The 72,089-nt window shown below is 41.3% G+C and overlaps 1 protein-coding gene and 1 non-coding gene across 2 annotated transcripts; both read right to left on the bottom strand.

The window, feature by feature from the left end:
- Window positions 1-8,980: 8,980 nt before the first annotated feature.
- Trnat-ugu lies at window positions 8,981-9,054 on the bottom strand. The gene has a single exon. It is a non-coding gene; the product is annotated as a tRNA-Thr (tRNA).
- Window positions 9,055-23,921: 14,867 nt separating this feature from the next.
- Window positions 23,922-71,272, bottom strand: LOC124776882 (cysteine-rich motor neuron 1 protein-like). The gene is made up of 9 exons (XM_047252066.1): window positions 71,060-71,272; window positions 55,523-55,714; window positions 49,124-49,309; window positions 47,174-47,287; window positions 42,799-42,975; window positions 40,943-41,101; window positions 32,527-32,937; window positions 32,118-32,300; window positions 23,922-26,674 (listed from the first exon to the last, which is right to left on the bottom strand). Exons 1-9 carry the CDS (start codon window positions 71,193-71,195, stop codon window positions 26,316-26,318), a joined length of 1,917 nt encoding a protein of 638 aa, XP_047108022.1. The 5' UTR covers window positions 71,196-71,272; the 3' UTR covers window positions 23,922-26,315.
- Between the last annotated feature and the right edge of the window lie 817 nt (window positions 71,273-72,089).

Below are 72,089 nucleotides of genomic sequence, written 5' to 3'. Positions count from 1 at the left end.
CTAACGAAGATGAGGTCCGAGATATAACCTCTCCCTCATCTGCCACTGTTGTAGGAAGCAGGCAGTTTATTGTCATGTATCAGTTTTAGGTTGTTTAGCTCGGCCCAGCAGATCACAGCCGTGCCATTGTCGTCGTCTTCTTGGTAGCCCCACTGCGTACTGTGGCTGTTGAAATCACCGATTACAAAATTAATTCTGTCTTTATTAAAATTGTTTACGTTGGAGCTGGAGAAGTCCATAGTTGGTGGTTTGTACACTGATGTAACAGTGCAGTCACTAAGTTCAATGGTTAGCACTTCAGTATCATTGATGTCATTTATACTGCTTGAAAGGGTCTGTATGTTTGGCCTGGTAAAGATTGCGCTGCCATACTGTCGGTGTGGCCTTTCAGCTACTAGTCGCATGCCGTTTATCTTGGGTCTTTTGAGTGTGCTATCTTTGTGAGTTTCTTGTAGACACAGGACGTCACATTTCTCTTTCTGACAGAGGTCTTGTAGTAGACGTTCTTTGCATGCAGACAGGCCTTCAATATTTACAGAGATAATCGTCAGTGCTGGGCCTGATAAGGTCCTTTTCTGTAGGATTGCCATGTTGCTTCTGGAGTGAAAGGATCAGCCGGTATACAACCGCCCAGGGGACGCCCGAGTATGTGTATTGCATTCACATACTCTTCGTGGAGGCTCCTTTCTTGTCCCCCACATGACGACTGCCTACCATCCACAAACTAACGGGCTTACTGACCGCCTTGGCCGACATACTATCAATATTCGTCAATGTTGAGCAGAGCAACTGGGGTGAGGTGCTACCTTTCGTGACATTTGCCTACAACACCGCCAGACAAGACACCATAGGATTTACGCCATTTTTCCTGGTGCATGGGCGTGAGGCGACTATGACGATGGACATTGTGTTTCCGTTACATCCTGACGACGTGGACGACGACTTCATCAGCCAGGTGTTAACCAGAGCTGAGGAAACTCGGCAGTTAGCTCGACTGCGCATGCTGCAGGCTCAAAAAAACGATCGCCGAAGGTATGACGCAAGCCACCACCCTATTGCCTACCAGCTTGGTGACCTCGTCTGGATCTTCACTCCTATTCAGAAGATTGGTCTCTCTGAGAAGCCCCTCAGGCGCTACTTTGGACCTTATAAGGTTGTAAGACAGTTGTCTGATGTTACTTATGAAGGTAAAGATTTCGACCCCGACACAAGACGATGAAAGATCAGAGATACGGTCCACGTCCTTCGAATGAAGCCCTATAGGGATCCTGCAACCCAGGGTAAATTCGAAGTTTCAGCGAAGGCAACAAGCGGAAAGGTGGCGAAGAGCGTAGCGGCAAAAGAAGTTCAAAAAAGAACACCGTCAGGGCGAGAATCAGCCATTAGGAGTCGGAGTTTGCAGGACTGATGACTCGTTCCTGAACTAGGACGACGTAACACTGAGACGCTGTTCTCTGAAGGAGGGAGCAATGACACTGATGAAGCTGAGTAGCACTGTGGTGTAGTGGTTATGATACCAAACTGTTGCATGGCGGGTTGAGAGTTCAAAACTCACCTGGACTGTATAATTTCAATTCCTACATTCGGTTCGAGTACATTCTAGAAGTATCCACAAATGTCAAGAATCATTTTACTAGAATATTCTGTAGCTGTATATATACTGTTTGTGTTCTGGCCGGAGGCAGTTTGCTCTGTGCTCTTGTACGTGCAAGTGCTGAATAAACCTTCGTTAAGTGAAGTTAGTAGTAGTAGTAGTAGCTTTATTCATCTGTAGATCTCTTTTTACAAGAATATTGGACATGTCAAAGTATTTACAAATTTAGATCAATTTAAAATACGCTAATTCGTATACACATATATTTACAGACTTCTTGTTAGAGACAATCATTAGATTTACTCCTGGTATACAATACTTTTTTTTACAAATAACTCATTAAATAATGTAATGCCACATTGTTCACTCATATCTCACTATCAGTCACTGCACACACTATACATACTTTGTTTCATAACAATTCACTCACTAGACACACACACCTGCTTGTCAGTTAAAGAACCCTCCTTATCCTCCAAATAAATATGCTGTGGTTATTAAATGTTAATGTAACTTTGAAACCGAAATAATTTGTTAATCTGGCACTCATCTATTATTGATACTTAAGTCATTGTCAGGCATTTCGCCATTATTAATACTTGTCAAACTATTATTGGTCATGATAATTGCTGAAGTTTTTAAATAGACTTAACATATGAAATCCCTACTTACAAGTTATTTAGTAGTTAACAGGACCCAAGAAAACTCCTTTTTATTAATTCATTCTTAGTAACAATAAGCTTTAGACGCTGCTGCTGTATGCTGCTGTGAACCACCTGGAAAAAGGCAGTAATCTAAAGAGGTGAGTGCAAAACTTGGGTCCAAAACGGAGACACTGACACACCACAACATTTCATGTACTCTAATCCAGTAAATTCCGTTGCACAAGCCAGATTCTGTATCACAATACGCAGTCAGATAACTTAGGTATTCATTGTTACAGGTTCATTTGTTCCTGTATTTTTTCATATTGAAATACGCAATCAAATAGCTTACCCAAATGTTTTAAGTTTTTCATGTAACGATCTTTTGAAACTGACACTCATACAACGCGCACACAGTCTTATGCAGGTTAGATTCCGATTATTGATGGTTCAGGTTGGTTATACAGTCCATTTTCACAGACGAACACGTTACGTATTAGTTGTAGGTAAGTTACAATGAAGTTGAGTAAGGATCTCAATGTAGTAAAGCTGATTAATAATTTGACCTTCAGGAACCCAGCGAAGATACACAATTGCATGAACACTGGAAAAAACAATCACCATCGCTTTGAATCTTGACTTAGTCATTAGAGATTTTTTCGTCCTTGGTGAAATTGGGCCCTTCTAAAGCATGGATTGGCGCTTAGTTTCTGGATCATAAGTGAAAAGCCAAAATTTATCACATGCTATCGAAGAAATTAGGATAATTTTCAACTGTATTCAAGGTATTAGTAAAAAAATTTCACCAACTTCTTTTTTGTTCGATCGTGAGAATTTTTGCCAGCAGTTTTGCACACACTTTTCTCACAGTAAACTTGTTATGTAAAAATTGTCTCGTGTATTCCTTCTGTTTCAGCAATCTCAACCAGTTGTCAGATCGAATCAGATCACCTACTTTCCCGATATTTTCATTCTTATCTGACGTTGAAGGGCGTCCCGGGCGTGTGTCATCATCAACGTCTTCTCTGACAACTTGGAAACGCTTCAGCCAGTCAAAAAACCGCGTACATGATAAACAACCTTCACCATACACTTCTTTCAGTAAACTATAGGTTTCAATAGCAGTTTTTGCATGTCTCATGTGAAACTACACGACAGTTCGTTGCTTTATTATTACATTCACATTTTTCCAGCAAAACAAAATAAAAACTTACATAAACGAAGGCCCCAGCCACAAAGACTTGTCTATAGACGCCAGAGAGACCGCATTCTACTGGGAAGGCTTCGCAAAGAACCAGTCGCGTTATTTTATAGCCACACCTTGCAAATATAATAGCTAGATACACTGGTGTGCAAAACTTGAAGGATGAAAATAATCTTCATATGATGTGTCACTGCCAAGTGGCAGAGCTCGACGAAACTTGGACCATAAATAGAAAGAATTGCTGCAGTGTAGCACAAAAGATAACTAAAGGAATACGTGATGAGACAAACAGAAAATACATTTTTATTCAAAGCCAATAACTACACTGAAGTCACAACGATTTATTGTGGTTCCCTGGACATTGCAAAAGCCAGGACATGTTTCTTAATAGGATTTGTGGTCACCATGGATGGCAATGCATGCTCTGCAACGTGTTCCTATGCTGGCTACTAAGGATGCTAAGAAGTTCTTGTTGTAGGGCGTTCCATTCCACCATCAGTGTGTTTGACAACTGCCGAGTCGACGTTGGTACATGTGGAAGTGCTGCAATACATCTCCCAAAAACATACCACATGTGCTCAACCGGATTTAAATCAGAAGAACGAGCAGGCCAGCCCATTTGCCGAATATCATATTGTTCCAAGAGCTCCTCCAGTTGCGCTGTCTGATGCGGTCGTACATTGTCATCCATAAAAATAAAGTCAGGGGCAAGTACACCCCTGAAATGACACATGTGACGAAGAAGTACTGTATCACAACAATGCTGATAGGTGAGTGTTCCACGTTCAAAGATTTGGTGGTCGATATGAGATTTTCACTCTGCATTACAGTGTGCACTGATATAAAACTTCCTGGCAGGTTAAAACTGTGTGCCAGACCAGAGCAGAACTTGGGAGTTTTGCTTTTTCATCTGTGTGTACATCTATGAAGACACACCACCAGCTACCATACGGTGCGTGGCGAAGAGCACCCTGTACCATTACTAGTCATTTCCTTCCCTGTTCCACTCGTAAATAGTGCGAGGGAAAAACGACTATTTTTTTGCCTCCTTATGAGCCTTTTTGTGGGCAAGTGTTCTACCAACTGAGTTACTGAAGCACAACTCACGACGTAGCCTCACAGATGAGGAGATGAAGTACTGGAAGAAGTAAAGCTGTCAGGGTGGGTCATGAGTCGTGCTTGGGTAGCTCAGTCAGTAGAGCACTTGCTCGCAATAGGCGAAGGTCATGTGTTTGAATCTAGTGTTGGCACACAGTTTTAATTTGCTAGGAAGTTTCATTTGGCAATCAGTACATCCATGCAACATTATGCCTCCCCATGTCATAACACCTGAACTACCGCAATAATCATGTTTGACAATTTTCCTTGGTGTATTACGTGTTCTCACATGTCACTGTGTTAGGGTACGTCCAGCATTAGAATGAAATGAAATGATATTGAAATAATGCTTGCTGAAACGAAGGACCCCAAGAATTATACAGAGGCTGTTATGTCCTTAGGCCATGCAGATGAGAAAAAAAGCAATGAAGGAAGAAATGGTTACATTGGAGGAAAATGCTACACAGACTTTGCAACATCTGCTGCCAGACAGTAAGATGACTGCAGTTGGGTTTGTACAGTACAATTAAGAGTAAAGCTGATGGTAAAATTGATCGCTATAAAACCATATTAGTAGTTCAATGATTTAGCCAACAAGATATTATTGAAACATTTAGTCCTGTTGCTAGATATGATACAATTTGAGCAATTCTGATTGTGGACACTAGCGGGCTTCTTCTGTTAAAAATCTGCTTTCTTGAATCGATTCCTAAAAGAAGGTTGAGGGATTTATTTATGGGACTAGCCTGGTGTGCAAGTTTCATAAAAGTTCATATGAATCAAAGCAATCGAACAGGTGAGGGAATCAACAGTTCAAGGACTGGAAAGTAAGGCAGATCCTCACCTGTGCTGTTGAGAAAAGAGAGAGGACTAATAGATGACAGCTCTGCATGTCAATGATGGATTAAGATCAGGTTGGCGCATAACTTCATAGCGTTTTTCCATAAGTTTAATAAACACAATGGATGCATTTAACAGAAACTTTAGTTATCAATAATATAGTCTCCTTCACTATTTACAACAGTCTGCCCACGCTGCAGTAACTTTCCGAATCCGCGACTTTAGAAACAACATGGTTTTGAGGCAAAGAACACGTCGAACCTTGTTTGGAGCGCATTTTCTCGAAACCTGTTTGGAGCGCATTTTCATCCTGAAAGTAAGTTCCTTGAAGGTTGTTCGACAGAGAGCAGGAAAGGTGAAAATCTGAGGGCACAAAATCAACTGAATAAGCTGAGTGAGGAATGACTTCTCAACACAAATCGTATATACCGTTTTTTGTGAGTCTACCAGGATGCAGGCGATGGTTATTGTTGAGTAGCATCACTTCAAGCAGTCTTCCTGGTCGTTGTTCTTTAATTGCGTCTACAAGATGTCTCAGTTGTTGATAATGAATGTAGCAGTGATGATTACCTTTAGGGGAAGCCTTTCATAGTACACCACACCATTGATGTTCCACTAGATGCATAACATTATTTTTTGTGGCTCAGTGCAGAGCTTCGTACGGAAAGTTGCTGCTTTTTTTGGGCTCAACCATTCCTTTCTTTTCATTGTGTTAGCATAAAGCCACGATTTCTCGTCACAAATAGCGATACAGATAGGAATAGTCAATGTTGTTCATGAAATAACTGATGAGCAAGCAGAGATGCACATATGGCGACCCACTGATTTTTGTTATTTTGGCTTAGAGCATGTGATAACCATACACCCGATTTTTTAATCTTCCCCGTTGCATGCGAATGTTGCATGATGATGGAATGATCACAGTTCATAACATCTGCCACTTCTCTAGTACACTGATGATGGCTGCAAGATATCGATACAAATGTCGCACATAGCGACATCACGACGTGTTCTAATGTGTGCTTATTTCTGTGACCTAAAATACATTGGGTCGAGAACGTTTCTCGCTACTTTTTGCAGGAACTGACGTAATCGTGACGTACTGGCACTGTGAACACTACCAGAAACAAGGCTATCGATTTGTCGGTCGCTATAGCGCCGAGTTGATGTTTATGGATGTTTTGGTGAGAGGAGAAGTTGTAACGAGAACTCTTTACAGGAGTGTGTTTGCGGCTGCCAAGGTGGGAAATATTTGCGACAAGGAAGAATATGAATGTTGGTGCTCAGCTGTGCGGTCCTCTTCTCACTAACACATCCCAAACATCAGCTCAGCACTATAGCGATCCACCAATCGGTAGCCTCGTTTCTTGCCGTCTTCATAGCGCCACTACGCCAGAATACGTCAGTTCCCACAAAAAGTAGTGAAATGAAATGAACATATGGAATTGTTGGCCGGGAGGCCCCATCCGGGGAAGTTCGGCCACCGAGTGCAAGTCTTATTTCAGTCTACGCCACATTGGGTGACTTGCGCACCGGTGATGAGGATGAAATACATTGAGGACAACATAACACCCAGTTCACGAGCGGAGAAAATCCCCAACCCATACGGGAATCGAACCTGGGCCCGCTGCATGGGAGGCAAGCACATAACCACCCAGCTAAGCAGTGCGAAAGTGTACTCAACCTAATGTATTTTCATACCGAAGATTTTTTGCTCCATACCGCAGTCCGCCAATGATGATAGAGGCTACCATGAGTGGCGTTACATGGGCCCGTTACATAGAGATGGGCCAAACGGTTGTTTTGGAGTATCAGTTATCAAAGTTACAGTTATTTTTAACGGTTATAAGTAACTGTCAGTTATTCCTCACTACCGAATTCTCCCAAAGGGGTTACAGTTAAATAACTAGGTGGAGTCTATCAGTTCAGTTTGTCAAAAATTGCGAGTAGCACAAAGTGGCAGGAATGTCGCATGAGTCGAGCGATAACCTTAGCATATTAACAGTCCAGTACATTTCAGTTGATGTTTGAACGATTATTGGTGTTTCATATTATATGTACTATTCGTGCAAACTAAGTTGACACTCGTTGCGGTGGCTGCTGGGAGCAACCGTTAAAGGGAAATGGCTTTACGGTTGCTCCCATCACCAGTCGCACCGAGTGTCAATGTAGTTGGCGCGAATAACACATAGGTTATCGGTTGCTTTTTTTTTTTACAGTTTAGTATCATGACAGTTAACTGTCTAAATATATTACAGGCTACTTCATGAATGAGACAGATGACCACTCCAAGTTAAGGGCTAAGTTTTGTATATAACAAAACCTCAACATGGTAATGAGTTTTTCAGTGTTACCTAACATATAAGAAAAGTAACTGACTTGAGCTCTTTGAAACCAAAAAAGTATATATTATTCTAAATGTTCATATAGTGTGCACAATTACTAGTAGGCCCTAATGTAAATAAATCTATACTTTTATTTAAATAGCACTGACAAATATCTGACTAGATTAATGTTGTAAACACCTGTATTCATTCCAAATATGCCTCCATGAAATACTTAATTTGCCATAAATGTGCATAAAGTGTAAATATTCCATTACAATTTTCCTTTATAAAACTGATGTGCTTAATACTTTGTAGAAAATGTTTCCAAGATAATGACCACTAAGCATTGCAGATATGGTATATTTTGATAAGACAGTCAACTATTTTCCCTTTCACATCACCCACAATACGCAGATATTTCAGTAAGTGTAAAACCTCTAAAAATTATTAATATATTGCATACTCTTTACAATACTTCATAGGTTTCCATACTATGTACGAGGTAACACACAATGAGTGTTTTTCCTCAAGGTAATGCCAAAAATTATTAAGATCATTTTTTTGAGAAAGTCTGAGATGGGCAACATCTTGTATTACTGCTGACATGAGTTTCGTATATCGACCAAAATTAAGACAGTATATTGTTACAAAATTCCTACACTGTATTCTTTCTGGCTGTCGGTTAGTTCCATAGCAGTATGAAAATACATGTGCACTTCAATAACTACCCTCTCTGGGAGTATCACCAGCTTCTACAAGCTTTAACTGGAGTCCGGAATGCAAGTACGAACTTTCAGGTTACCTGTAGCAGTAACCCATTAACACTCAGAGAACAAGAACTATGAGCGATTACAATAACTGCCACAGACTATTTCCATAGTCACTCGAATTTGTTATGGTCTATATTGGTACTACCCACCCAAACTAAGTTGAAAACCAGTGCAGTGGTTTAAGGGAACGATTCCACATGTGAAATGCCTTTACGGTCACTCCTATCAGCCACCGCTTTGACACCAATTTTGTTTGTGCTAAATTTAGTGACTAGTGAGAGTGCACAGAAGAGTAGTATACAGTTCTGTGAACAGATGGCGCACAGCCTCACAGTTATTTCCATGACCTATAGACTACCGTATATACAAAGACAGTAACTTGTTCTCGAAAGAACAGTTACTGTTGATGACCGCTTTTCCCTGGAATAAATGATGACTAACTGACAACCTCAGCTGCCGACAGGTGTTGTTGATATACCTCGGTGTGGACAGCTGAAAATGTGTGCCCCGACCGGGACTCGAACCCGGGATCTCCTGCTTACATGGCAGACGCTCTATCCATCTGAGCCACCGAGGACACAGATGAATAGTGCGACTGCAAGGACCTATCCCTTGCATGCTTCCTGTGAGACTCACATTCCCAACTGTCCACAATTCTACATATGTATTGTACCTTACAGACATTTGCCCACCCACTCATTACTCGCGCATGGTTTGGCGATTCCCGTAAGAGTTTGGGCAACCTGTGCGCATTCGCACAGACGAAGGTCAATGGCTGGGTAGCCTTTAACTGTATATACGAAGACAGTAACTTGTTCTCGAAAGAACAGTTACTGTTAATGACCATGCAGCTTTTCCCTGGAATAAATGATGACTAACTGACAACCTCAGCTGCCGACAGGTGTTGTTGATATACCTCGATGTGGACAGCTGAAAATGTGTGCCCCGACCGGGACTCGAACCCGGGATCTCCTGCTTACATGGCAGACGCTATATCCATCTGAGCCACCGAGGACACAGATGAATAGCGCGACTGCAGGGACCTATCCCTTGCATGCAGGAAAATGTAGACTGGTAAAACGTTTCTGAAGAACAAAATTTGTTAACATCAAATATAGATTTAAGTGTAGCTTTGTATGGAAGTGAAACATGGATGATAATTGATTCAGATAAGAAGAGAACAGAACGTTTTGAAATGTCATGTTGCAGAAGAATGTTGAAGATTAGATGTGTAGGTCATGCAGCTAATGAGAAGATACTGAATAGTACTGAGGAGAAAAGAAAATTGTGGGACAGTTCAACTAAAAGAAGGGATCAGTTGACAGGAAGCATTCTGAGGCGTCAAGGGATCACCAGTTTAGCACTGGAGGAAACTAGTGTGTGTGTGTGTGTGTGTGTGTGTGTGTGTGTGTGTGTGTGTGTGTGTGTGTGTGTTTGTCAGGGGGGAGGGGAGCAGTAAAAATTGTATAGGGAAACCAGGAAATGAATACAGTAAGCAGGAAAAATCAGGGAAATCTCCAGAAATTTCATAAAATCTCAGGAGATTCTGCATTTTTAATCTAGCATTATATTCAGTTTTACTGAGTTTTATAAATCACAGATTTTAAAATGCTTAATATCTCAAAGTGTGTTAATTAAATGAATATTATTCCATATAAATTATCAATGTTTAAAAACTGTGGTTAAACTACTGCTTGTGCCTGGTGTATAACTCAGCCGAGAGAGGAAAGAAAAGTCATTATTGTGTTAATCTGCCACTCCCCTCCCCCCCCCCCCCCCAAAACCTGCCCACCAATAATACCATTAATTTATGAGGAGCTTCTTGACACCATCTTCCCCACCACATCTGGAATTCTCAGGGAATTTTTTTACAAGTTTGGGTAGACGTCCTGCAAATGGACATAGGTTGCAGCAGTTATTTGAAGATGAAGAGATTTGCACAGGACACATTAGTATGGAGAGTTGCATCATACCAGTCTTTGAACTGAAGACCACAACAACAATAACAACAACAATGATATAGTTAAGGAAGCACCAGAGAGGCAGTTCTGACATTGCAGTTGATAACTGAAGCAAGATTGCAGAAAACTGAAGAGACGTTGATAGGGTTTGTCAACCAGGAAAAAGCATTCAACAATGTTAAATGGTGCGAGATGTTCAGAATTCTGAGAAAAATAGAAGTAAACTGTAGAGTAAGATGGGTAACATACAATATGTGCAAGAACCAAGAGGCAACAATAAGACCAGAAGACCAAGATTGGAAAGGGTGTAAGACAGAGAGGTAGTCTTTCATCCAAGTGTTTGGGCTATACATGGAACAAGCAAAGACAGAAGAAAAAGATAGGTTCAAGAACAGGATTAAAATTCAAGGTGAAGGCATATTAATAATAAGATTCACTGATGACATTGCTATCCACACTGAAAGTGAAAAAGAATTACAGGATGTGTTGAATGGAATAAACAGTCTAGTGAGTACAAAATATGTAGTGAAAATAAAAAAGTCAAGGAATTCTGCTACTTACACACCAAAATAACCCATGATGAATGAAGCAAGATGGAGATAAAAAGCAAACTAACACTGGCAAAGAGGGCATACCTGGCCAGGAGAAGCCTACTAGTATCTAACATAGGCCTCAATTTGAGGAAGAAATTTCTGAGAATGTTCATTTGGACTACGGCATTGTATGTTAGTGAAACATAGACTTTGGGAAAACTGGAACAAAAGGGAATCAAAGTATTTGAGATATGGTGCTACAGAAGAATGTCGAAAATAAGGTGGACTGATGAGGTAAGGAATGAGGAGGCTCTCCACAGAATCGGTGAGGAAAGGAGTGTATGGAAGACACTGAAAAGAAGAAGGGGCAGGGCAATAGTACATCTCTTAAGACATCAGGGAGTACCTAACCTGTCTGGTACTCATGGCAGCTGTAGATGGTAAACACTGTAGAGAAAGACAGAGGTTGGAATACATCTGACAAATAATTGAGGATGCAGGGTGCAAGTGCTACTCTGAAATGAAGAGATTGGCACAGGAGAGGAATTCGTGGCAGGCTGCCCCCAAACCAGTACTATGTGTTTGGTTTGAATATTTAAAATAGGTACTGAAATGCTTTAATTACTGAATTTATTAGCAATATAAACATTTAGGGAAAGTGTTGAAGTGAAATGTTTATACTGACATTCAAGTGAACCATCGCGGCTATGTAGTTGTATATATCTGTATGCAATTTCTTTTGTTGTCTCACATACATGTTCCAAGAATTACATCCCACATTTGCTTTATTAGTTTCATTTTCTTTGAATTTCTGCATTAGTTTTGATAAGAGTGAAGTGATATAAAATTTAATTGCATAAATATACTGATGTTTCTGGAAAAACTAGAACTTCACTTCCTTGGAATGTGTTATGCGATCATTTCCTTATTGTTATATGAATTATCTCCTGCAAAACTATAAGTCAGTACGGCTCTAGCTGTAAATACACTTCTGCAACTATGAAATTGTAAACAGCACCACCTAAACTACCTTGTAAGCTTACCTCTGCAAGAATTCAATAATGGAATGTTTCTTAAGCATCACACTCGCCTCAGCAATCAGTTACTCAAGAATAGTAACAGATGAATTCCAGATACTGGCAGCAAACAGATCAATCATCACAGGAAGAATCACACTTTATGGCTTTCCTACTATACACCAGTCCTATAGGAAGAATAATCAGACGCATATTGGAGAAGAATACCTGGTTTAAAACATGAGCACTGGTAGTCACATTCAAAAACAATCTCTTGGTCCCAAAACCAGGAGTGTATTGCATTCAGTGTGACTGTTGTTGTTGTTGTGGTCTTCAGTCCTGAGACTGGTTTGATGCAGCTCTCCATGCTACTCTATCCTGTGCAAGCTTTTTCATCTCCCAGTACCTACTGCAACCTACATCCTTCTGAATCTGCTTAGTGTATTCATCTCTTGGTCTCCCTCTACTCAGTGTGACTGCAGAAAGAAATATGCCAGTTGGACAGTAAGAAGAATTGGCACAACAGAAACTAGGTGAACACATGTTCCACACCAAGCTGCTCCAGCCAAGAAGTCAGCCATTGCTGAACACATGCTGGCACATAAATAAGCTAAGCAGTAAAAAAAATTAAAAATTGTTGCACACTCCTCTTGTGTTGTTATTGTGTTGTCGAGCAAGCTGTGAAAATTTGCCTTTTGTGTAACCTCATGAACAGGAACAACTGATTCATCAGTAAAGCATGAGACCCTACATTACAATGAAATTTTTGCATAATTTGCCTTAGCACAACAATTCCAAAGGGAGCTGGAGAAGGAGGTGGAGGGACCATTGCTCAGTGACATGGTCCAGAAGAGGGAGTAATTGGTATACAAGAAGAATATATGGACCAGACAACACTGTAAATTGGAGTGTTGAAGACTAAGGTTGATTTTGGATTCTTAATTAGTATACTTGTGTCAACAACAAGCATTACAGTTTCTGAACATTCCTCTATAGCCACTGATAAGTCATTTATGTAGGTCAGAACCAGGAGCAGCAACAGTGGCACTCCATATATTATGTTCCCTCACTCCGAGATTAGTTTCATGCTTGTGGAAGTCTGTTGAGACTCGATACTCTTTGTTATGAAGTAAGACACCACACAAGTGAGTGAGTCCATTAAGGTCATAACACTATGGTTTGCCAAGTAGAATTTTGATCTACATAAGCAGAGACTTGGGCAAGGACAAAAATATAACAACTATATATTTTTTATTGTTTGTCTCTGTCTTTATTTTTGAGACCTTCTACAGCTTTCTCTGTGGAGTATCCTTTGAAAAACTCAGAGGCAATTATTAAGATCTACTCAGTTGTTACTTTTCAAACACATTTGGAAAGATTGAGAAGAATAGTATAGGTCTGTAATTGGAGGCAGTATGCATATCTCCTGTTGTGTAGATGAGTATTACTGCAGCATATTTAAGTCTGTCAGGAAATATGCCCAAATCATTGATTGATCACAAAGATAGTTTACTGGTAATCCTATCAATCCAGCACAAGATTTTAATGTTCTGCTAGAAACAACTTAGTAATCAGCAGAATTACTACTTTTTAGTGATCTGGCACATTTACATTCCTGTATGTATTTTTAAAACTAATATCTGTTGTTGGTGCATACTCCTGCACAAGTTAAGCTAATGCATCTATTGTGCCGTCGATTCACACAGCCCGGTCCCCACATATAAGACGCGGCCACTGCCTTCTCAAACATAAGACGCGGCCACTGCCTTCTCAAGCAACGTGCGCGCGGCAGTCGAGCAGCCGACCCGAGCGGAACGCTGCTCTCTGCACCTGGCGTAGCTGCCCGCTGATAGCTCCTCGGAGTGGTCTCTAACAAGCTGCAACTGGCGTAGCTGCCAGTGATGCTCTACTGAGCGGCACGAACCCGCGCAAGCCGCTTAACGCTTTCGGGCGCTAAGTGGCAAGAGCTTCGGCTCAACTTCCTGCAACTTCGGTTGCAAATCTCCCCAGCGGGACTCTCCCGTTCTTTGGTAGGGTAATCTCAGTGTCAGGGGCCCGTTCACGTCAGATAACCCCGCGCACTGTAGGCCGCTCTCTTCAACCCGTGCTCTCTTGCGCCGCGCATTGCACTCCGCGCAGATAGGTCGTAGGGACACCCCTCTTCTGTAGGAACACGATACACAGCGCTTTCGCTAAAAAGCAAATATTGTCGCTTCTTGAAAAAGAGCAAAATTGTCGTGCATCCATCCTTCCCTATCCAAATAAATAAATACTCCCGAAACAGCAAAGATGTCCGATCTTTCCTGTGCTTCCCCACCACTCACCCGCAGCAAAGCTGCAGCACAAGAGGCGGTAATGCCGGCTACTCCCGCCATCATTTCCGTCCCACTGTCCACCTTCCAAGAGCAGGTTGCCTTGAAGGACAAACAGATCGCGGAACAGCTGGAGCTGATCGCAGAGCTGATGGGCAGTGAAAACACACAGACAGAAACACCCACACCACACACACAGGCACCTGCTGAACAACAGAAAGACATGCCCCCTATTTCACCTCTGGCGGCCCAGGCACCGACGGAACCGGATCCAGAGCCGACAGAGGACACAACAGACACAGATGAAGACGGGCCGTGGCAGCAGGTCGGCCCAAGGCGCAAACAGCAGCCAAATACGCAAACAAGTGAGCCCACAAACTCACGAGGCAACGGCCGAGCACTGCTGCCAACACCATCTACATCGCGAACAAACAACAATAACAACACAGGGACCAACACAAACAACCCTGCGACTGCAGCAACCACAAATATACAAGCAGCTACGCAGAACACAAACAACACCGCGACTGGCTTCCCACCGGTCATCATTCACAACTACGGGGACCTAAGTCTCCTAAGCAAGGAATTTAACAATCAGCACAGCCCCACAACCTACTACTCTAAGCTCACCGGGGAACACGCCGCACTGTACGTGGCGAACAAGGCAGACTACACAAATCTACTGGACTTTCTCAAAGAAAGGAAGGTAGAACACTTCACGTACAGGACAGTCCTGGAAAAAACACAGCAGTACGTGATAAAGGGGATAGACTCACGAACCCCGACCGACACAGTACACAATGAACTCTCTGCTCTCGGGTGGGAGTGCATTCGGGTAAACCGAATGTCAGAGTTCGGCACAGCGAGACCGTCTCATAACTACATGGCGGAGTTGGCCGACACGGCCAAATCCCGCGACCTGCTGAAGTTAAAGCTATTTCTTCACATGGTCGTAAATGTAGAAATTTACAACACGCCGCGCACCCCCCAACAATGCCACAACTGCCAGCACTGCGCACGCGGGTATCAGATGCGGTCTCGCACCCCGCTGCCGCATTTGCGCTGGCGGTCACACAACCAAGTGCGCCAACTGTGGTGCTGCCCATCCGGCAAACTACAGAGGGTGCATTGCTTACAAAGCAGCTCTGAGGCGCAAAATCGCGAAACATGCGAAACCTACCGCCATCACAGTTCCAAAACCGCCCCCATGCCCAGTAAGAAGTGGAATATCCTTCGCTGGAGTGGTCGCTGGCAGCCCCAGCAGTGCGGGACGGTCAGAGGAGCCCCAGAGCTCAGAACACGCTCAGCAAACACCCCCAGCAACGGACACACAACAGACAAACACAACACCTGACACCACACCCGCACCGGGCATACCAGACGAAACAAGCAACAACACCACCCTACCCCCTGAGATCGCGAACTGCAGCCCACCACAGGCTACAGAAAACGCACCTACACAGGGACAACCACAGCGCTAGAGGAGGAGGAGAAGGAGAAACAGCCGCAGCACGAGGAACACGACCACACCACAACAAGCACACAGGCAACAGAACACCAACACCCACCAATACATCCCGGACACCAACTCAACAACCCACATTACACACCCACTCACCACAGAGAATACACAGGCGCCCACAACTGCCACACGAACAACCGACTCGCAGGCCAGCCCTCACCAAATGCCAACACTGGAACAAGCGGCCGCTAACACGACCAATAACTCGCAGGCCGACATGACCAACATTACGACAACATTCCAGAGAATAATGGAAACATTATTCCCCGGACGCACGACCACCGAAATAGTCACGAAGATTATGGGGTGTGTCTCACAACTCTTCATGCAGTTCATGTCGGGTACGCTCAACTGGACTAGCTTCCAAGCCACTATCACACCGCTTTTTACACTACTGCATGGATAATACACCACACCAGCCCCGAAACGTAGACTTAAACACAATCACACAGATCCTGTTTTGGAATGCCAACGGGATCGCAAGCAAAAAAGCCGAGATGGCCGCGTTCATGGAGCGAAAGGGTATCCGAATCGCACTTGTGAACGAAACACTGCTTACGCCTCGCAAACAACTAAACTTCCCAGGTTATTGCGTCTATTGTACCGACCGAGCGGATGGCAGGAAGGGAGGAGGCACGGCAATCATCATACACAGAGACATAGACCACACGAACATCGAGCTCCCAGCACTTGAAAGACTAGAGGCTACGGCCGTCAGGGTCAAGTTCAACGGAGCCAACACCACACTGGTATCGCTATACAATCCTCCTAAAAACATAGTAACACGCGATATCAGCACAGTACTCAACATAGCACCGCGGGTAATAGCCGCTGGAGACCTCAACGCAAAACACCCTGATTGGAACTCACGAATACGAACCTCCAACGGCAAGAAACTGTACGAACACGCACTAGGCCGAAGCTACATTATACTTGGACCGGACGTTCCCACGTTCGTGCCTACAGAGGCCCAACATAGGCCAGACGTGTTAGACATAGCCCTCATAAAGGGCATCACATGCACACTCAACCTAACGGTTGAAAACGATCTGGACTCAGACCACATGCCTGTAATACTGCACATGGAAGAGACACTGCAGGACATCGAACCACGCAGGATGCTTAACTACAAGCATGCGAATTGGACACTGTTCAAGGAAACGCTTGATAGTCGCATTCCTGACACCCACGAAATTAACAACACACAGCAAATCGATGAGGCTGTGGAGGCTCTCACAATTGCCGTCCAAGACGCAATGACTGACGCCATTCCATTTACAACACCAAGACAACACTCGACGGCCCTGCCCCAGGAAATCCTGGGCCTTATCTCAATGAGGAACCGCCTCAGGAGATACTGGCAGCGTACCAGGCGCCCGTTCTATAAACTGCACGTCAACAGACTCCAGGGCATAATACGGAATAAAATTCAAACATTCAGAAACGAACAATGGGGACAGAAACTCGCTGGGCTGGATACCACACGTCCTGGCGTGTGGCAGCTGGCCAGACACTTCACCAGGGAGGAACATTACATTCCCACGTTACAAGGACCAGACGGCCCAGCCTACTCCGCGACGGAGAAGGCAGAGCTTATGGCCACAACACTTGCAGCGTCTTTCATGCCGAATCTGGTTCCTTCAGACCCAGCATTCACACTTGAAATGGACCAGGAGGTTACACGACTTGTAGCCCAGCCCTCGCGTAACGAAATAAGATGTACTAGCACAAATGAAGTCACATGGGCTATCAAGCACACCAACGCTAGAAAAGCCCCTGGGCCTGATGGCATTCAAAACCGTGTCCTCCAGGAGTTCATGGATAAAGCCGTAGAATACCTCACACACTTAACGAATGCCATCCTGACACACCAACACTTCCCTGACTTTTGGAAGGCGGCCAAGGTCCTGATGTTCAGGAAGCCAGGGAAAGACCACTCCCTCCCACAAAATTACCGACCCATCAGATTGCTGTGCTCGCTCAGCAAGATTGTTGAGAAGGTAATACTAAAACGTATCACTAGGCATTGCATCGCCAATGACACCCTAAGACCGGAGCAATTCGGTTTTAGGAATCACCACTCGACAACACAACAACTCCTCCGCATAGTCAAACATATAACACACGGCTACAACATGAACAAAGCCACAGGGGCCGTGTTCCTAGACATCAAAAAGGCTTTCGATCGTCTCTGGCACAACGGACTCATACGCAAACTAAGCAAAGCTGGTTTCCCGGACGGACTCGTACGTCTCATACACTCATATCTCACGAACAGATGTTTCAACACTAACGTGCAGGATAAACAATCAACACAACACGGTATCCAAGCTGGAGTACCCCAAGGAAGCATCCTAGGGCCCATCTTGTTTAACCTGTACATTATTGACTTCCTGCGACACGAAACACGACGTTAGCCGTCTACACGGATGACACAGCCATCCTCGCGCAAGACTGGAAACCGTCGAACATCAACTCACGAATACAGACAGCACTCAGAACAGCTGAGCCTTGGCTGGAGCGATGGCGTATTAAAGTAAACGTCGACAAGTGCGAAACAGTTCTGTTCACACGCAGACCGAAACTACTGCGCAAACACCAACACTGTAGACCGATAACACTACATACACGCCCAATACGTTTCCGAGAGAAAGTCAGATACCTTGGTGTCTGGCTGGACCGGAAACTTACATGGGGGGACCACATCGAATACGTTGCCAACCGAGCGCACGCGAGGCTCAAACAGCTCTACCCAATGCTCAACAGGGAAAGCACACTGAATAGGAGGGTGTCGAGGTCCTTATACATGACACTGATTAGACCTCTGATGACGTACGTAGCTCCCGTCTGGGGATATGCAGCTCCCACACGACTGCGCCGCCTGCAGATCATACAGAACAAGGTGCTACGAATCATCAGCAATGCTCCACGCTACACACGCACCGTGGATCTTCACCATGAATACCGCCTTGATACCCTCAAGGAAGTATTCAAGAAACACGCCACACGACTATACAGGAACTCGAGACACACGAACAATCCTTTCATCCTCACTCTGGGAAACTACGATCACAACCACAGGTGGAAACACAAGCGGCCAAAGACACTGCTAGCTAGGGCATAACCACCTATGGTAAACTAACATACGCAAAACAGCGACAAATGCCGGTAAGCCCCTGCATATCAGCAACACTGACTGGCAACTACCACCTGCTATTAGAGCCGACCAACAGGCCACAGCAGGGACACCGACGAGCTCACCCACAGACGCACGAACAATCTGCCAACACACCCTCACACTGTGCCTCCGGTATATGACCTATCGGACACAAGACCGATAACAAACCTAACTGTTGCATGTTGCAGGACCCTGAACGAGGACTCTGTACCAGCACCCAGCGCCAGCCGCCGAGCAGCACAAACGCACAACGTCAAGGCATCGACATGCATGATACCCACTACTAACAAAGCCTATCCTTGCACAACCTACCGCAGGCAGCAAGACAATCGCTACTGCTCTTGCCGCCCGACCTAACTTTCGCAGAGGTTTTTTTCCCTTGGCTCTTGCTTTGGCACTTTTTTTCCTCTGCCCTTCAAACCGCTACCCTTCGTCAGATTTTGACCAATCTATCTCCAGATGAGCGCGTATTAATGGTTAATCCTAACCAGACGTACGCAAACATCGCAGTACCCACATCCTGCGACACCTCACTTTAGTGAATACTAACCCTTATGCAGAGATGGCAGTAGACCTTTTGTGTTGGCCATCATGCCGGTGTGGGCGTGGAGGGGCTCCACCTCTATTTAAAAAAAAAAAAAAAATCTCAAGCAACGTGTGCCAACACTCTAGTGGCAGCAACACGGCATACTTCAAAGTGCTCACAGTGGGGGCGCCACAAGAGATGCAGCAGTCATACCACTGGAGTCAACTGAGCCAATCAGGATCCAGCCCCACACGATTAAGTCGCATCATCATGGCCCGGAAGGTGACTCGTCTGGTGGGTCTCCTGAAGTATGGGGCAGGTCTCCCCTTTGTTGCGACACTGTTGCTGTGATAGTGTGTACGGGAGATGAACTGTGGCTATTGATCTGGACACAAGTGATTATGCTGAGTTTTGTTTCACCTTGTTTTTAGAATAAATCTTCTAAGTTGTAATTAAATCCAACTTTCCACATGTGGTAGTTCGTAACCTGGTACACAACAGCATCTTTATTTGTTTATTTATTACTTGACACAGTGTTTACTGCTACTGTAAGGAAGTTATCATTGAATTTGTTCTCCAACGATGTAAAAGTGCCATCATTTCTGCCAGAAATATTTTCTGGTGAGGGGCTGGGGGGGAGAGGAGCGAGTTGATCAATTTAATTTGCACCATTGTTTCTGTTTGTTTTTCATTTAATAAAATTTCAGGTAGTTTTTGCGTTATTCTTGGAATGTTTAATTTATTGGCATTATTGCATGAGTTTTTCTTTTTTAATGACAGGCTGTAGGATTTTACAATAATGATGGTAATGGAGTTTCAAATCTGCGACTACAGTTTGTTCACTGAGTTAGGTAGATCTCACTCTTCCTAGCACAGGATACTCTAATCTCAAGAGTTATCCTACCCTTTATTTAAGGAGATGGGACCTGGATAAACTGACTAAACCAGAGGTTGTACTGAGTTTTGGGGAGAGTATAAGGGAACAATTGACAAGAATGGGGGAAAGAAATGCAGTAGAAGAAAAATGGGTAGCTTTAAGGGATGGAAGTAGTGAAGGCAGCAGAGGATCAAGTAGGTAAAAAGACAAGGGCTAGTAGAAATCCTTGGGTGACAGAAGAAATACTGAATTTAATTGATGAAAGAAGAAAATATAAAAATGCAGTAAATGAAGCAGGCAAAAAGGAATACAAACGTCTCAAAAATGAGATCGACAGGAAGTGCAAAATGGCTAAGCAGGCATGGCTAGAGGACAAATGTAAGGATGTAGAGGCTTATCTCACTAGGGATAAGATAGATACTGCCTACAGGAAAATTAAAGAGACCTTTGGAGAAAAGAGAACCACTTGTATGAATATCAAGAGCTCAGATGGAAACTCAGTTCTAAGCAAAGAAGGGAAAGCAGAAAGGTGGAAGGAGTATATAGAATGTCTATACAAGGGTGATGTACTTCAGGGCTATATTATGGAAATGGCAGAGGATGTAGATGAAGATGAAATGGGAGATATGACACTGCGTGAAGAGTTTGACAGAGCACTGAAAAACCTAAGTCAAAACAAGGCCCCGGGAGTAGACAACATTCTATTAGAACTACTGACAGCCTTTGGAGAGCCAGTCCTGACAAAACCATCTGGTGAGCAAAATGTATGAGACAGGCAAAATACCCTCGGACTTCAAGAAGAATATAATAATTCCAATCCCAAAGAAAGCAGGTGCTGACAGATGTGAAATTTACCGAACTACCAGTTTAATAAGCCACGGCTGCAAAATACTAACTCGATTTCTTTACACACGAATGGAAAAACTGGTAGAAGCTGACCTCGGGGAAGATCAGTTTGGATTGCGTAGAAATATTGGAACATGTGAGGCAATACTGACCCTACGACTTATCTTAGAAGAAAGATTAAGGAAAGGCAAACCTACATTTATAGCATTTGTACTTAGAGAAAGATTTTGACAATGTTGATTGGAATACTCTCTTTCAAATTCTAAAGGTGGCAGAAGTAAAATACAGGGAGTGAAAGGCTATTTACAAAATGTACATAAACCAGATGGCAGTTATAAGAGTCGAGGGGCACGAAAGGGATGCAGTGGTTGGGAAGGGAGTAAGACAGGTTTGTAGCCTCTCCCCGATGTTGTTCAATCTATATATTGAGCAAGCAGTAAAGGAAACAAAAGAAAAATTTGGAGTAGGAATTAAAATCCATGGAGAAGAAATAAAAACTTTGCGGTTCGCCGATGACATTGTAATTCTGTCAGAGACAGCAAAGGACTTGGAAGAGCAGTTGAACGGAATGGACAGTGCCTTGAAAGGAGGGTATAAGATGAACGTCAAGAAAAGCAAACCGAAGATAATGGAATGCAGTTGAGTTAATTCGGGTGATGCTGAGGGAATTAGATTAGGAACTGAGACACTTAAAGTAGTATAGGAGTTTTGCTATTTGGGGAGAAAAATAACTGATGATGGTCGAAGTAGAGAGGATATAAAATGAAGACTGCCAATGGCAAGGAAAGCGTTTCTGAAGAAGAGAAATTTGTTAACATCGAGTATAGATTTAAGTGTCAGGAAGTCGTTTCTGGAAGTAATTGTATGGAGTGTGGTCTTGTATGGAAGTGAAACATGGATGATAAATAGTTTGGACAAGAAGAGACTAGAAGCTTTCGAAATGTGGTGCTACAGAAGAATGCCTGAAGATTAGATGGGTAGATCACATAACTAATGAGGAGGTATTGAATAGATTTGGGGAGAAGAGGAGTTTGTGGCACAACTTGACTAGAAGCAGCGATTGGTTGTTAGGACATGTTCTGAGGCATCAAGGGATCACCAATTTAGTATTGGAGGGCAGCGTGGAGGGTAAATGTCGTAGAGGGAGACCAAGAGATGAATACACTAAGCAAATTCGGAAAGATGTAGGTTGCGGTATGTACTGGGAGATGAAGAAGCTTGCACAGGATAGAGTAGCATGGAGAGCTGCATCAAACCAGTTTCAGGACTGAAGACCACAACAACAACAACAATCCTACCCACATTCTCTCTTCTGTTCAGTATCATCCTTATTTGTTAGGAAACAACGAGGCTCAAAGTGTTTCATGAAGAAGTTTAAGAAGGAGTTAAATTATTTTCTAGCGCTATCTGCTTTCGAATTTCTCCCTAGGATTCATCTCACAATTTCTCTTTAAGCACTGTGATCAAATCATTGTTGATGATTCTGCAATAAAAACTTTTCTTCTACAATTTGTACCATTAGTATATTTAATTCTTAAAGTTGACAATCATGATGAGATAGACCACCGACTATTGATTTTACAGTTAAACCATTGCAGGTTGTTGGAATTGAAAACAATTTTCCAATAGCTTTGCACTACGTCCTTCAGTCATCATAGGGAATTTTACTCTAGATCGTAATCCAAAGCTGGACATCAACAATGCTAGATGCCCTCTGTCATTACTATCTGAGAGAAAATCAGCTCTAAAATCTCAATGAATTATTCTCGCATTAAGTGTCCATAACCATATTAAAACTGTTTCTAGTTGCCTTATCAAAGCTATGATACTTCCATCTGGTGGCCAGTAATCTGTCAATACTACAAACATGTGTATTTTCTGGTTCACACATATAGCACAGCATTCAATAACCTGTCTGACACAACATTCCTTGATTTGAAGGGCCCGGGACTTAACTCCATCTCTTTTCATTTACAGCTACTCCCCATTTCTTCTTAGGGGTTTTACTGCAGTATGCTATTAGCTCGTGTCCATTGATATGTGTGTATTCCATTCCATGTGATGTTCTGATATGCACAAGGTTGCTGAAATTTCATCTCTCCTGTCATTTTCCTTAATGGGTATCTGAAGTTCATGCTTTATAATAATTTGTTTTGTCTAAGCTTCAGTATTTTGTTGTGCTGGAAGCTGTTTCATCTATAAATGTGTTTTGGATTAATTTACCCCAAAAGAAGGCCTAGAGAACACATTGGAATTTATTGGGATAAGATGGATACTGTTTTGGTTACATGGATGTTTCTGGTAGTTATCTGTGCAAGTAACTTGTTGCCGGAAACATTCACATGCAAACAATGGCATGTGAGGGGCAGTGTGTCAGTCACATGCGAATGCTCTTATAGCTGGGTAGTTTTTGAAGTTTTGCATTAACACACTGCGCAGAACACATCATCCAGGACTTATCATATTGCTCACATGATTTCTTGTAAAATCTGTGGAATGAATGACAAGTTGCATTTCTGATCTTAACGCAATACTGAGCTGTAGCACATTCAAATCATATAAAATCAATCCTGAAACAGAAATATGCACTAGGAAAACTAACATACACAAATAGAAATACACAAGCAGAAAATGTGGTTAGTTGAGTAACAACCAACAAAAAATAATCCAGTGCACGTTTATTTAAAAACTTTCAAACAGTACATCTTTCTCTCTTAAGACAAGATAGTGTTTCATACATGATTATCTTTAAGTACTCATTGATGCACTGAAAGAATACAAAAGTGACTTATTTAAATTTTCCGAGGAAATTCATGGTTGTGGTACGTGTAGATGTTGTTTATTCACGCAGATTATTCTTAACACTGAATATATGTAACACGAAACAGTCAGTGACAAAAACACAAACCAGATGTCACTTGCAAATATATTGCCTCACTTAAAGGCACATTGAGGCTGGAGTAATGATTTTCATGGTATTTCACCCAAGTCAGCAGACATATCTATGTTCATTTAAGCACTTTACCTAAAGTGTGCAGCACAAGTGAAAATAATATGTAATAAAATGTGTTGTATACCTTATATGAAATTAAATTTCTGTAGTAGCATAAATAATAAAATGTGAGAATACTGAGTTTCAGCTATTATGCTTTGGTGAAACTAAATACAGTAATATCAGTGTCAGCTATTGGTCATGATAGTGTCATATAGTAGCAATATAAATGTATATTTTTACTATGTGGAGTTCATTACAAAAATACTAAATTTTGACATCAACATATTACTGAAAACATAACTTTCAGTTGATATTTCCTATATTGTCTGTGCTGAATCATACATATGTCCTCATCTGTATTGCATCATTCCAGAAAAAGAAACAATAAGTTCCTCAACATTTACTTCTTGAAATCAATTTATTAGGCTATTCGTCTGAGAAAAGTGTCACTTCAAATGTTTCTTAAACATTGTTCTTACAAATAGATTTATTTATTTGATGGCAAATAATTACTTTTTTAGAATTCCTAACATTCACATTTCAAATGAAGAAATGAATATGGTGTCAATATAAGAGACTCTATTCCTTTAAATGTATATCACAGTTTCATATATACTGAAGAATAGTTTTGACTTTGTAGGCTAAAATTTTAGTGAGAGAAGTTACATACATTGGCAGCAAATAATACAACAGCCGTGGAAAAATGTTTAAGTTTAAGCTATAGATGGCACACATCTGGAAGCCCACAATATTGACAGTAAGCAGGGAATGTTAAATAATGAAATTTTGCCACATTTCATTTCATTTAGTAAACTTCACACCTTATAAATGAAGAGAAGAGCGCTGTATGTCAGCACAGGCATCCTTACTGTCATGGAGAAATGTTCACAGTATAGCTGTGATTTTAAATAAAATAATTAAAAATTATGCTTGACATACAGAGATTTCTTCTGAAATCCATCATAAATTTTCTACATTCATTTCACATAAATGAAGGTATTAACGCCATTACAAATGTATGAGATCAATATAACTCATTGAAGGAAACTTCAAATGTGTATTTGTATGCATACTCTGGATACATAGAACAGCAGTCTTTTTCTTAGTAGGAAAGCTGTAATCTGATTTTATGTAATAACTATTTTAGCAGTATTAAACTCAGTATACTTCTTCAGCTTGCCACATTATAGTCAATGTAGAACTATGAGTTAAAACTTTTAGCCAGTATATTTCTCTCCTTAGAAAATAATTGCATTTTTTGCTTTCAAAATTTATTACCAGTAAATTAAAAGTTCAGTGTGTTTGTTTTTTCAAATCTGCACATGACTTGCCAAAAGAACAAATGAGTAACCATAAAGATTAGTTGCATTATGTGCCATTTAAATTCTTTGAAAATAGTTCAGTGCTTGGATGCAGCAGCTCTTCAGAGAGCACAATCACTTGCTCATATTGTAATGCTATAAAATTTACCTTAATTTCTTCATAAAAATACACATATAAGTACTTAATACTTCTTCTCTTACTGCTGACAATTTCTTACACACATTGCTTTAACTCTTAAGCATTTTCAAGTAGTAGGAAACATCCTTATGTATATCATTTCTTTTTAATTTGCATTTGTATCACTGTAACAAAGATTTACTTTCCTTTACTGGATACAAGAAAATCATGTTATAACCTCTTACATTTTTAACAGTAAAACCAAACTTTCATAGAAGATTTTACACAGTAATGGAAGCAGAAAACAAGCTCTTTCATACACCTTTAATACTATATTCCTTGTAAAACCTGAAGACATAGTGTCTTGCAAATTGTTCACTTGTAGTATTCTATCAGATTTCAGTTTCCCCAGAATGCACTTGACTCTCAAACCACTCTTACATAATCTTCTTGCTGTTTTATAAAGATTGTAGCTTGCAAGTCTTTCAAAGCAGTTTATGAGAAGTGTTTAGAGTGATGTCTTTTTGTGGATGGAAACCGAGGAACTATAACACTTGATAGTGAAACTATCTTTTATTCTTTTTTGTAGAAACAAAAAAGACGATTAATTTTTTACTTCAGTCATTAGTCATTCATACAGGAGCCAATGCAGTCTTTTCTGTTGCTCCAAATGATGGTGATTTTACAAAGTCACTAAACTGTGTAGTGTCATAAGTAGGGACATATTTGTAATGACAAGGTTCACATTTAGACTGCCTGTCCCCACTAGTATAGCGAGGTGGTGCAAAAGAATCTCTGTGCACATAATTATTATATGCAGAACTGGGACACGATTTCAGACTGCCCAGTTTGTATTGCTTCTTTCTGTAACACTGCCACATTAGGTAGAATGCCATTACAGCAACCAGGAAAAATAGTAGTCCAATAATAATGCTGTATGTTCTCTCATCAAATAATGGCCCTTCTGCAGGTGCTCTTCCAGATGCATGATCTGTGAAAGAATTAACAATATTATTTTTGTGAGTTTGGCCAGAATAGCAGAATAAATCAGATAAACTGCACTGACATTAAATTACTATTAAGGTAGCTTCATGCTTTAGACAGGTGTATGATATTTGGAACTCCAAGGCTAAAAAAGATTCTCCTGGGGCAACAACAAAACGACAATAAAAAACATTAACTGTTTGTATTATAGAAACTTTTATGACACTAAATATTAATCAGTGAACCTTATAAAACTGAATTTTGAAAGCTGAAATTTTAAATCTAAAAAGTGTAATGGGCAATTAAAACACCTCTGTATAACTAAAAAATAAGAGATGAATCATTGCCAACATATGCAGAATTCAACTGAATTCAATCTGTATCTTTAGCAGCAAGGTTTCCTTTTCTGGAAATGAAAATATTCAGTGAGTCAGTAGAATTTGTGAAAGTATAGAACCACTTCTAAGTAATGGTCAAGAGGCTTAAGTGTTCCTTCACCATCTGCAAGTAGGATGTGATTATCAAGTGTGGAAGTAGGCAGTAATACAATGGAAAGGAAAATTACTGATGCCCAGGAATATTCTTGGGATGATCAAAATTTGTGGTATGGAAACGTATGACTTTTTTTCCCAGATCGAAGCTGCAGTTGCATTTTGGTAGAGTCACCTTTCAGGTTACTAGACTTTGAGTTATGTTTTTCTAGAGAGTAGATAATACTAAAAATAAACATTTTTTACAGGTTTCTTCTGTGATTTTGCATTTAATCCTTAAATAAATAAACACAACATAACAAGTGGCTAAATTTAAACATTTTAAATTATGACATGTTACAGAGGCTTTGCTTCATCATTAGTTTGGGTTTTTAGCTTATCAGCATTCCTCATGATAGGCCTGAGGTGTGATTCTGCAAGGTGTGCAAAATATGCATTTACAGCTGCCATATCTTTAAATGCAGAATGGCCTGGAAGTCCTAAGGTGTAAAATCTGATGAATGTGATGGGTAATCCAAGTCACAAATCAGATACTTTAATTTTCCCTTTGCCAAGAACCTTCGTTAACAGGTTCATACTCCTGATGAGAGATTTGTTTCCTTTTGCAATACAGGCATCTTTTCACATTATTTGTTGTGTTGGTCCATATTATTTGCCAGTTATTACCATCTGAAATGTAGTCAATGAGAACAATAATTTTTATAGCCATAAAACACTGCCAGATTTGATCAACTCAGACTTTTTATAGTGGCAGGCCACTGAATGCCACCCACTGATCTGAGCGCTATTCTACTCTTCCATTTCTGATCTGAAATGATGGATTCACATCTCATTTGCAGTGACAAATAGGTGTGCATAACTCTGCTGTATTCTTTTGTAAATGATCCAAATATTTACGAGAAATTCATTTCCACTTTTGCTTTGTCACTCAACAAATGTGACACTACCTCTCTCTCTGTGAAATGTTCAAATAAAATGTATCTCCCTCTTTCTTTTAATAAGTATATAAGTATTTTGCCTTTAAAACACACACACACACACACACACACACACACACACACACACACACACACACACACACACACACACACGTAACACTACATTGTGACGAACTCACAATGACTGCAGTTCAGCAGATAGCCTGTGGCCTGGGGCTGTGTTGGGTGGGATGGGTAGAGGAAGAAAAGAGGTGGGAAGTGGGAGGGAAGGCTGGGGATGGGTATCTGGCAGACTGGAAGGAAGGCAGCAGGTGAAGGCAGAGCAGGAATGTGGGAGGGAAAGGCAGCAGATGTGCAGGATAGGAATGCAGCAGAGAGAGGAAGCAGGGTGCTCGAGTTCAATGGGTGCTTCACAATCTGTGCCATCTGGAGTCTTCCCTCCCACACCAGCTTTTCTGAACTGCATAGATGGGAGTTATCCTTTGAACACATCCTTTGTTCCCTTAATCCTCCCGGCCTCAGTCACTGTGAACAAACTGCATCATACCCTCTATCCACTCTATCCAACAGTCCTCTGTGCTGCATCTTCTCCCAATCCACTTTTCCATGTCATTGCAATCATGCGCTACACAATGTCTTCAGCTCTGGTGCCCGTGTGTCACATTCCTACTCCGTGCTCCTGCTTCCTCTCTCTCCCACATTCCTGTATTGGACACCTGTTGCCTCCAGCTGAGCTGCCAGCTGCTCTTCCCCAATCCTCCCTCCCACCTCTCATCTCTTTACTCCTGTACCCACCCCAACTGATGCAACCTCTCACCCCAGACTACCTGCTGAACTGCAGGCGCTGTGTGTTCAGCTGGCTCAATGTAGCATACAACAGTTTAGTCATGGTATCAGTCAGTTCACTAAGTAATCTAGGGAGGTATTGAATCTTGCAGAATATGTTGTTGGATACTGAAATCTTCACTCTAAGTTTTCACACTCCTTTTTCAGTGAATATGCTTGTAATTGAAATGTCAGTCTTCAAAAAACTATGTGAAATATCTGTGCTTATCCAAGGTCACAAAATTTGTATTACAGTCTTATGTGTAGCAAATAGAACAATGTTTGTTGACAAACCATGATCACAATCATGTTTGAAATTTGCAATAATCCAAACCAATAGATTGCAAAACAATTTAAATAACAATAGCACTCAATCCAGTTTGATAATGACCACAATGTTTGGGGGAAACTAGAAAGCTGTCCTCACTACAGGATATTAAACAAACAGAAATTAAATTAAAAACATAATTTGCAAATATATTTATTTATTAAAAGTAACCACCTTTTCAAAATTCAGTGTTCACTGGGAAGCTTACATTGCAGAGGATCGAGAATGCATTTTATTCCTTGCCAGTCTCACTGGATAGCAATTTTATCAAAATATGAAACATTTAAATTGCATCATAATTCACATTTTCAAAATATGCCTTGTGGCACAACTCGGTGGTTCTACCTCATCTGCCATATTTCAGTTCCTGCTGATAACTAGGTTTTTTTTCTTTACTCTAATTCTGCTATAATTTATAAGTAACTAGCCATTAATGGCTTCTGTGCCAAAATACTACTAGTTTTGTTGTGATGGTGAGTAAGGAAGACAGTGGTATATAGTATATAGTGGGTATATAGTGATGTAGATATGTATGTGTGTATGTATAAATGTATGTTATGCTGATATATAGGTGAATTCTCCTTAAGATGACTAATCAATGTTTTACATAGTTAATGGCTCATAATGAAATACAGCCTTATAAAAGGCTTCCATGTTCTATATGTAAAAACATGATAACTCCTTCGTACAGCATGTAATGAAGTTGTCATTGTGGATCTTCAAATGTCTCAGGAGCCATATGAGACATGTGATGCTAAGTGTCTAAAATGTGATGGGCTTCTGTCTGTTCTGTCTCTCTAGCTCTTAAGGCAACATGATGTTCTGCATCTCAGTTCTGGCTGATTTGAGAATGCTCCGAGGTTTGTTGGGTTCAAGTAACTTTTGCTATTTGAGCTCTCTTACAACTCTGTGCTGAATCAGACTTATGTTTGTGAGGCAGGTCATAAAATAAATAATATTAATATGTTTCTTAGGGTCTTGCCTGCTAAATAGTTTTAAATATGGTTCACAAACTTAGCATAGGATTTTATTATTATATCTCCGCAGTATTTCATGGTAAAAACTGTCCAGTTTTGCCAGTTGGTGTAGCAATTCTTTTTAAAATTTGAGAAACAGTTTGAAAGCTTATGAGTATGAACTGTGTCAGTTGCATTAAAAGTGGTTCTGTATGCAGAAATGTGCACACCAGAAACTGTGCAACTCAAGATCCTTGATGTTTAATAACTTCTGAGTGATTTCTATAACATAAATTAATGAATGTCTTTACTAAACTGTGTTATGATTTACAACTGGCATGGAAAGCTATTGTCATCAAAATTAGTGATTGTTGGACAGGATACATATTGACTTAATTGAACAACCAGAGTGTGTTTTTCTCTGATAAATTACTACGGGATTGTGCTAAGTGTGAATTGTGACTTTTTCAAAGGAATTTGAACTGTTTTTGTGCCTCAATAGAACAGTTAACTTTGCCACTGTAATTGTATGTGCTGATCTGGTTCAGTGTGCTAGTATAATTTTCAGAGTTGATAAACTGTTCCCATTCCTATTAATCAAACTTCATGAAGAATAAATGTGTGTTTTAACACAATCTAAATGGTGACAGTATGTACAATTTCGAGCAAATGCTATTCTGCACTCATTTATACTTCCAGCATTATGGTGATCAAAAGTGGTGCTGCCAAGGAGAGACTGTGAGAATCAGATCAGTAGCATTACAACCTTATTGGTATTCTTGATCACACCTGAATTCATTTTAGACTTTTATAATTTTAACTTAATAAACAACACTTGAAAAGTCCCTGTAAAGAGAAAAGTGATGTTTAAAATATAAACACTATAAATCGTAATTCCATAAATAGCATCCACTATGAAACTATGAAATTTATTCATGACAATCTTAGAAATCTGATACATTTGTATAACAAATATTGTGCACTTTTAATCAATTGTGTAAGGAGGTCAAAATTTATTTGAAATTTGCAGAGTGCCAGCCATTTTTTGAAGCTGTGGCACTGACAGGCATTTTGTTTATTGCTGAAATGTTGAGCTGATGTGTTTTCTGATGTGCTCTCCTATGATAAGTGTGATGCAGTGATGTCAGCTACTGTGCTATGTTTTGTTATTCTGAACTGGCGTTACTCTTCTCATGAATAAATGCAGATTATAAGCTAATATATGTGATTACTGGTTTTATTTGAAATTTCACATGAACCAATTAAAATAAACTGTTTGTAGAAAGCTGAACCTGAGATGCTTAGTGACGCAGTTTCAACATCAAGGGGGTTAATGCAAAGAAAGATAATAAGTTATTACTTGAAAGCACTATAGTTTTCAAACAAATTTGAATTTTTTTGTACTGACATCACGTGATGAGCGATAGCAACCATGCATTCCTGCAGAGAACTGTGAGTTCTCTCTAACCCCCCCCCCCTCTCTCTCTCTCTCTCTCTCTCTCTCTCTCTCAGTGTGTGTGTGTGTGTGTGTGTGTGTGTGTGTGTGTGTGTGTGCGCGCGCACCATGTAATGGTGAATTAAATAGAAAATGAACTGGCATATGTAACTTACAAACCTGCTACAGTTCAGGTAGAATAGTAATAATACCAGAGTAGCTAGGACAAGGCAAAGGCAAGAAAGTAGGAAAATATGACACACCCAAAATGTAAGGTGCACCATGAAAATATGACTGCCTTCTTACAATAGCAAACACCCTTACCCACACAAAAGCAAATATAATTGTATCATAGAGGAATAAAATTCCATTTCTAAACATCTAGATAACAAACAAGAATAATGCTGAAGTATAAATGAAAATCTTTGATACTTTATTTAGGGCAATAATATATAGACCATTAATTTGTTTTTTTACCTTCACATGTAGAACAGCAGTCTGATCTTGCAACCATGTTTGGGCATTTCTCTGAGCAGGTCTGTCTAATGCAAAATCTTTCTCCATTCAGGCATTCACATTTGTTACAGTCATCTTCATCCCACTTCTCTCCAGATTTATATGTTATGTTTCCAACAGTGCAGCTGCTTGATATGCCTTTATCTGTAGGAATTAAAGTAATTGGCTTAAAATAGATGACTACATAATATAACTGATCTCAGTTTTACAGCTCTAGATAGTTTTTCTGTAGAAAATCTAAAGAGCGTGAGACAAAAGCAACATACAGAATTTTCATGTAATTGCTAAAATGAATGGATAGGTGAAGAAAACTTATAGAAAGATTTGGAGATCAAAGCTCGCAGAGTCAATTAAATGAAAGAAAACTCACCAAGACAAACTGGGCAGCACTGGTTTTTAATCAATACTGATATCTCACATTGTGTTCCAGGACATTTTTCAGCGAAGCATTCTGTCTTTCCATCATTGCAGATACAGCTGCTGCAACTGTGTTCTCTCCATAATTCACCATGAGCTCTTCTGTGTGTAACACACGCTTCTTTATCTTCCACTGACGGTAATGTGAAATTAGGACAGGATGGACAGCATCTGTCACTGTGAAAGACAGGCTGCAAACATGGTGTTGGTGGGCACTCTTCAGCTTTGCACATAACCTGGCCAGAGTGGCAAAGACATCTTGTGCATGTATTCAGTGACCAGGTTTCTCCTTCCAAGTGGAATAAACCATCAACAGAGAAGCATCCAGTAGTTGGTTGATGCTGTGGTTGTTCCTCTGCGTTATCTGAAAGTGTTCAATGGATTAAGTTTTATAATCCTGTATTAACCACATCAAACATGCATTCTCCAGTTTATAGAAACAGTTCAGGTACTCATGTATGCACAAAATTTTTATTGTTAGTTACTATATCTTATAATATTCAGATGTATTGAGTCTTATGCAATTCATATCTCTTATGTTAATGTCTTTAAATATGTCTGCTTGTGTCTGTATATGTGTGGATGGATATGTGTGTGTGTGTGCGAGTGTATACCCGTCCTTTTCCTCCCCTAAGGTAAGTCTTTCCGCTCCCGGGATTGGAATGACTCCTTACACTCTCCCTTAAAACCCACATCCTTTCGTCTTTCCCTCTCCTTCCCTCTTTCCTGATGAGGCAACATTTTGTTGCGAAAGCTTGAATTTTGTGTATATGTTTGTGTTTGTTTGTGTGTCTATTGACCTGCCAGCGCTTTCGTTTGGTAAGTCACATCATCTTTGTTTTTAAATGTATATTAAGTGTTATACAATTCATATAAGGGATGTTGCCAACAAACTTATGATATTTAAAGATATGAATGAAAAATGTTAGATGAGAGGAATAACTGAAATATGAGTTGAAAAGGTAAAGGAGGGAACAAAATGGACAGTGAAAATAAGACTGAAGAGACTAAAGTGCAGTCTTACAGGCTGTAATTTATTGACTTAAAATCAGTAAAAAGTGAACTACCACATACTACACTTTTCAAAAGAGTATCCATATGCCCAAGAAGAAAGATTTTTCTTTGCAAGAAAGAAAAACCGTCTCATTGCAAGCATAGCTATCTCTGAAAGGACAAATCATCTGAGATCCTTTATGAGAGTGGTCATGTCATGAAGTTTTATAAATATTACTTAACCCAGCAATAGACATTCCATTGATAGCTTTTATTTAGAACAAGTGATATGCCACAGTGGGCCTCATTAACAAAAAAGATATAGTGAGTATATCTCAATACGGGTTTAAATGAGGACTGGCAAACAAATCTATTTCGTTTTTCATAATAAATCACTTACAAAAGGTCAAAGCTATGTACAAAGACAAGCAACTGAAATCATTAACTGAAATTCTATCTGAAAGTACAGGGTGGTGCAAGAAAAACCAGCCCCGAGTACAGCCTGCTCATTAGTTACGCACAAACTGTTGCCTCCCATGAGGACATACAACAACAAACAGTTTAAAATGTAACATTTAGATAATGAAGAAATAACAAATAAGCTAATACTTTTGTTGTATCTGCTAGTGGCTCTGAATGTGCTACAAGTCAGAAAACAGTAGAAAGTGCATACTGTTCATACATACAGGCTCATGTAAGATATGGCCTCACAGTTTGGTCCCTTTAACCCCATCAATCCCATCACTGCATAATTCTGGGATAATTCTCCAGCTGCTCTTGGCAGAAGAGAACCATGAGGACCATTAATGGAAGCAAAACTAGAGACTCTTGCATATCTTTTTTCAGAAAGTTTGAAATCTTAACATTGTTCTGAGACAGTAAAATTCTTTAAAAAACTACATAGTGCCAATGGAATGCAGTCTAAAGAAAAACAGTGACATTCACAAATATTACACTATGATAAACTGAAACACGTATGTGTTACACACTTATACACAACTTCATCAAAAGGGACCATTTCACATGGGCCTTCAGCTGATCAATAGGCTTGCCACAAGCATAAAGCCTATTGAAGACAAGACACAATTTTATAAAGTTATGAAGTCTTATTTACTAAGTCAATGTTTTTACTTTATGATTAAGTGCAACACATGAACTACTGAGTGAAAATACCATAATCTATTGAATGTAATTATTAACATAATTTTGGATTGGATTGGATTGGATTGCTGCGGTTAAAGGGACCAAACTATGAGGCTATCAACCCTTCCATATTATATGCATCAAGCCAGGATGAGTCTTTCAAGAGGAAGGACACAGATGACAATTACTGAGGAATCTGATTTAACTGAGAATCCACAAAACCAAGAGACAGCAGCAAGCAGATGTAAGAGAGGGGTAAGAGGATGTAGGTGAGTGAGTTGCTCCACGCAGAAAGCAGCTGGAAGCCCCTGGGACATCTTATGCAATGTAAGATTCTCACTCTATTACCACAAGAAAACTAGCATGTGGACAAGATGATAACATACATTAAATGTATTTGCAGTTGCAAATATGGACAACCATCAGCTGTGTAATGGAATGACAACAATGAAAATTTGTACCGGACAGGGACTCAAACCTGTATTTTCCGCTTATCATGAGCAGATGCACCACAGACATTGCAGTATCATAAGATGATAACACTTCAGGAAAATTAACAATGATGATGCACAGTAAACCAACAAAATATGTAAAACAATAAGAATAATTACAAAAGGTGGGAAGGGCAGGAGCTAGGCTGGCCACCAACCAAGGGCAGCCCTGGGACACATGGGCCAGTGCAGGCACTGGGGCATCCTTCCAATCCCTCCAGTAGCCAAGAAGGCAAATGTGCCCAGCTTCACAGAGGGGAATAGGAACCAACTTTACAGGCAAACGTAAAACTTGATCTAATGTTTTGATGCTGTCCACTAGCACCAGAGGCAGCATGTCAGCAAGTTTAATGCTTTGCTATAATGTGGCCAAATTAAGGCTCTCTAGTAGGATGTGGACCACTGTCAGGCAGACACATCGACAATGGGGTGGACCCTAACATCAGAGGACGTAGCCATGGGTCAATCAAGTATGGCCAAAGCAAAGCTGTTGGAGAATGGTAGATTTGCTGTGAGAAGCACAAAGGGAAGATTGCTGCATGGTTGTGGTCCTGTTTATTATTGTTGATGGTTTGTTTGGAGAAACCAGGGCACACCAATCTGTGTTCCAGGTCCCTAGCCAATCTGTGTTCCAGGTCCCTAGCAACTGATGGCTTAGGGTCTACTGAAGTTTTGGTTCTGGTATACCTATCTCCAAGTCAGCAGCCTGGTAGCCAACTTGGTCAACCAGTCAACATGTTTGTTTCCTGGGATACCAACATGAACTGGGTTCCAGACAAAGGCAAATGGCTGTACAGCTTGATGAAGGTAAGAGAGGAGATCCAGGACAGCCACTACCAATGGTATAGCTTGAAGACTATTCAGGGAGTCACTGCCTATTGAGAATATCTTGCTGGTGCAAGAACACATTTGACTGAGGGCTTTAGCAATGGCCACCAATTCTGCATAGAACATACGGCATTCATTTAGCATCTTGCATGCATATGGGAAAACCTGGTTTGTGTGTCCACCATAGAGCCATCAATGTATACCACTTCTGAAAATGGAAATCAATCAAGTGTGGCCAGAAACAGGTGGAGAAAGACCATGGGATCAACAAAGTCATTCAGTCCAAAGGATAGATCGAGACAGAGTCAAGAACAGGGTATACACTATGGGGGCATATGTGATTGCTCCCTGACAAGAGGCGACAATAGGAGAAGTTGGATACACTAACTGTGACTGGGACTCTAGTCCTGGGGCTCTTTTGTGGGTGGTGGATCTCCCTAACAGGAGAAATGGCATGATACTTCAGGTGCTCAAGGAAGCAGTGAATGTGTACCCATATTGAGCAGCAGTTGCTGGTACCTGATCTGTAGTGGAGGGACCCCAGTCTCTGTGAGCAGGCTGTTCACTGGACTGATCAGAAAGGCACCTGTCACAAGTAGATCCCCACAATGGTGTACTGAGTTCACCATCTAAAAAGCCGAAGGTGATTCTGATCCATTTGCCAGATTTTCATAATCACGATCAGACAGCATCAGAGCTCTGCAACAGCATGGAGTAGTCTGCACCCCAGCTGGTGTTACTGGGACAGCAAAGAGTATTAGAGCATGACAAGCACTTTCATTTAAAGTGGCAAAGATGGTGAAGCCATATCAACCAGGTCCCAAAAAGTGATAAAACTCCATCACATTGAGAAATTGGCTGTTGAGGTACAGTACTGGTTGTGGATGGACAATACAGTGGTGACAGATGTGTGTAATGCATATCTTGGTGGCTGAAAACCCAAAACCATTGTAAGAAGCCAGGACTGCAACTTTCATATGGCATCCTGCAATCAGCCTTCAGCAATACCCACAGTGGAGGAGCAATAGTAAATGCAAAAATCAACATCGTACAGAGAGGGCGACAATGTGACGCCACAGTTGCAGCTAGGCCATTGATAGCCACTAGAAAAAAGAACACACTCAGAACTGAGCCCTGCATGATCCCATTCTCTTATATATGGGAGATACTGTGGGAAGCACCAACCTGAACCCAGGAAGTACAGTTGCATCAAGAAGTTCTGGACTAAAAAAGGGTAACAAGGATGTGACAATGCCTCGTGGTGTCATAAGCCTTCTGCTAATAACAAGAGACATTTACTGTGTTGACACCAGGCAAAAGCTGATCAGCTCACAGACTCCAAGCAGACTAAAATTGTCAGCAGTAGAACAGCCTTGAGGAAAACCACCCTGGGACAGAGCCAAACAACCTCGAGACTCAAGGTACCAACACAACCACCAGCTGTCTTTCAAGCAACTTGCAGAAAATATTAGTGAGAATATTTGGGCAATAGCTCTCCATCTCAAGGGCGGTGTACCTGGTTTCAGTACTGGGGCAATCACACTTTTTCACCATATAGACGGGAACTCACCTTTGCTCCTGATACAATTGAAGATGGCAACGATATGACATTGGCAATCCACTGATTGGTGAATGTGGTCTGACCTTGTAGCCAAGTCAGGGCAAAGGCATAGGGTACTGAGGATTTCCCACTCATTGAACGGACAATTAAATGGCTCTATGCGAGGTGTATCAAAAGGTAAGTGAATTTGCTTCATCCACTATTTGAGGCCGTGAAATGCAGGCTGATAATTCTCAGATACAGAAGCTCGAGCATAACAGAGAGCAAAATGTTTGGTGACAGCATCTGGGTCAGTGTAGACAACACCATTCAGAGAGATACTGTGTACAACTGTGGGGGCTGGTGTCTATAGAGATTTCTGAAATCTGATTGGGGGTGGGGGATCCCAAGCAAGGAATAGGGAATCGCTAAGTTAGCTGCTGACAGAACGGCTGCGGTTGTGCTCTGGACAGCTGCACTGATACCTCCACCTGGTGAGGTGCTAAGGACAACAGAAGAGGCAAAGGGGTCACACTCAGCATTGTTGAGAGCACATCTGGGTGGTCATCCAAGTCAGTGATGCTGAGGGAGGCAGAGGGCGACTGGAAAATTATCACAGTCACAAAGGTCATCATGGACTCTCCAGTGGATGGAGGGGAGAAGACCAGGGCTGCAGATGGAAAATTCAATGGCTGAACACGAGCCATATGCCACACTGACGTGCAGGGGCACTGGCACTCAAGAGACAAAGATTAAGCTCTGCGAGCAAAGTTTCAATAGCTTTACTGATGCCAGTGGTTGTAGTTCCACCCCGCAAAGAGTAGTTGGCTTTCAACTTACCAAAAATGAGAAGGGGGAGAGGGAACTGAGAAATCAATGCAGTTTGAGACACTTGATCACAGGGAGTAAGATACACATTAGAATGATAAAATCTATAAATATCCTGACACGAACAGCTACAGCCTCCAAAGTCATACTGAGTGACACATGTTCACAGTAAAGTCCACACATCATTGCAAACTCTGCTCAACAATCTGTCATAGTCATTCTGATTCTTCAAATAGCCCCAGTAGCCATGGAGGATAGAGGGTTGCAATGCTGGGAACCAAGTTTCCTGGAGGGCAAAGCAGAAAGCAAGGAAAACACATAAGATACAGTTCCGAAATAGGTGGTGCCACAAGAGCCATCAGGAACACTGTATTAGGTTCAGAGGTGAAACACACAAGGTTCTGTGACATGGGGACCACAAGAAACTCGTTCACCTTGGGGGTCTTGATGTTTTTGCCAATGATTTCAATGTCCGCGAGGGCTTGTCTGTCCCAGTCTCAGGGACAGAGGAGGAACATGAAGTCCCACAACCAGCAACCTGTAGCTCCTTCAGCTTCTAGCTGGTACCCAGTTGCAGATCAGCAGAATCCTGCAAGATGAGCATCCCAAGGGACCCCTTCCACATGAGAGATGTCAGGGGAGGTTGCTGGTTCTCCGGCTGTGGTTTGGGGAACAACAACCCTGGTGGGTGGGGAGTTGATGCTCCCAAAGTCGGTGTGGGAGAAACAGTAGGTGGAGGGCCACCAACCACCAGGGGAGTGGGTGTAGTCAAGCATCCCTGAGAGGCTGGTGAAGAAGGCACAAAGGGTGAGGGTACTGTTGCTAGAGAGGATTGTCTTGTTACAGCCACAGCAAATGTCATTGTCATACATACAGGATGAAAATGATCGTATTTCTTCTTGGCCTGCTGATACATGAGTCAGTCAAGAGTCTTGTGTTCTTGGATTTTCTTTCTTCTTTGGAAGATGGAGCAGTCAAGTGAACAGGGGGAATGGTTCTTACCGCAGATGGAGGGGCACAAGGAGTGTTTATGTGCAACTGATCTCCACAGTCCCTACAGGTGGACCTGGTGTTACAACTCAATGATATGCGCCCAAATCTCAGGCATTTGAAGCACTACATGTGATGTTGAACATACAGTTTCACACTGCACTGATATACCACCACCTTGACCTTTTCAGACAACGATTTGCCTTCAGAGGCCAAATGACAGCCCCAGTATCAATCCTATTGTCCTTTGGTCACCACTAGACATGACAGACAAAATGCCCACCCTGTCACTCCAAGTTGGCACGTAACTTGTCATCAGTCTGGAAAAGTAGTTCATGGTGGAAGCAGATACTTTGTATCTATTGAGACTGTTATGGGGGTAGGGGGATGATAGTTACAGGAAAGTCACCCAGCTTTTCATAGGTGAGTTGGGTTGGTAAGGATTTCAGTAAATCACCTGAGCCAGGTGCTTGGACAGTTCATTAAAGAGGTCATAGCTACTTCTTTTTTCATTATTGACCAACTGAGTCAGTGCTTATTTCTAATATCACAATGAATCAGATATTAAATAAAACTTTGCTTCATTGCTTTTCATCTCTAGTGACAAAAACAGAATAGACATGCTTTTCTTCCAGTCTGTTAAAGTTGGAAGTACAACATCACAACTGATGATAGAAATTTGCCATACTGTTTTGATACAGAGATGAACTGGCACTCATTTTTCTTTTCTTACTAAACTATGAAATAAAAATAAAAAGAGAAATAACTGTAGGTAAAGAGACTGCAGCACCACAGTTATGCTGAAAGAAGATAACAAAGAAATGAAAGATTTATGTGCCAGCCTATGGCTTCCAAGGACTTTCAAAAGAGGCCAGGAGGACTAATTAAAGAAGGCCTATGTGGAATCTTGTTACTGCCCTGTAGCTACACATAGCGGTATCATTGCAATACAAGACACAGAGGACCAAACCATGAGTTCTGTAGATAATGTGATCCCTCTCATTGTAATTAAGTGTGAAAGTGATGATGCATTACAGCATACAGTTTCTGAATGTGTCCTAAGGCATATATGTTATACCATTATTTCTACAATCACATGCACAGACTGTCCAGAGGATATGCCAGTGGATGATAATGCAGCAGATTTTGTCCTAGTATATCCAAAATGTATTCGGTTCATGTACAGCCTGAGAATTTGATAGACAATGGACTATTGTGGTATCCTCATAAGCCTCTTGGTAAGCTACATGTAAACCTGGAACATAATATTCCATAATGACATTGCAAAACTATGACAGAAAGTAAAAAAAATAGCTTCCATAAATTTGTAAAACTCAGTTCACAGACTGAATGTAGAGATGCCAGAGTCATCTTCAATTCAGAGTTGAATATATGGCAAAAAAACCATGTCATAATGAAACAAATGCATTTTTACTTCTGGATTCTTGTGATAAATGCTACTCTTTGAAAAATTATGCACAATAAGAACAAAGCATTGCAAAATTACAATAAATGTTATGCTAACAATGAAGATATTCAAAATATCCTTATCTCACCTTGACAGTGTGGGCAGCAGTCTTCTGGTGGATTGAAGATGGGTTTGTCACATTTGATAACAGGACACTTAATGACATTACACATCTCCAAACCAGCATGGCAGTAGCACTGGTGACACCCATCAGGCCATGTCATTCCATCTTCAAAAATATGTCCAGCTGCCAAAAGAACTTCTTTTAGAATTTGGGTATATATATCAGAAGATTGAGAAGAAGAAATGGTTATCAGAATTATAGAAATTCCAGGACAGTAAAGACAGACCACCACTCACATCAGAAAAGAAATGAAAACTAATGTGTATGTATCTCATAAGTTGTTGTTGCCTCTGGGGTATCAAAATTTTGTTTTCCCCTGGAGCAGAGAGTGAGTTTATACTATAAATAAACATACACTTATGATGTAGCAGAGAGATGGTCTTGTCAGAAACAGATGAAACAGAACAGGAGGAAGGGGAAGATGACAGAAGATTTTGCAGAATGGAAACAGAGAGGAAGGAAGGACATGGGATAGGAACAAAGGAACAGTGTCAACAGAAAGAAGGCCATTTAGCAGACAGGAAGGAGAAAAGGTTTTTGTAAAATAGGGGCAGAATGAGAGCAAGTATCTAAAGAAGATGAAGTAATAATGGTAAGAATTAATAAAGCAAAAATAAGGTAAACTGGAAAATCTTGAATCACCATGAGAAAATAATGGAAACATAACCAGAAAATAAAATAACAGTGGAGAAACAGGGTCAGGAGAGAGAGAATGTGAGTAAAGGTAGATGGATAGGGAGTAAATAGGGGGAATGCTGAGCTGTGGAATGATTTGGAGGGACACTGGACACTCATCACTAGGTAAAGAGTTCAGAGAGGCTGTTTCTGTTGACAAGAAGGCTGTGGGAGAGAGAAAGGAGAATCAACGAGCTATGAGCCAGAAGGCAACTAAAGAAATCAAATTATTGTGATGTGTAATATACTCTGTAACAGAATGGACTATTTTAATCTTAATGGCAGATAAAAATTGCTGTTATCTAAGGTTACAGCTCTTTGATTGTCATGGCCCCATGTAAGGATGCAAAGTGTGTTCACTGTTATCAGCTGATTACCTAGTTTCATTCACAAATTTTCTACCATTTACTCATTAGCTGTTGCTTATTGTAAGACTAATATAGGAAGTGATTATCTTATACACAGGACAGATCTTACTATTGGATCATTGGAATATGATTGGGCAAGGGGTTGGCAGTAAGAGTGGTTCAAGAATAGACCAAGACACTGCACTGGCTGGATGGATAGCAGAGTGCTTCTTTAGGGATATGTGGGAAGAATACTGGGCAAAAGTTCCTCACCATAGGGCACATCGAATGGTAGGTTGTTAAGCCCTGCCTGAATAACAAAATATGTGGTTACTATTTCTTTGTGGATGGCCAATTGTGGTGCAGAAATTGTCAGGGGTATGGAACAATGTAACGTAGTTGATACAAGAGTGACAACCAGAAAGGTTAATTCCACTTTCTGACACCATTGTGTTCATGGTTGCTAAGTTGATGGATCAACAAAGTTCTTGATGCCATAAAGTCATCCTCCATCAATCTGATGGTTTCAAATGAACTTATGTTTATAGGAAACTCTCTGGCAATTAATACTACTGCACTGTGTAATTGTTATTTATTATTTTTAATACTGAGATCTTAAAATAATGCTTAAGTTAGTTGTTGACTCTTGATCATAGCAATAAAAGACTTTCAGACCACAATTTTTACATTTTACAGGATACCACAGGTTATTTGTGATGCAGGTTTAATGCCAAGATCAGATTATTCATGTCATGATTTTTATCACAGCAGCAGTAAACTTGTAAAACCCGTACTTACAGAGTGTTTTGCACATATTTTCAGACAATTCTTCAGCTGGATACAATTCATCATCATCTTCCATTTCTTGTTCTTCATCAACATCTTCTTCCTCATAATCATGTTCCTCACCTTCTTCTTTACCTTCAGTATTATCCTCAGGTTGCAAAGGAGTAGTATCAGTTTCAACTTCTTTCACTAAAATGAAATAATAATTTGTTAATTAATCAAATGTATGCATTAGCCATAATAATGGTTAGTGTTTACATAAAATGTTTGGATGTCTTATGTTATCCACAAATATAGTTCACTACAAAATACTGTCACATCTAAACCACAATCAACTCCAAATCCAGTGGCAGGGTCATAAATGAAGTTCAATACTTACTACTGAATGCACATTTATTACTTACAGCAAAGTACAACCAGATCTCCTGAATGGAGAATGTGATTATTTATACAAATATTGAATACTCCAGCATGTTAGTATTTAAACAGACATTTCAAACATAAGATATTTCAAGACATTCCAGAAACGATAAATATAACAAATAACTGCTGCTGGGCAAGTTTGAATTGGTGACCCACAGCACACTAACCAGTGATGCTAATGGCTACACCACACCGCATGCAACAGAGCTTGTGGCGTTGCTCCCTCGCCTAGAGAAACAGTGACACACTGTTCGAGGAGTCCTTATTGGAGCTGACTACAGCACCCTGGATCTAAATCTTGTTAATGGTCCTTTGTATGACTTCACTTGTGGATTCTCATGTTCTGGTCAATTTGCTACATTTTCTACACTATGAGCATTAAAAGTGACCATTACCATTGAAGCTTCACGATCATCTGGTGGTTCTTCAGTTTCCTTGAACCTCCCATCGTCTATCTGCACCTCATTGCTGTAGTAGGATTTCATCTATGCTCTTTTGTCTTTTTGATGATATCTTTGACTTTTCATGTGATGAAGGATATGGTATGGCCCCAAATAATGCATTAGCAACCTTTTTGATAGTCCCACTCTCCACAAATCTGTAAAAATCCATACCAAGTCTCCCAGGTTGTATCTCACTGGCTGGTGCTTGGAGTTATAGTGTTCTCAGCCTTTCCCCATATGCAAGCTAGCTGTCTTGCTTCTTCAATCCTATAATGAGGTGTTTCACATAGTCATCCTGAGTATTGTCCAGCTGAAAGGGGAACAATATATCCATTGTCATTTCATCCTCGTGACTGTGGAGCAGAAAGAATGGTATGAAGGCTGCAGTGTTTTGCTTTGCTGTGTTGTATGAGAATGACACGATGGTCAGCATCGTATCCCAATCTTTCTGTTCGGCATCAGTGTACATTGAGAGCGTATCTACCAATGTCTTATTAAAGTGTTTGTGAGGCCATTTATCTGCTAATGGTAGGAAGTTGTCATCCTGTGGCTTATGTCACAATGTGAAATTATCTCTGGCACTAGTCTCAACTGGAGAATTTTTCCATGATCAGAGATTATCTCCCAGGGTAGTCCTTGCTTCAGAATGATGTCTTCTACAAGGAAATCACTATTTCTGGAGCTTCAGCAGTTGGCACAGCTTTGGTAATAGCATAACAAGTGTGGCAATCAGTACAGGCTATTATACAGTTGTTCCAATTTGTCAGACTCAAGAACCTCCCCACTTTAGTGGAATGCTGCTGCTGCAGGCAGGATTGATACCAGATGCCCCGGAGGTAACTACAGCATGTGCATCTGTCATTGACACTCCTTAAAGTGGCACAAGTAGTGTCTAATGAAGTGGTAGAGACCTGGCCAGTAATACCTGCATTTGGTTTGGTCTTGAGTCTTCCAAGTTCCAGATAATTGGGATGATGAGAAACCATTTCCACTACATAGATCACAGGTCCTCTTACATAAAGTTACATCTAGTAACGGTAATCCTGCCTTGGTCAGTTCCTCATTTTTCAAGGCTTCTATGGTATTCAGCAATGCTGGATCTCCCTCTGATCAGCAGCAACATCATTTAATGCAGAAATTACTGAGATTCCATCCACACTGCAGTATTATACCAAAGGATTCCTCGAAAAGCAGTCAGCATCCTTTTGTATGGTTTAATTTTTGTATACCATTGTGACGTTGTGCTCCTGATGCCTTGGTGCCCACCACACCAGTCAACTTAATAGATCCTTCAAGTTAGTCAGTCAGCATAGAGAATTTTATCCCTCACAACTATGAAAGGTTTTCCAAATAATATGGCTGGAATTTTGAAAAAATGACAGTGTCATACAGACAGCAAAGACACATCGTTCATTTAAGGTGTTGATGCAGGTTGTCTGACGTATGTCCAAAGATGGCTGCATTCTTGCATAGTCCAAACTAAATGAATTTGAACTCTTAGAGGCCATCAGGAGTTACAAAGCCAATCTTTTTCTGGTCATCCCCATCAACATTGATGTACTAGTAGGCTGTCTACATGTCAGTAGTTGAGAAGTGCATAGCTTCTTTCAACCAGTCCAGGGAGTCATCAGTGTGCATCAATGGATACACATCTTTCTTTTTGATTTTGTTCAGTCTTCAGTAGTCAATGCAAGAAATGCCATGTGCCACTCTTCTTCCTCACAAGGACCACTGGAGAGGACCAAGGACTCTTTGAAGGTTCAGTGATTTCATCTCGCAGCATTTCCTCTGCTTCCTCCCAGGTTATCTATTGCTCTCCTAGTGACACTCTACTTGAGTGCTGGCTAATTGGTGGATGATACCCAGTATTGATCTGGTATTTTACAAGGGGCTGCTTGGTGTATCTTTTCTTCAATCTGAATTTGAGGGCACCAGAAAATTGATACAGAATGGCTACTACTCACAAACACAGTTCCTCAGTGAGGCCAGATCCTGTTGATAGTTCGATAATAGCTTTCTCTGTTGTGTTGTCTGTAGTGGTAGTTGAGTATGATTCTTTGTCAGTGCTGCTAAACTGTTGTTCCTAGACTCGTTTGGCTGTCCCTACACAAATACCTTTAGAGGTGAGTTGTGACTGTTCATGACAGTAATCCAAATTTCCCTCGACTGCACACAATGCTTATAATTGTCACTGGCTTGTAGATTTCTTTTGTGAGGCTGAGTAGCTTTCTTCAATTGACAAAAGCAGTAGTAAAGAATGGGGTGAGTGAAATAAATCAAAGAGAAATTTGGGAAAGGGAATTATAATTCACAGAGGAAAAATAAAACCTTTAAGGTCTGCCGATGATATTTTTATTCTGTCAGAGACTCCAGAAACGTCATGCCAACAGATAGTGAGTTGTGTATTTATATATGGCTAGTGCAAACAGCCATACACAACCATAACAAATGAAGTATGTAGAAAATTGACTAAAAGATAGTGGGTTTGTAACAACTACCTGGTATTGCTGGACACACAAGGTATCTGTATTCAATCATTGTGCCATGAAACTGCAGAAAAGAATATGCAGGTGAGAACACATCTGGGAATGTATCACCATGCAGGTTATCTGCAAGTCACTGCTGTCACAAGACAGGTAAAATACCATTTATTGTTTTCTCAGTTACTTAAAAACTATGCTAATAAATGCTACTACCATTCTTCCATTTAAACTATTACTTACTATCTTCCTTCACCAATACTCTGAGTATTTCCTCTTTTCTGCCTCTTCATTTCCCAGTGTTCATTGGAGTTCTCATTTTCTTTTTGTTTTCCTTCTCTTTTCCTTATTTTACACTATTACCCCTTTGATCATTTTCATCTACCATATTGAGGGACCGATGACCGTAGCAGTCTGGTCCCTTTAATCCCACAAACCAACCAACCATCTACCATATTGTCTCATCACACAGTCTGTTACTCAATCTTTCTTCAGAGCTTTTGTGCAATTAAATTTGTAAATTCTGTTTAACAACCCAGGGATGTGAGTTTTATTTGCTAGATGCTTGAGACAGTATTAACCAATTTGCTGCTAACAAACTTTTCCAGGATGACTTCTCCAAATTAATTTTGCCTTTGTTACCAGAGAAAGTATATCTTCCTCTGAAAAGTCATGTTGCAAAACATCAAACTTTTTGTGCAGCCGAGAGACTCAGGGAGAAATGTGATGTCTTTCAATACAGAAATATTGCTTGTAATATCTCCTTTCCCTGGGGTTTCACTGAAGTATCATTATTTTATGTGTGTCACAGCTTTTTCCCAGTTATTTGGAAAGCAAGAAGTTCATGTTGGTTTCCAAAATACTGGGGAGTGGCATGGTAATCATACATTGTTCTTACACAGAAATGACTCTAACAGACCCTCCTCTGAATTTATTCATTTTCTTTTCTAAATAATAACTGGTATCAATAGGAAGTTTTATTAACATATTCTGCTTTGAGTTTTCTTATCATAAGACTGTTACAATGGCTCTGTAACTTACCTTGTTTGCACTGGCATACGGGACATCCGGTATTATCTCTTTCAAGTCCATTGGGGCAGTACTGCGAACAGTTAAGTGTTGGGCACTGAGATACTTTGTGGGCTTGTTCACCTTCTGAAACAATTCAAGCAATACATTTTTGTGTGATCTATTCAAAAGAAAACAACAAAACAATGAAACAGGTAATGATATCAAATAGTAAAGCATTAAGATGTGGATAAGCAGAGAATAAGTGAGTGAGTGAGTGAGCGTGTGTGTGTGTGTGTGTGTGTGTGTGGCTTATAATCTTAATGTTACTTTTATACACAAATATATAAAGCTAATTTATTGAAATTTTCATCCTATGTATCATTTTTAAGGAAACCACAGTAATTTGAAATAGCACATTTGATACATGTGCTTTAATCATGAATACTTAACAAATTTAAAGACTGTGTTTTCATGTAAGCAGAGCAGATCAGACAAGTTTGATTCCTGACCCACTCGCAAAACTGAATCTTCTGGTATTTAATATTTAAAGATGTGCAGTTTGGACTGTAGGTAGATTCCTTTCAAATCTGTTTAAACAAATATATTACAGACTCATAAAAGAGAAAGCAGTTCATGATTTACTTTAAGAAAAAAGACCATTTCTATACTGCTGAACAGAGCTTGTTTAATCCAGAAAGGCAGATGTGCCTGAGACTGGCCAACTTAACCCAGCAATCACCATGACTAAATAGACATGAGAAGTGCTGTTCTTGGCATACATCAGAAAACAGTGAGTGGATGGAGTTTGATGTGAACAGTTGATTGTGAATCTGGGGAGAAGGTATTATTTCTACATGATATTTGTTCCACTATGAGTGGTTAAAAAGGTGTCTAGCCTTGGATGAGTGACTTGTGTTTGCCAGTGATTTGACTTTGTGAAAGTGTAAGCAACCTATTCGACTACAGAAAAGTATGACTGTACCATTGAGACGTCTTGGAACAATATGTTGCAAGTGATGGGATGGAAAGAACAGTGTCATGTTTACCATTGTAACCTTGACTTTACCATTGATTTAGAGAGTTAGTCTCCTTGTCAAGAGAAAATTCCACATGGTAGACATGTATCTGAAGTGAACAATTTTAGCTTTGTTTATCAGCATTGTTATTAAGCTAGAAATTTGATTAGCTGGATTAGGAAGTACAAATGAACAAAGTTGAACACAACCAATATAAATCTGCCACTCCACAGAGCTATATGAACTGAGCAGTGAGTGCCCTGTAATCAGTCATATATAAATCAAGAAATTAATCTATAAATTAGGAAGTAATACTCATGGCATCATCACCTTCTAGGTGCTACATATTTGTGATTAACAGAGATGGCTACCAAATTTGTCTCTTATCTGGGTTACTTCTCTAAGAAGACAGCATTTTATCATAGATTTAATTACTATTACTTGAAGACTGGATCCTTCTTGACATATTAAATTTGCATATATGGGCAGCAACAGAATAAAGCATCTTGCAAAGTTCAGTAATGCTGCTGTATAAACTAATATAGCACACTGACCAAAATATCTCAAAACTGGTTCTGTGTGATACTTTGCATCCTTTTAGCAGTAAAAAACTACATTAGTTGACACTGTCATGTCTTGTAATATGAAAATGCAGGAATGGGATTTCTTGTTTATCTGCCTGCTCAAATCCTCTTCTATTTGCTGGTGCTCTAGCTTGAAAAATGATTCATTTGAAAGATAGCGAGTTTCCAGCCTTGTTTATGTGCTTTTTATGACTCAATGGTCCTATTATTTGGTGAGTTGTTAATTTTGTTCCTAAATTATTTACCACATCTTGCACATATGCCATTTATGGATGATATGGACCAAAGAATTATTGGTATACTATTTACAATAACACTTTTCAGGTGCCTGGAAAGAGTGTTAATTCAAAGATATTACAATATTAAGTGATCTTCATTACCTTCACAAACGGGGCAGCATTCATTTTCTACATGTTTTGGATTTGAGCATTTTATTTCACACATAAAAGACCAACATTCTTTCTTCCCATCAGTGCAAATGCATGTTGTGCATGGATCCTCTTGCCATTTTTCTCCATCTTTCATGACCATGCTCTTTGAATGAACAACACAGCCAGGTGTGTCAGCTGAAATAAGCAAAATGATGGTATTGGAAACATTATACATAATCATTCACTTGTAAAGACTTGTTATTAACACTTGCAATACCTTCATTGTCAACCATTATGACTTTCAATAAAACTATTTATTTATCATCCATCCTTGACCATTAAATGCAACTGATGTCATCTGTGATGTACATACACACTTACATTTACAATTACATAGATAACACATTTGGTGATACTGTACATCATTACTGTCTACCAAGGTACAAAACTGTTCATCATACAACAAATGATATATGCAATATATTCAGCACTGTAGGAAAATATAGATTGCTACTTACCATACAGAATTCACTTACATAAGATTAAGATTAAATGAAACTATACTGGGTGAGATGGTGCAGTATTTAGAACACTGGACTCGCATTTGGGAGGACAATGGTTCAAACCCACGTCAAATTGCTTCAGGCAAATGCCAGGATGGTTCCTTTGAAAGGGCATGGCTAACTTCCTTCCTCATCCTTCCATAATCTGATGGGACTGATGACCTCGCCGTTTGGTCCCCTCCCGCATACCAACCAACCAACAAATTTGCTTGTTATTGTCGAGAGACCTGAACTATGTGACCCACTGTGTGCCTGTACTGGCAACATGTTAAATAGTTTTACTCCCATGTACACTTTAAGAAAGAGAGACTGACCACAAAGGAATTATCTGAAAGTGATGGAAATCGATAGAGCTGATGTACACGTGCAAACAAACAAATGGTTACAATTTCAGAAGAAACTGTATGATTTATTTAAGAGAAAGAGCTTCACAAGCTGAGCAACTCAATAACACATTGGTCCACCTCTGGCCATTATGCAAACAGTATCCAGCTTGGCAGTGATGATGGAGTTGTTGGATGTCATCCTGAGGGATGTAGTGCCTAATTTTGTCTAATCGGCGCACGCTAAACTCCGCCATAGCCGGTCCCAAGCCTGGTTGAGAAAGGAGGAGGGAGATGACATGGTATTAGTGGCAGAAAGTGAGCGGGCAGTAAATAACATGCTCAAAGATATGTGGAATATGGGATGCAAATAAACACAGCAAAAACAAAGAGTATGGTCATCAGTACAAGATGCAGACTGTCCAATATTAAAATAGGACAATCTACCATTAGCCAAGTAAGTGAATTTAAATATCTTGGAAGCACAATAACTGAAGACTTGAGATGTCACCAGGAGGTGAAAACTCAAATTGCCATAGCGAAAGAGGCATTCAACAGAAAGAGACAAATTAGATAAAGAACTAAGGAAAAGGCTTGGCAAATGTTTTGTCTGGAGTGTGGCACTATATGGGGCAGAAACATGGAGACTGAGATGAGAGGATGAAAAATGGTTAGAAGGATTTGAGATGTGGATGTGGAGGAGAATGGAGAGAATAATCTGGATGGAAAGAGTGAGTAATGAAAGAGTATTGGAAAGGGTTGGTGAGAGACGATGTCTGCTGAAGGTTGTAAGAGAAAGGAAAAAGAACTGGTTGGGATATTCACTGAGAATGGAGTGCTTGTTAGTAGATGCTTTGGAAGGATTGGTTTGTGGGAGAAGACTGAGAGGAAGAAGGAGATACAAGTTAATAGACGACATAAAGGGAGGGGGAAATTATGCAGACCTGAAGAGGATGGCAGAAGACTGGACAGCCTGGAGAACTACCATGTGAAAACCTGCCTTTAGGCAGAACACTGATGATGATGGGGCACGCTAGAACTGGTTGGAGGGCCCTGCCCATTAAGCTCCAAACGTTATCAATTGGGGAAAGACCCGATGACCTTGCTGGCCAAAGTAGGATTTGGCAAACCTGAAGACCAGCAGTAGAAAATCTTGCGTATGAGGGCGGGCATTATCTTGCTGAAATATAAGCCCATGAAGGACAGTAACATGGTGCATAGAATTTCACAGAGGTACCAGTGTTCTGTAAGTGTGCTGTGGATGACAACCAAAGGGATCCTGCTATGAAAAGAAATGGCACCCTAGATCATGTCTTGTAGTTGTCAGGCCATATGGCAGGTGACAGTCAGGTTGGTATCCCACAGTGAGAGCCTCTCCAGACATGTTTTTGGCATGGAGTAGAATTGTCTTCAATGATTTGTTGCACTTCAAATTGATCCTTGATGATCATCAAATATGTGTCTGGAGATGTGCCAGACAGCAGTGGGATACTAACATGACTGTTGCCTGCCATATTGGCTGACAATCAGGAGTGATGGTCTGGGCTGCCATTTCTTGTCATAGTAGGACCTCTTTGGTTGTGATTTGTGACAACTTTACACTACAGCGGTATGTCAACAAAATTCTACACCTCATTTTGTTGCCCTTCATGGCAAGCCGTCATGAGGTTACATTTCAGTAAGTTAATGCACACTTGCAGATGGCAAGAGTCTCTACTGTTTGTCTTCTTGCTCGGCAACCCTACCTTGGCCAGCAAGGTTGACAGATCTTTACCCAGGTAGAGAACATTTGGTGCATAGTGGGCAGGGCCCCCCATACAGATCAGGATTTTGATGATTTAATGCACAACTGTAACCATTTGTCTGTCTGTACATGTGCATCACATCTATCGATTTCCATCCCACTCAGATAATTCCTACATGGTACATCATTTCTTTGGTCTTAGAGTGTATTTGTAACTATCTGGAGTTTTCTTAAGAGATCAATTTGCTGTTTCAGGCGCATGTTAGTTTGATGAACAGATTGTAGTAGTTTGTGACTGTATTGACATTCTTTTTTATGTATAAACAGCTTAGTATAAAGAGGGATGTTACAGTTGGTATTTTTAGTTGTTTTGAAATATGGTCTACAAGGCTCATTATTTCTGAGTCCCCAGATGCATCTGATTGCCTTCTTTTCCTAAATGAGAATTTATTTTGCTTCGGGGGAATTCTCCCATAACAAAATGGTGTATGTTAAGTGGGTGTGGAGAAAGACATAGTATGCACTGAGCAATAGCGTATCACTAACACAAGACCTTAGTTTACCTTACAAATATGTGAACACATGTCAACATAGTAAAGATATAATCGGTATGACTGTTTCATGTTTTGAGTCAAGATGGATCCCAAGAAGTTGAGATGAAGCACAATCATTGCCATATTGGCATCATCTCTAATGCATAAACTAAAGGGAATAGTTACAGGTTTTTTCATGATTAATATGCAATTTGTTGATTTGCAACCAATTACTGGCTGCTCTGAGATCATCCCTACTTTCCTGCTTTAATGCTCCTAAAAGTTTCCCAGCTGTAAAAAAGTGGTGTCATCTGTGTGGAGTGTGGATTTATACAACATAATGCTGGACAAATCATTTACATGTATTATGAAGAGGAAAGGCCCAAACACAGAACCACGCGCCACACCCTGCCTGATGTCCAAGACATTTGACCTCATATAGTTGAATTGCATAATTTGTTTTCTGTCACTCAGATAGGATATGATCAGAGATAGTTCTGAGCCTCTAAAATATTAGCAGTATAGTTTTTCTAGCAGAATTCAATGGCTGACAGAGTCAAATTCCTTGCTGAGATCCTCGAGGATAGTGTTAACAGATAATCTTGATTAAAATGTTAATAGTATAAACAAAACAATATTTTCATCTGCTTTTACTGTTAACAAGCCAGACCGGAAGAAATACTGTGAGTCACTAACAATATTATTCACAGACAGATGTTCACTGATTAGGAACTGTATGCAATATTTCACTACTTTTTGCAGGATGGATACAAGACTGGTTCGGCAGTAATTATTAGGACAAGATTTGTCACCTTTTTTGTGCACAGGAGTAATAACTGTCATTATTAAGGATGAGGGGAAACAGTTGTTGACAAACACCTGGTTTATAAAAGAACATAGTGGATGTGCTATTACATCCATAATTCTTTTCATCACAAAATTGCTGAGACCATAAATGTCTTACAATTTTGAGTAACTTAATTTTTCTGTTGCAGCTGTATTACTGCTTAGTTTTACTTCCTCCAATTTAAAGACAGGAACTACATTTTCAAAATTCTCTAGGTAGAAGTTTCCATGATTTGAGTTTTGGACATTGCCTTGTTTATGGCTATGTTCTGAAGCAGCAGTTTTATTCACATTGCCAGCATTAATGAAGAATATATTGAAATTATCTGATATAATACCAGAGTTACAAGAATTATTTTTGCTAAAGTATTTACTTCTACCCAGATGAGTCTTGACAACAGTCCAAGCTGCTTTACATTTATTTTGGTACTTATTAATGTAATCATCATTCGCCTTGCACTTGACTGATTTAATTTCTGCCATGTAGTTATTCTTCAACCTTATGTAGTTTCTTCTTTCTGCTTCACTTTTCTTTTGTTTCTCATGGGAAATCATGAAGGGAGCCGCTCACTGTTCTGTAACTCAGCTAGAGGACGAATCCTTTAATTCAAGAAAATTTTGATTGTTGTTCAGAGCTCAAAAAACGGCAGCAGAGCTTTTCCACTGCTAACTCAGCATACTGCTGTATAATATGGTAAGAACTTTCTTCAATCTCGTCAATAAACTGGCTCAACTGATGGGATTGAGGGCATGTGATCTTATATAATTAACAGCTGACATGACTGGCTTTAGAACCTGCGGCATAACAGAGCACTTTCGTCACAGAGATGTCTTTTCCTGCTGCCTTTGACACAAGAGCAAAGACATTTTATTTTTTCCATGCTACTACTTCTTAGTATTTTACGTAGTTCTGCTGTCTTAGAAGCACAGACTGTTGAATGGTTTAATGGGGTTTCACTGGTTGTTCTTTCTAAATGTTAGTAAAGAAGCAACAACTGATACAGCATATGAATTTCATTCAGTGTAAACTATGCAAAAGTGATTGGTGATTTACAGTTTCCAGGCTGTTACTATTGGGATACATTTCCTGTCAGATCATTTCTGCAAAATTATACTTACTTTTCCTGAATTTGACAGCTATGACATGATGTAAAATATATTTTTTTGATGAGAGTATATGTAATTGAACACTGCTAAGATGAGCTTCGTATGTTCTCCATAAATCAGTATGATTACAAATTTTGGTGTAGATATGAATGTCTGTTTCTAATTGTTCTCTGATCATCATTTTTGCTTGAGACTGTGGTTCTGTAATGGCAAATTTGAAGGAGCTATGTGCTTGCCTTTAATGTTGTTTAAGATTGAATCCAACAGCTGCAGACAGATGTAAAATATTATTTCTAGTGTTTGGTAATTACAGTTTGGGTGAGCAACAGTTGTATGCTAATGTTGCTTTCACTGGCTATATATACTGTGGCAGATGTCTTTGGCCTTTGAAGAACGACATAAACAGCACATCCAATCAGTATGTTACACAGTTGGGTCATCAAATATCAGTTGTTAGTGTATATTATATAAACAGTTGTGTGTGAGAAGGATTAATTGTATGGCATTGAATACTTACAACAATATTTAAAGGTGCTCTGTAATTAACCAGTGTGTTTGTTGAGGGAGAATTTTGTAGAATAACAAGTATTTATATTTATCAGCAAACTTTATTTATTTTTCTAGTTTGACTATTTCACTACTAGCTGCAAATTCTGGGAAATTAAAGCTAATAGACAGGAGCTAAAAAAAAACAGGAGAGAAGTAATAGTTTTCTTTGGTAACAGTTATCATTTAATAATACTAATATTTATTATTATTTTAATAATAATAATAATAATGATTACGACAAAGACATTTATACACCTCAAATTTATACACATCAAATGATGGTGCATATGTCCAAATTTGTAAATGCAATTACCATCAATAAGTGTGAAATTGGTGACACTTTAGTCTCCTGTTAAACACAAACAAACATTAGAAGGAATACCTACTGTAAGAGGTATCATACTCCCTGGGCCAGCTTAAGGCCCAAGCAACACAAATGTCCACTTGGTGTGTCAAGCTGAGAAGGATGCCTCTAGTGCAAAATTTTTCACAGAGTGTATCACAATTAGTAATGGAAACAACTCATTTACAAGCTCACTTGATTTTTTATTTACTTTTAAATATCTTACCAAGTGCCGAAGGAATGAAGGAATGGCATCTAGAGTGTGAAGGAGATAGGGAACGATAAGTCGCTTCTGTGGAAAAATTGGGGGGGGGGGGGGGGGGGGGGGAGGGAGGGACTATGATACTTATGTCGAAAAATCTTCTCAAACTGGAAAACTGGAACTGCATACTCCACTTACTCAGACAAACTGGACAACATTTTCCTTTTGGTGTGTGCTTCTCAGGGCATGAAGCAGGTATCTCAGGACATACTTCTTTTTCAGTGCAAACAACAATACCATCTTCACATCTGCAGACAGTGCAATCATCCTTTGACCATACTGTGCCATTCTTCTTCCATTCATTATTCCATGAACACTGATAGTTTGTACCTGTAACAGTAAAGAGAAAAGTGCCACACACAAGAACAACATAGCCAGGAAATAAAATATTATGAATAAAACAAAAATAAACAGACAAATCAACAACCAAGTATTTTGCACTGAGAAAACTGTTCACAATAAATGACACCCCCAGGTGGACTGACAAAGGGTTGAACACAGCATACTAAAAAGCCTATATTACATGACACTAGGCTACCGGCAACTATGCTACCGGCCACTGCGCATGCGCGCCGCGCGTTTGCGCAACTCGTTGGTGAAATTAAAGTCTAAACACTTCTCGCTGTGTTCCAACTTTGGCGACACTAGTTGCATGAGTTTTGAGGTTATGTGTGTCCGTAGAATGTAGACAAATTGAAATATGAAGTGGGGGAACGGAGAATAATATTCGCTTTTCGGATATCTATGCTTTGCATAGGCGTTTGTGGGATTTCAGTGATCGACTACAAAAATAAGCAACATATTGCTACTCCTGAGACTGTCATGTGCGATCAGAACATTGATGGTTTGACAGTATCTGAGCTGCAGGGAAAAATTTATTGGGTTAGCAGCACATATACGACTGAATTAAGAAAATGTTGTTGTTGTCTTCAGTGCTGAGACTGGATTGATGCAGCTCTCCATGCTACTCTATCCTGTTCAAGCTTCTTCATCTCCAAGTACTTACTGCAACCTACATCCTTCTGAATCTGCTTAGTGTATTCATCTCTTGGTCTCCCTCTATGATTTTTACCTTCCACGCTGCCCTCCAATGCTAAATTTGTGATCTCTTGATGCCTCAGAACATGTCCTACCAACCGGTCCCTTCTTCTTGTCAAATTGTTCCACAAACTCCTCTTCTCCCCAATTCTATTCAATACCTCCTCATTAGTTATGTGATCTACCCATCTAATCTTCAGCATTCTTCTGTAACACCACATTTCAAAAGCTTCTATTCTCTTCTTGTCCAAACTATTTATCATCTATGTTTCACTTCCATACATGGCTACACTCCATACAAATACTTTCAGGAACGACTTCCTGACACTTAAATCTATACTCGATGTTAACAAATTTCTCTTCTTCAGAAACGCTTTCCTTGCCATTGGCAGTCTACATTTTATATCCTCTCTACTTTGACCATCATCAGTTATTTTGCTCCCCAAATAGCAAAACTCCTTTACTACTTTAAGTGTCTCATTTCCTAATCTAATTCCCTCAGCATCACCCGACTTAATTCGACTACATTCCATTATCCTTGTTTTGCTTTTGTTGATGTTCATCTTATATCCTCCTTTCAAGACACTGTCCATTCCGTTCAACTGCTCTTCCAAGTCCTTTGCTGTCTCTGACAGAATTACAATGTCATCGGCGAACCTCAACGTTTTTATGTCTTTTCCATGGACTTTAATACCTACTCCGAATTTTTCTTTTGTTTCCTTTACTGCTTGCTCAATATACAGATTGAATAACATTGGGGACAGGCTACAAACCTGTCTCACTCCCTTCCCAACCGCTGCTTCCCTTTCATGCCCCTCGACTCTTATAACTGCCATCTGGTTTCTGTACAAATTGTAAATAGCCTTTCGCTCCCTGTTTTTTACCCCTGCCACCTTTAGAATTTGAAAGAGAGTATTCCAGTCACCACTGTCAAAAGCTTTCTCTAAGTCTACAAATGCTAGAAATGTAGGTTTGCCTTTCCTTGATCTATTTTCTAAGATAAGTGGTAGGGTCAGTATTGCCTCACGTGTTCCAATGCTGGGTAAAGGAAAAGAAAAGAAAAAGGAATAAAATCCGCGCAATTATGACGTTCCCTCCCATCTGCGCAGGCCAGAGGCAGGATCGATCATGGGCGGCTTAAACTCAGACACCACCGGGGGGGGGGGGGGGGGGGGGGGGGGCGTGGGCGGTCAGTGGTAGGTGCCCATCTCCAGGCATCCCCCCAACTTAGTAAAGGTCTAACAAAGACCGCCGAAGATAATTAGCAAATAGTGTTCGGTAATGTGCTATGTTTTCGAGAGCTACAAAGGGGGGGGGGGGGGGGGGGAAAGAAAGCGCTAATATCACAACTTTAATTTATTTCCTTTTGTGTTTCTATGCGCCGCTTGCTTGCGTGTGCGATGTTGCCGGACCTCTGAACAGGATTTCCACTTCATTGTTCATCTTTGCAGTGTTTACATCGCGGCTTCCTGTCAGATAGGAAACAATCGTCCTCCCATTTGTTGTTAGGTATTCGTGTGGGACAGTGCTCGTAACATAATTAGTTCCCTTGTGCTTGTGTGAAACCAAGCATCATTTACGGAGTTGTCAAAAGTCTAACGTGATCAGTGTGCGTGCTTCCTTTGGGGCCGAAAGAGAACAGGGCGCGAGCAGTCCCGCATCACAGTCAGTAAAGAGAACTTCTGAATGTCTCGGTATTAGTGAAAGTACAGCGAAGCGAATTGCGAGAAAATGTGGAGATACTTCATGTGTTGTATCACCAAAAACGAGTTCTGACAGGCTGCAGAAGTTTGTATTTGACGAGTTTACACAAGGAGTCATAAGAAGAAAAATCCACGACTTCTTTGTGGAAAACGATTTCGAACAGTGGGAGCCTTGCTAGAGAAGTCGAAGAAGTGGTAGATTTTCCTGATATAAGTGAAACAACCCTTTGGCGTGCTGTTCGAAAATTGGGCTTCAGATAGAATGGACTATTTAATACACTGACGAGAGTTGGTATGGTGCAAATCGTTCCAGAAAGTTTTGTTGACAGGAACAAAAAAAATGCCTTACTCATCAGAAAATGTGTACGCTTATCACAGAACAAGCGTTCAAGAGTGGAATGGCTGGAGAGAAGGAATTTAAACACCGTTCGGTTCTGGGAAAAGGATTATAATGTGCCGCGAAGGGAGCGAAGATGGATTCGTGCAAAACGCTGGCTTATGTTTTAGTGGACAAAAAGGAGTTGCAGATTGTCATTCTGAAATGAATTCTACACAATACGAAGAGTTGTTTAGGAGCGTTCTCGAAAAATTACCAAAAAGATCTGCCATTTTTAAATCAGGCTCCATATCACACGATAATAAATCCAGTATCACGAAATCCATCTACGAAATGGAGAATAGATTGTACTGGATGGTTGGAAGGCAATACTATAGAGCTTCCATCTCATACCACATCACATGAGGAATTTACTAAAGCTGGCCGAATGGAACACGCGCGACCGCACTTCAGGGCGCAGGAATACCTTTAGAAAAGTATATTACGATCAGTGAACAAGGAAATTAAACTTCTGTGGTTGTTTGTGGCGCACTGCGAATTGAAAGCCACTGAACTTATCTGGACAATTATGAAGAACGGAAAGGGTTATGCACGAAGAGCCCACTGTCTTAACGTAGCAGTAGAACCGATGCTGATCCCAGTAGACGGCTGCAATAGCAGCAGGGAGACGCGATTAAGGGCGGTTTTATTTAAGTCATCATTGTTTGCTGCAGAATTTATTCGAGCTAATCGACTTTTCCATTTACTATTGAAATGTGCTATACATATGTTCATTTATTATGAGCTGCCTGCACATCGAGCATTTATTTGCAATTTATCATGTTATTTCCCTCTACTCGCAACAAAAACTGAACACGGCAATGCTGTAATGGAATGTCACAACGAAGTTGTTCGCTGATGAGCAGGCGCTTATGGCGCTTCACGACAGTGGCGGCGCGCTGGTGTGACAACTATGCTCCACCAGTCTCGCATACGTTGCAGCTACGAAAACAATTGCTTTACAAATTCTTAAGCAACAAACAAGCGGAGTATTATTATTAAAGACATTTGATGTATCCAACAGAAGTTCAAGCTTAACACCAGTGCCTTCTCCGTCGCAATAGCTACAACGGTAGGCTCAATCGCAGCGTCTTGCGTTTGACATTATAGCGATGAAACGAGTTATCAGAAATATAATGAAAATCCTCCTGTAAATAGAGCAAGGCTGCATCTTTAAACTGTGCAAACGAAATTTTTCTCCTAATTACGCTCTGATTTTTATGCGTCCTTAAAAATTGACACAAGCCGAAAAAAAGCTATAAAAAGCACTCTTCAATATTTCCCCGTATGTTGCCCCCATTTCAGGTAAGATGTAATATTCATACACTAAATAAAATGCCATTCCGGCATGGAGAGACGTCTACAGACGTTAAAGTAACCTCTGGCGTGCCACAGGGGAGTGTTATGGGACCATTGTTTTTCACAATATATATAAATGACCTAGTAGATAGTGTCGGAAGTTCCTTGCGGCTTTTCGCAGATGATGCTGTAGTATACAGAGAAATTGCAGCATTAGAAAATTGCAGCGAAATGCAGGAAGATCTGCAGCGGATAGGCACTTGGTGCAGGGAGTGGCAACTGACCCTTAACCTAGACAAATGTTGTGGTGTCACCGCCAGACACCACACTTGCTAGGTGGTAGTTTAAATCGGCCGCGGTCCATGTAGTACATGTCGGACCCGCGTGTCGCCACTGTGATCGCAGACCTAGCGCCACCACCAAGGCAGGTCTCGTGATACGAGAGTGGATTCGACCCCAGTTGTACGAGAACCAAGCTACCGCCCAGTTGTACGCGAACCTAGCTATCGCCCAGTTGTACGAAGCCTTTCTCTCTCATTAGCCGAGAGACAGAATAGCCATCTAAGTTAATGGCTACGAACTAGCAAGGAGCCATTTGTATCAGTGCCTATAGCTTCGAGTATTCCAGAGAGATGTATTCCGAGGAATCAATAAAAGTTAAGTAAAAAGCATCTACATACTTTTCTTCTTATTCATTTATAAGTTCTCATGTTCCAGACTTCACGCCCGTCTGCTTTATGCCGTGCGTGCACTATCGGCCACAGCGTTAGTCTAGCTTTCTTTTTCAGCAATCAACTCCACGGTGTCGGTCCAGCTACCGACACTACAATTATTGGCGACGAGGGAAAAGGACCTTTTTCTGATTGCTTACATTTATTTCTGATTGCTTACATTTATTTGTGTCATGGCTTCGCCACATTCTCCAGATGTACTGTCCGAATTTTATCGCTTGCAGAATCAGCAGACGCAGGCGTTACTGGATGCCCTTGGACAGCTCGTCCAGGGTCAACGTGCGCTGCACACCGCTCCCGCAGCCACAACCTGCCGTTGCACCGCCTTTTAGGCACTACGACCCGAACCAAGAGACCTGGCAAGAGTGGTCTCGTCAGTTCGCCTTTCACCTTGCTGCCTACAGAATTCAAGGTAATGAGCGGCAGCCGTTTTTGCTTTCTTGTGTCGGTGTGTCCACATACCGTGTGATAGTGAAATTGTTTCCCCGACGCGACGTAGCAACTCTGTCCTACGAGGAAATTTTGTCTGCATTAGATGCCTATTTCAAAGAAACAGTTAATGTGGTTGCAAAACGGTATACGTTTTTTCGTACAAAACGTACGGCCGGTCAAACTAATAGGGAGTGGGTAGCAACATTGCAAGGACTTACTAGGGACTGTGCCTTTGAATGTGACTGTGGTCTTTCTTATTCAGATACAATGGTGCGTGATGCAATTGCACAGAACGTTTCTGATGTTCGCATACGGGAGCAAATTTTGAAACTAGTTAATCCCTCCCTTCAACAAGTGATAGACATATTGGATAGACAGGACACACTTGACTGTGCTCAGGACTCTTTTGAAACTTCGCCAGCAGTGTGTAACATTAACCGGCCCGCTGGACGCGCTGCGCGGCCCGGTACCCGGGCCTCGCGCACGGACGCACAGCGACCGCCGCGTGCTAAGCCAGGTGTGCCGCGCCAGCCCACAAATGTAGTGAAATCATGCCCGCGGTGTGCTACTAGACATTCGCGTGAACATTGCCCGTCGCGCCAAGCTATTTGCTTTTTCTGCAATAAGAAAGGACATGTTCAAAGTGTTTGCCAGAAAAAGCTCAGATCAGACAATCACAATCATTCCAGGCCCTTTGCTTCGCGCCGGAATCGAACCAAGGACACTCAGGCTCGTGGACCTTCGCCTATGGACATTCATGTCGTTAATTCCATTTCGTCCAGTGACACTTTCTCTAACAGTAACTGTGTTCGTCCCACAAAAACTGTGCGTCGACGTCGCCGGAAATCACGTCAATTAGCAAGTGATTCTGTACCAGTGTCTGTTCCAATTGCACAAAACAGTCGCTCTTGTCGTCAGCAGAACAATAAACTTTTTGTGGACTTAGACTTTGACGGCCAAGTGATACCATTCCAGCTCGATACCGGAGCTGCAGTTTCATTGCTCAATCACGACACATACAAACAACTGGGCGCACCTCCGTTGCGTGCCGCAAATGTTAAGCTAACTACATATTCCGGACAGAAAATTCCTGTGTTAGGACAGTGCAGCCTTCTTGCAACATTCAAGGGACAAACAAAACTTGTGTCATTTTACGTTCTTCGTTCTTCTTCTGCAGTGAATTTGTTTGGTCTAGATTTATTTAAGTTGTTTAACATGTCTATTGTAAATCAGGTCCTATCCGTGAATCAGACTGTGCCTTCAGACAGTGTTTCCCGGCTGTGTGACGAATTTGCAGACATTTTTGCACCGGGCTTAGGTTGCGCTAAAAACTATGAAGCACATTTAGAACTGAAGGTAAACGCGCAACCGAAATTTTTCAGGGCGCGCAATGTTCCCCACGCATTGCGTGATGAGGTCGCAAGAACGTTACACGATCTCGAATCACAGGGTGTAATTGAACGTGTGCAAGCTTCTCTCTGGGCCTCACCCTTAGTAATTTTGCCAAAACCTTCCGGAAAATTGAGACTTTGCGTGGACTTCAAGGCCACAGTGAATCCACAGCTAGTGACTGCTACTTTTCCTTTGCCCCGCCCGGAAGATCTTTTTGCTAAACTGTGCCCGGGAAAATATTTTTCAAAGTTGGACCTAGCCGATGCGTACTTGCAAATACCGGTGGACGACGAACCCCAGCGCGTATTGGTGGTTAACACGCATCTTGGATTGTACCGCTTCAAAAGACTGCCGTTCGGGTGTGCATCCGCCCCTGCCTTGTTTCAGCAATATTTACAAACTGTTTGTGCGTCGGTCCCTACTGCAGCAAACTATCTGGACGATATAGTGATCTCCGGACAGACAGAAGAAGATCATCTTGCGAATTTACGAACGTTATTTCAGGTCTTGCGGCAAAATGGTCTTCGCTTGAGGAAGGACAAATGTGTGTTTTTTGCTCGTGACTTACCATACCTGGGACATGTCATTAATGCCCAAGGCATACATCCGAGTCCAGAGCACCTCCGTGCCATACAAGAATTGCCTTCCCCTCAAAATCTGAAACAGCTACAGAGTGTGTTGGGTAAAATTAACTATTATCATAAATATGTGCGCAATGCCTCTTCCATTTCAGCTCCGCTTCATCGCTTACGCCGTAAAGGTGTTCCGTTCGTCTGGACGACGGAATGTGAACGCGCCTTTCGCCAGTTGAAATCGGCGTTGCTTTCTAATACTTGCCTTACGCCTTTCGATCCCCAGAAACCCCTTTTGTTGATGGTAGATGCATCGGATTTCGGGATCGGTGCTGTGCTTGCGCACAAAGTTGGCTCCCATGATCGCCCTATTGCCTTTGCGTCCAAATTGCTCTCGTCTGCGCAAAGAAATTATTCACAGATAGAGAAAGAAGCGTTGGCTCTCGTGTTTGGTGTTACTAAGTTCCATGATTTCTTGTATGGTCGTCACTTTACCATCATCACAGACCACAAACCTTTGACATCGCTTTTTCATCCGACCAAGCCGGTACCTCCACGTACAGCGCAGAAATTCATTCGCTGGTCTATTTTCCTCTCGCAGTACCGCTACGATATCTTGTATCGGTCCACTGCTAAGCACGGAAACGCCGATGCGTTGTCCCGTTTGCCTGTTGCTGAGGCTAAAGCATTCGATTCTTCCGAACTTGCTTGCATGTTCATTGATTCGGAAACCGATGAAGTGGTCGAATCGTTTCCGATTGATTTTCGTCGTGTCGCTACAGCCACAGCTGCTGACCCTGTCCTTGCTACTGTTTTACGTTTTGTTGCTACGCAATGGCCTTTGTCAAAGTCTCGGATCGAGGATCCGTTGGTTCGCCGATTTTTTGCTCACAAGGAGAGACTTTTTGTTCGACGTGGTGTTTTGTTGTTGCGTTCTGATAATGATCAGTCCAGAGTCGTGGTCCCACGTTCGTTACAGTCCTCTGTTTTACGGCTTCTTCACCAAGGACATTGGGGTATAGTGCGAACGAAACAACTTGCTCGTCAGCACTGTACTTGGTTCGGAATCGATGCTGCGATTACGAATATGTGTTCTTCGTGCCCGGCGTGTGCCGAACAACAGTCCGCACCGCCGCGGAAAGTCTTTGCGTGGCCAAAAGCCACTTCCCCTTGGCAACGCTTGCACGTTGATTTTGCTGGTCCATTCTGGAATGCTCGATGGTTGGTTCTGGTCGACGCCTTCAGTAATTTTCCTTTTGTTGTCCGGATGTCTTCCACGACGTCCTCCGCCACCATCAAAGCGTTGTCTGCTATCTTTTGCATTTAAGGTCTTCCGCAGACTATTGTTTCCGACAATGGCCCACAATTCATGTCCGCAGAATTTCAGTCTTTCTGCCAGGCCAATGGTATTCAACATCTGACATCCGCGCCGTTTTCGCCTCAGTCCAACGGTGCCGCTGAACGATTGGTCCGGACTTTCAAGTCACAGATGTTGAAATTGAAAGAGTCGCATTCTCGGGAGGACGCATTGTTGCTCTTTTTGTCTTCGTCTCGCTCTCAGCCCCGAGATGGTCGCTCGCCGGCTGAGTTGCTCCACGGTCGTCCTCATCGCACCTTGATGTCTTTGCTGCATCCGCCGCATCAGGTTCCTGCGCAGCGGCAGACTCCTGCTTTTGCTCCAGGCGACGTTGTATTTTATCGCAACTATCGAGGTTCACGGCGTTGGCTCGCAGGGCGCATTCTTCGCTGCCTCGGCCGCGCGATGTATTTGGTTTTGGGGGCCTCTGGTGAGGTGCGTCGGCATCTCAATCAGCTGCGCCTCTGTCGTCGCTCGGGTTCTGCCGCTCCCCGTCTGCTTTCAGCGACGGTGCCGTCCGGTCAGCGCCCTGGGGACCCATCTACTGGCTCGCCTCATCCCCAGGTGTTACCGACGATGCCTTCCATTTTGCCCGATGGCGACGCGCCGCCGCCGCCGCCGCCGCAGCAGCAGCAGCAGCCGCCGCCGCCGCCGCCGCCGCTTGTTCTCCCGCCGGCGCCGACCGCATTCGACGCTTCGTTGCCGCCGCCAGGCGCCTCCCAGGGTCACGCGCCGCCGATCGCTTCCCGTGACCAGCTGTCCGCCGCCATGGAACTCCCGCCCGCTCCGGACCACGTGACGTCATCGCGCGTCGGCTACCCCGACGCAATGGAGGTCGACACTTCGGCCCCTCATGTTTCTTTACGGGCGCATACACCACATGTTGACGTGCACCCTGGACTAGTTTTGCAGGCGTTTCCTAGCTCCCCTCGGACCGGATGGCCGGGTGCGGGTGGCACAGCCTCGCCTGTTGTTAGGCTCCCCACCTCATCGCATACGTCAACATGTGGTCCTCCCCACGGCGGGCGGAAGCCTTATTACACGACCGTTCGCCGATTTGCGGGGGAGGAATGTGGTGTCACCGCCAGACACCACACTTGCTAGGTGGTAGTTTAAATCGGCCGCGGTCCATGTAGTACATGTCGGACCCGCGTGTCGCCACTGTGATCGCAGACCTAGCGCCACCACCAAGGCAGGTCTCGTGATACGAGAGTGGATTCGACCCCAGTTGTACGAGAACCAAGCTACCGCCCAGTTGTACGCGAACCTAGCTATCGCCCAGTTGTACGAAGCCTTTCTCTCTCATTAGCCGAGAGACAGAATAGCCATCTAAGTTAATGGCTACGAACTAGCAAGGAGCCATTTGTATCAGTGCCTATAGCTTCGAGTATTCCAGAGAGATGTATTCCGAGGAATCAATAAAAGTTAAGTAAAAAGCATCTACATACTTTTCTTCTTATTCATTTATAAGTTCTCATGTTCCAGACTTCACGCCCGTCTGCTTTATGCCGTGCGTGCACTATCGGCCACAGCGTTAGTCTAGCTTTCTTTTTCAGCAATCAACTCCACGGTGTCGGTCCAGCTACCGACACTACAAATGTAATGTATTGCGAATACATAGAAAGAAGGATCCTTTATTGTATGATTATGTGATAGCGGAGCAAACACTGGTAGCAGTTACTTCTGGAAAATATCTGGGAGTATGCGTACGGAACGATTTGAAGTGGAATGATCATATAAAATTAATTGTTGGTAAGGCGGGTGCAAGGTTTAGATTTATTGGGAGAGTCCTTAGAAAAGGTAGTCCATCAACAAAGGAGGTGGCTTACGAAACACTCGTTCGACCTATACTTGAGTACTGCTCATCAGTGTGGGATCCGTATCAGGTCAGGTTGACAGAGGAGATCCAAAGAAGAGCGGCGCGTTTCGTCACAGGGTTATTTGGTAAGAGTGATAGCATTACGGAGATGTTTAGCAAAAGCAAGTGGCAGACTCTGCAAGAGAGGCGCTCTGCATCGCGGTGTAACTTGCTGTCCAGGTTTCGAAAGGGTGCGTTTCTGGATGAGATATCGAATATATTGCTTCCCCCTGCTTACACCCCGCGAGAAGATCACGAATGTAAAATTAGAGAGATTCGAGCGCGCACGGAGGCTTTCCGGCAGTCGTTCTTCCCTCGAACCATACGCGACTGGAACAGGAAAGGGAGGTAATGACAGTGGCAAGTAAAGTGCCCTCCGCCACACACTGCTGGGTGGCTTCCGGAGTATAAATGTAGATCTAGATCTGTAGTAGGTACAACGCACCGATGTTCGTAATGCAGTGTTCCCAGAATATGTGCTAAACGTCAGTGGTCAGTTATTATGAAACAGACAATAGGCAATACAATTCCCTGCAACACATGACGAAGGCGGCTGTCTCCACGGTCCAGGAAACTGATTATCAGGTGAGATCCTGTCTATCTACTGATAGGGAAACAGTGACAGTAGATTTCATTTACACCCTATCAAGCAACCAAACGCCAGCATCTACACACCTATCAGATTAGATATCTGCACACCTTTCAGATTAGACTTTGGGCTAACTGGTATAATGGTAACTTTGTGACATGTTATGTGAAACACACTTAATCGCGATGAACAATACCAAACGTAACACTGGACTATGACTCAGCAAATTATTAAGGGGTCATTGCACTAGAATGTTTAGCTTAATGTCTTCATAAAAAAAACTCTTAACAAATACTGTGCATTAAAACTGAATTTAAATGAGGATAGAAAATGCTATTTAATTCATATAATAAAGTTCATATTGATCATGTAGTGTGCTATGGTAACAGCGTAAGGTACTTCTCTTTGGAAACATTGGTGGGTTGCGTTATCGTACAGTTGGTGTCTCTGTGCCAGTAACGTACCCTGCAGTCATGTCAATCTATTTACTGAAGGTACCATCTTATTATTTGTTGATGTAAGGATGATTTGTCTGCCTGGCCACCATTTACTCAGAAACTCACACATACATTTTTTTTACTCAAAATTATTATTCTTAAAGACATTGCTACCATTTAGAATGCAGTGTGGAATGGTGTGATGGAATTAAGATATACTTCCACTGAGATAAATGAATTCTTTACAGACGGATGGAAATAGTGGTAGAAGCCGACCTTGGGGAAGATCAGTTTGGATTCCGTAGAAATGTTGGAACACGTGAGGCAATGCTGACCCTACCACTTATCTTAGAAGATAGATTAAGGAAAGGCAAATCTAAGTTTCTAGCATTTGTAGGCTTAGAGAAAGCTTTTGACAATGTTAACTGGAATAGTCTCTTCCAAATTCTGAAGATGGCAGGCGACAAATACAGGGAGCGAACGGCTATTTACAATTTTTACAGAAACCAGATGGCAGCCAAGGGGTATGAAAGGGAAGTATTGGTTGGGAAAGGAGCGAGACAGGGTTGTAGCCAATCCCCGATGTCATTCATCTATACATTGAGCAAATAGTCGTAAAGGAAACAAAAGAAAAGTTTGGACTAGGAATTAAAATCCATGGAGAAGAAATAAAAACTTTGAGGTCTGCTGACAACATTGTAATTCTGTCAGAGACAGCAAAGGACCTGGAAGAACTGTTGAACGGAATGGATAGTGTCTTGAAAGGAGACTATAAGATGAACATCAACAAAAGCAAAACGAGGATAATGGAATGTAGTCTAACTAAATCAGGTGATGCTTAGGGAATTGTATTAGGGAATGAGACACTTAAATTAGTAGATAAGTTTTGCTATTTGGGGAGAAAAATAACTGGTGATGGTCAAAGTAGGGAGGATATAAAATGTAGACTGGCAATGGCAAGAAAAGCGTTTCTGAAGAAGAGAAATTTGTTAACATTGAGTGTAGACTTAAGTGTCAGGAAGTCTTTTCTCAAAGTATTTGTATGGAATGTAGCAATGTATGGATGTGAAAGGTGGACGATAAATAGCTTAGACAAGAAGAGAATAGAAGCTTTCGAAATGTGGTGCTGCAGGAGAATGTTGAAGATTAGATGGGTAGATCGTGTGTAACTAATGAAGTACTGAGCAGAATTGGGGAGAAGAGGAATTTGTGGCACAACTTGTCTAGAAGAAGAGATCGGTTGGTAGGACATGTTCTGAAGCATCAAGGGATCACCAATTTAGTGTTGGAGGGCAGCGTGGAGGGAAAAAATCGTAGAGGGAGACTAAGAGATGAATACACTAAGCAGATTCAAAAGGGTGTAGGGTGCAGAAATTTCTTGGAAATGAAGAAACTTGCACAGGATAGAGTAGCGTGGAGAGCTGCATCAAACCAGTCTCTGGACTGAAGACCAAAACAACAGGTTTTATATTTCATACCAAGTATTTGTGAAGGGAAAAATGACAGACATAATGAATGTGCCTGATGCATTCTAATGTTTTGTGATATATAACAAAATGAAGTATAACATCTGCTAACGGCAAACACTGTACAGCACTACATATTTGATGAGTATGTGCCAAGCAAGATCGTAAGAGATGGAAAAGAGCCACCGTGGCGTTCAATGAATTCGAAAGTAAAGTTCTATGTACTGATTTGGCAGAAAATCCTAAGAAATTTTGGTCTTATGTCAAAGCGGTAGGTGGATCAAAACAAAATGTCCAGACACTCTGTGACCAAAAAGGTACTGAAACAGAGGATGACAGACTAAAGGCCGAAATACTAAATGTCTTTTTCCAAAGCTGTTTCACAGAGGAAGACTGCACTGTAGTTCCTTCTCTAGATTGTCGCACAGATGAAAAAATGATAGATATCGAAGTAGACGACAGAGGGATAGAGAAACAATTAAAATCGCTCAAAAGAGGAGAGGCCGTTGGACCTGATGGGACACCAGTTCGATTTTACACAGAGTACGCGAAGGAACTTGCCCCCCTTCTTGCGGCGGTGTACCGTAGGTCTCTAGAAGAGCGTAGCGTTGCTAAGGATTGGAAAAGGGCACAGGTCATCCCCGTTTTCAAGAAGGGACGTCGAACATATGTGCAGAACTATAGACCTATATCTCTAACGTCGATCAGTTGTAGAGTTTTGCAACACGTACTATGTTCGAGTATAATGACTTTCTGGAGACTAGAAATCTACTCTGTAGGAATCAGCATGGGTTTCGAAAAAGACGATCGTGTGAAACCCAGCTAGCGCTATCCGTCCACGAGACTCATAGGGCCATAGACACCGGTTCCCAGGTAGATGCCGTGTTTCTTGACTTCCGCAAGGCGTTCGATACAGTTCCCCACAGTCGTTTAATGAACAAAGTAAGAGCATATGAACTATCAGACCAATTGTGTGATTGGATTGAAGAGTTACTAGATAACAGAACGCAGCATGTCATTCTCAATGGAGAGAAGTCTTCTGAAGTAAGAGTGATTTCAGGTGTGCCGCAGGAGAGTGTCGTAGGACCGTTGCTATTCACAATATACATAAATGACCTTGTGGATGACATCGGAAGTTCACTGAGGCTTTTTGCGGATGATGCTGTAGTATATAGAGAGGTTGTAACAATGGAAAATTGTACTGAAATACAGGAGGATCTGCAACGAATTGACGCATGGTGCAGGGAATGGCAATTGAATCTCAATGTAGACAAGTATAATGTGCTGCGAATACATAGAAAGAAAGACCCTTTATTATTTAGCTACAATATAGCAGGTCAGCAACTGGAAGCAGTTAATTCCATAAATTATCTGTGAATACGCATTAGGAGTGATTTAAAATGGAATGATCATATAAAGTTGATCGTCGGTAAAGCAGATGCCAGACTGAGATTCATTGGAAGAATCCTAAGGAAATGCAATCCGAAAACAAAGGAAGTAGGTTACAGTACACTTGTTCGCCCACTGCTTGAATACTGCTCACCAGTGTGGGATCCGTACCAGATAAGGTTGATAGAAGAGATAGAAAAGATCCAACGGAGAGCAGCGCGCTTCGTTACAGGATCATTTAGTAATCGCGAAAGCGTTACGGAGATGATAGATAAACTCCAGTGGAAGACTCTGCAGGAGAGACGCTCGGTAGCTCGGTACGGGCTTTTGCTGAAGTTTCGAGAACACACCTTCACCGAGGAGTCAAGCTGTATATTGCTCCCTCCTACGTATATCTCGCGAAGAGACCATGAGGATAAAATCAGAGAGATTAGAGCCCACACAGAGGCATACCGACATTCCTTCTTTGCGCGAACAATACGAGACTGGAATAGAAGGGAGAACCGATAGAGGTACTCAAGGTATCCTCCGCCACACACCGTCAGGTGGCTTGCGGAGTATGGATGTAGATGTAGATGTAGATTTGAATATATACGTGGGTTATTTCAGTTATGATTATACGAAACATGTTCACTGTATCTGTGTTTCACTTCTCCCATTGTCAATGCTTGGTATAAAGTATAAGAATATAGAACCATATATTGCAAAGAAGGTATACCTTACTCCCACTACACCACTCTACACTGCTAGACAATCAGTGTGTAACACATAACTTTCTTCCAGCATTACTCAGACTCCACTCCAGGAAAAGTTGCATGGGTAATGCATGTATGTGTCTTCCCACTGGTAGGGTTTCACTGTTGATTGAGCATTAAAGCTGATAATAAAATGTGCTGATAATGGAGTTCTACACACACACACACACACATACACACACACACACACACACACACACACACACACACACACACACATTATCTTCACTGCTTTATGAAATCCAATTAAAAATATTTTAGATTTTGCTAAGAACACGTACTTTCAGTAGCAGGGCATTCAAACACATCACAGCAGTCTCCAGGAAGTCCAGCTGCCTTGTGGAGAAGCTGTGCTTCTCGTCCATCACATGTTGGCTGTGTGCAGTTCTCTAGATCACACAGGCATGTCACATTCATTTCATCTGTACTAAGGATAGAGTCTGCAGGGCAATCTATTTCTGCACAGTTTCCATCGCTGCATCCATCAATGGAATCTATAACAAAAAGTTGAAAACATATTATGTAAATACATTCAACTAAATTTCAGCAACTTCTTTAATAGAATGTGTGTGCATTGCCATAACAGAAGAGTAAAATAGATTTGTGTGAAAAAAATATAATGAAGCATATTTATGCTTAAGGAAAAACAGTTCCATCAGTCTGCCCATGTCTGTCTCTTAATGAAAGTAATAAAATTAAAAAAAAAAGATTAGCATCCATACTATTCAGCATCATCTGCATTTGAGGAAATATTTTCTTATTTTGAATAATAAATTTTTATGTTGCAGTTAAGATTTAGAAACAAGCATTTGCAATAACATATAGGAGCATGTGTAACAATATATTTGGCACTGTTAAACTAGTGTAGAAGATATGAACCCAGACTTTTTAAGTTGAAGAACAATTTTTATTTTTTTAAAAAAAGAACCTCTCTGAGTGATATATTTTGCATATTGAAAATGGCTCCATAAACAAACGATATGTATTATAAGTTCACATTTTCTATTTTTTAATAATAATACAGGGATCGAATGTAGATTACTTCTTTCACATGGATGTAGAAGTTACGAATGAAAGCCTCAACTGGGACTGCCTGTGCCAATTGTCAAGTCACTTGCTATGTGATTTAGGTCGTCAGTCCCCTAGAACTAAGAACTACTTGAACCTAACTAACCTTAGGACATCACACACATCCATGCCCGCGGCAGGATTCGAACCTGCGACCATAGCGGTCGCGCGGTTCCGGACTGAAGCGCCCAGAACAGCTCGGACACATCGGCCGACTCCTGGCACTCGCCTTAACTCATTTGA

This window comes from Schistocerca piceifrons, chromosome 2, assembly GCF_021461385.2.
Source record: "Schistocerca piceifrons isolate TAMUIC-IGC-003096 chromosome 2, iqSchPice1.1, whole genome shotgun sequence".
NCBI classification, from domain to species: Eukaryota; Metazoa; Arthropoda; class Insecta; order Orthoptera; family Acrididae; genus Schistocerca; species Schistocerca piceifrons.
The sequence above is the reverse complement of the archived record's forward strand: the minus strand, read 5'-3'. Positions and strand labels throughout refer to the sequence as shown.

What these genes read in the sequence shown, in the direction of transcription:
- LOC124776882 (XM_047252066.1), bottom strand. Translation starts at nt 71,195, where the DNA reads ATGAATGTGACATGCCTGTGTGATCTAGAGAACTGCACACAGCCAACA. An exon ending in AAATATGTGCAAAACACTCT is followed by an intron (nt 41,102 to 42,798) that starts GTAAGTACGGGT and finishes TTCTTTTGGCAG; the next exon opens with CTGGACATATTTTTGAAGAT. An exon ending in CTGCTGCCCACACTGTCAAG is followed by an intron (nt 32,938 to 40,942) that starts GTGAGATAAGGA and finishes GAACACTTTCAG; the next exon opens with ATAACGCAGAGGAACAACCA.